The sequence below is a fragment of the Chiloscyllium plagiosum genome, unplaced genomic scaffold (assembly GCF_037043375.1).
Source record: "Chiloscyllium plagiosum isolate Xiang-an unplaced genomic scaffold, Cpla_swu_hap1 HiC_scaffold_41, whole genome shotgun sequence".
In the NCBI taxonomy this organism is placed as follows: Eukaryota; Metazoa; Chordata; class Chondrichthyes; order Orectolobiformes; family Hemiscylliidae; genus Chiloscyllium; species Chiloscyllium plagiosum.
Window position 1 is genome coordinate 35,131,003 of NW_028270179.1, and position 72,089 is coordinate 35,203,091.

The 72,089-nt window shown below is 53.3% G+C and overlaps 1 protein-coding gene across 1 annotated transcript; it reads right to left on the bottom strand.

The window, feature by feature from the left end:
• Positions 1-14,229: 14,229 nt before the first annotated feature.
• Positions 14,230-40,196, bottom strand: LOC122544473 (cardiotrophin-2-like). The gene is made up of 3 exons (XM_087981798.1): positions 40,110-40,196; positions 24,278-24,414; positions 14,230-16,409 (listed from the first exon to the last, which is right to left on the bottom strand). Exons 1-3 carry the CDS (start codon positions 40,123-40,125, stop codon positions 15,945-15,947), a joined length of 618 nt encoding a protein of 205 aa, XP_087837924.1. The 5' UTR covers positions 40,126-40,196; the 3' UTR covers positions 14,230-15,944.
• Between the last annotated feature and the right edge of the window lie 31,893 nt (positions 40,197-72,089).

Here is a 72,089-nt window from a genome sequence, read left to right on the forward strand (position 1 = left end):
GGGGTGACAGAGATAGGAAATGGATGTATGGGCTGGAGGGGGTTACAGAGATAGGAAACGGAGGTACGGGCTGGAGGGGCTTACAGAGATAGGGAGGCGGTGTAGGGGCTGGAGGAGGTGAAGAAGATAGGGAGGGAATGCAGGACAGGAGAAGGTGATGGAGATAGGGAGAGGCTGTAGGGTCGGTAGGGGGTGACAGAGATAGTGAGGGGCTGGAGTGGGTTACAGAGATAGGAAGGGGGTGTAGGAGCTGGAGGGGGTGACAGAGCTAGGGAGGGGTTGGAGGGGGTTAGAGAGATAGGGAGGGGGTGTAGGGGGTTACTGAGATAGGGAGGGGGTGGGCAGATTACAGAGAAAGGGAGGGGGTGTAGGGGTTAGAAGGGGGTTACAGAGATAGGGGGTGTAGGGGCTGGAAGGGATTACAGAGATAGGGAGGGAACATAGGGATTGGAGGGGGTGTTGGGTCTGGAGGGGATTACAGAAATAGGGAGGCGATGCAGGGGCTGGAGGGTTTACAGAGATAGGGAGGGGGTGTAGGAGCTAATGGGGTTACAGTGTTAGGAAGGGGGTGTAGAGGTTGGCAGGGGTTAAAGAGATAGGGAGAGGATGTAGGGGCTGGAGGAAGTGACGGAAATAGGGAGGGGGTGTTGGGGCTGAAGGGAGTTACAGAGATAGGAAGGGCGTGTAGGGGCTGGAGTGGGTTACAGAGATAGGGAGGGGGTGTAGGGGCTGGAGGGGGTGACAGAGCTAGGGAGGGGTTGGAGGGGGTTACAGAGATAGGGAGGGGGTGTAGGGGTTGGAGGGGGTTACAGAGATAGGGAGTGGGTGTATGGGCTGGAAGGGAGTACAGAGATAGGGAGGGAATGTAGGGATTGGAGGTGGTCACAGAGATAGGGAAGAGGTATTGAGTCTGGAGTGGATTACAGAAATAGGGAGGCGATGCAGGGGCTGGAGAGGTTACAGTGATAGGGCGGGATTGTAGGGGCTGGGGGGTTACAGGGTTTGGGAGGGGGTGTAGGGGTTGGCTTGGGTTAACGAGATAGGGAGGGAGTGTAGGGACAGGAGGTGGTGATGGAGATAGGGAGAGGCTGTAGGGTCTGTAGGGGGTTACAGAGATAGTGAGGGGGTGTAGGGGCTGGTGGGGGTTAGAGATAGGGAGGGGGTGTAGGGGTGGGCAGAGCTTACAGAGAGAGGGAGGGGGTATAGGGGTTGGTGGGGGTTAAAGAGATAGGGACGGGGTGTAGGGGCTGGAGGGGGTTACAGAGAGAGGGAGGGAGTGTAGGGACTGGAGGGGGTTACCGAGATAGGAAGGGGGTGTAGGTGTTGGAGGGGGTTACAAAGATAAGGAGGGTGTTGTAGGGACTGGAGGGGTTACAGAGATAGGGAGGGGGTGTAGGGGCTCGAGGAGGTTACAGAGTTGTGGAGGAGGTGTAGTGGCTGGAGGAGGTTTCAGAGATTGGTGTGGTGTAGGGGCTGAAGTGGGTCACAGAGATAGGGAGGGTGTGTAAGGGCTGGAGGTGGTACAGAGATAGGGAGGGGGGTTAGTGGCTGGAGGGGGTAACAGACATAGGGATGGGGTGTAGGGACAAGAGATGATGACAGACATAGGGAGGGGGTGTAGGGGGTTGGAGGAGGGACAGGAGGTGGTGATAGAGATAGGGAGGGGCTGTCGGGTCCGTGAGGGGTTACAGAGATCGGGAGAGGGTGTAGGGGCTGGAGGGGGTGACAGAGATAAGGAGAGGGTGTAAGGGCTGGAGGGGATGACAGAGCTAGGGAGGGGTTGGAGGGGGTTACAGCGATAGGGAGGCGGTGTAGAGGTTGGAGGGGGTTACAAAGATAGAGACGGGGTGTAGGGGCTGGAAGGGGGTTACAGAGATAGGAAGGGGGTGTAGGGGCTGGAAGGGATTACAGAGATAGGGAGGGAGTGTAGGGGTTGGAGGTGGTCAGAGATAGGGAGGGGGTGTTGGGTCTGGAGGGGATTACAGAAGTAGGGAGGCGATGCAGGGGCTGGAGGGGTTACAAAGATAGGGAAGGATTGTAGGGGCTAGGGGGGGTTACGGGGTTAGGGAGGGGCTGTAGGGGTGGGCAGGGCTTACAGAGATAGGGAGGGGGTATAGGAGTTGGCAGGGTTTAAGAGATAGGGACGGGGTGTAGGATCTGGAGGTGGTGACAGAGATAGGGTGGGGGTGTATGGGCTGGAGGAGGTGACAGAGATAGGGAGGGGGTGTAGGGGCCAGAGGGGGTTATAGAGATAGGGAGGGGCTGTATGGTCCGGAGGGGGTGTAGGGGCTGAAGGGGGTTACAGAGATAGGAAGGGGCTGGAGGGGATTACAGAGATAGGGAGGGGGTTTGGAGGCTGGAGGGAGTTACAGAGATAGGGATGGGGTGTAGGGGCTAGGGGTTTTACAGAGATAGGGAGGGGGTGTAGGCTGTGGGGGGAGTTACAGAGATAGGGAAGGGATGTCGAGGCTGGAGGAGGTTACAGAGAGAGGGATGGGGTGTAGGGGCTGGAGGGGGTTACAGAGATTGGGATGGGGTGTCGGGGCTGGAGGGGGTGTCGGGGCTGGAGGAGGTAACAGAGATAGGGAGGAGGTGTAGGTAATGGAGGTGGTTACAAAGATGGAGAGCGTGTGTAGGGGATGGAGGGTGTTACAGAAATAGGGATGGTGTGTTGGGGCTAGAGGGTGTTACAGGGATAGGGAAGGGGTTGTGGGGCTGCAGGGGGTTACAGAGATCAGGAGGGACTTTAGGGGCTAGAGGGGATTACAGAGATAGGAGGGGTTGTAGAGGTTTGAGGTGGTCACAGAGATAGGGAGGGGGTGTTGGGTCTGGAGGAGGTTATAGAAATAGGGAGGGCTTGTAGGGGCGAGAGGGGTTTACAGGGTTAATGAGAGGGTGTAGAGGTGGGAAGGGCTTACAGAGATAGGGAGGGGGTGTAGGGGTTTGCAGGGGTTAAAGAGATAGGGAGAGGGTGTCCGGGCCGGATGAGGTTACAGAGATCGGGAGGAGGGTGTAGGGGCTGGAGGTAATTACACAAATACGGACAGGTTGTACAGTCTGGAGGAGGTTACAGAGATAGGGAGGAGATGTAGGTGCTGGAGAGGGTTACAGAGGTAGGGAGGGGGTGTAAGGGTTGGAGGGGGTTACAGAGATAGGGAGGGGGTGTAGGGGCTGGAGAGGGTTACAGAGGTAGGGAGGGGGTGTAGAGGTTGGAGGGGATTACAGAGGTAGGGAGGGGGTGTAGGGGTTGGAAGGAGTTACAGAGATAAGGAGGTGGTGTAGGAGTTGTAGGGACGGGAGGGGGTGAAGGGTCTGGTGGGAGTTACAGAGATTGGGACGGGGTGTCGAGGCTGGAGGTGGTTACAGAGATTGGGAAGGGGTTTAGTGTCTGGTGGGAGTTACAGAGATAGGGAGGAGGTGTAGGGGGCTGGAGGGGGTTTCAGAAATAGGGAGGGGGTGTAGGGGGCTGGAGGGGGTTTCAGAAATAGGGAGGGGGTGTAGGGGGCTGGAGGGGGTTTCAGAAATAGGGATGTGGTGTAGGGGCTGGAGGGGGTTACAGAGATAGGGAGGGGCTCTCGGGGTGGGCGAGTTACAGAGAAAGGGAGGGGCTGGAGGGGGTTACAGAGATAGGGGTTTTGGGGGCTGGAGGGAGTTACACAGGGAGGGGGTTACAGAGATAGGGAGGAGGTGTAGGGGAAGGAGTGGGTTACAGAGATAGGGAGGAGGTGTAGGGGAAGGAGTGGGTTACAGAGATAGGGAGGGGGTGTAGGGGAAGGAGTGGGTTACAGAGATAGGGAGGAGGTGTAGGGGAAGGAGTGGGTTACAGAGATAGGGAGGGGGTGTAGGGGATGGAGGGTGTTACAGAGATAGGGAGGGGGTGTCAGGGGTTACAGAAATAGGGAGGAAGTGAGGGGCTAGAGGAGGTGACAAAAATAGTGTAGGAGTGTAGAGACTGGAGGAGGTTACAGAGAGATGAAGGGGCTTTAGGGGTTCCAGGGGGTTACAGAGATAGGAAGGGGGTTTGGAGGCTGGAGGGTGTTACACAGATAGGGAGGGGGTGTTGGGGCTGGAGGGAGTTACAGAGATAGGGAGGGGGTGTAGGGGCTGGGGGTGTTACAGAGATAGGGAGGGGGTGTTGGGGCTGGAGGGGGTTACAGAGATAGGGAGTGGATTTGGGGCTGGGGGTTACAGAAATAGGTAGGGGCTGGAGGCGTTATGGAGATCAGGAGGAGGTGTAGGTGCTACACAGGGTGACAGAGACCTGGAGGCAAGTTTAGGCTGGAGGAGATTCAAGAAAGGGAGAGAGTGTCGTGGTTGAAGGCAGCTGTGGAGACCGGGGCCACAGATTGAGGACGACTGGTGAGAGAGCGAGAGGGAGTCAGAGGGCTGCGGGGATGGAAATTGCCCCTTTGCCTTCATCCCCAATCACTCACTGTGAAGGCAAGGCCCAGGCTTCATCCAGGGCCTAGTGCTGCATGTGGGATCTTCTGGTCAGTGAAGCACCCTGTAGTTGACCAGCTGGTCTGACCATATGACTGTGTTTCCACCAAGGGAGTGGGGGGAATACTAATCAAACATTGACCAAGGTTTAATTTCTGAATGATAGCCCTTCATCCACCCATTTGTATGTGTTACTGCTGCCCTTTTAACTTGTTTGATGTTGAGTTCTGGTTGTTAATATTTCTTGGGCTGACAATGAAGCTTTTGTTTGGTTAATGTTGTGGGTGATATTTATTTACTTGGCATTCACAGCGTTCCTGAGGCCCCTGGTCTGGGGGTTGAAATGCGGGGGTTGGGCAAACATTTTTTCTTTGTTTGTACCCTGCCCTCTCTTCCCCTCCCCTGCCACCAGCACACCCACCACCCCCTTCCCACCCACAATGCCTGTCCCTACCTCACACCTACACCTCTGTATGTGTGTCTGTGTCTCTGGATGTGTGTGTCAGTGTATATGTGTGTGTGCGCGCGCATGTGTATGTGTGTCCATATGACTGTCTGTGCCTCTAGGTGTGTGTGTGTGTATGCGTGTGTCTGTCTCTGGGTGTGTGTATGTGTGTGTATCAGCATGTGCACGTGTGTGTGTGTGTCTGTAGGTGTGTGTGAGCATGTGTGTGTAGTGTGTGACTCTAGGTGTGTCTGTGTGTGCATGTCTGTGTGTGTGTATATATATATATATATATATATTATATAGGTACATGTGATAGTTTTTTTTGAACAGGCAGAGGAAGGGAGTGGAATGTGATGTGTCACTTAGGGACTGATCCACATCTCTCCAGGATTGCGAATTTCAGGAATTATCCTGAAGGGAGGGAGGAGTGATTCAGTCAGACTGCAGTCTCTGACCAAACACAATCACGCACTCTTTCTCTCTCTCTCTGTCTCTCTCTCTTCCTTCTCTCCCCCTCCACCTCTCTCTCTCTCATCCTCTCCCTCTGTCTCTCTCTCTTCCTCTCCCTGTGTGTGTGTCTCTCTTAACCCCCCTCCCCCGTCTCTCTCTTTCTGTCTCTCCCGCCCAAAACCCCACCCCCCTCCTTTCTGGTTCTCTCTCTCTCTCTGCCACCATCTGTCTGTCTGTCTCTCTGTCCCTACCCCTCCGCATCTCTCTCTGTCTCCCTCCCTCTCCATGTCTCTCTCTGTCGGTCTCCCCCCCTCTCACTGCCACCTCTCCCCCCCCCCCCCTCTCTCTCTCTCTGTCTGTCTGGCTTTTGTGCTCCCTGTCTCCATCAATCACCCTCTCTCTGGTCAGGCAGCAGCAGACTGAACTTTTCTTCAGTGCCGTCCCCTGCATCCCTCCTGTCGCCTCTCAGCCTAGCTCAGGAATGTGAGGAATGCTGGAACTGTCCAGAGTCTAACACCCCTCCCCCCTCCCCTCTCTGTCAGGGAGATGTATATACACTGAGTGGGGTCTCAGTCCCCTCTCTCCCAGGGAGATAGCTGTACACTGACTGGTGTCTCTCAGTCCCCTCTCTCTCTCTCTCAGGGAGATATCTGTACACTGACTGGTGTCTCTCAGTCCCCTCTCTCTCTCTCTCAGGGAGATATCTGTACACTGACTGGTGTCTCTCAGTCCCCTCTCTCTCAGGGAGATAGCTGTACACAGACTGGTGTCTCCCAGTCCCCTGTCTCTCAGGGAGATAGCTGTACACTGACTGGTGTCTCTCAGTCCCCTCTCTCTCTCAGGGAGATACCTGTACACTGACTGGTGTGTCTCAGTCCCTTACTGTCTCCCAGGGAGATATCTGTACACTGACTGGTGTGTCTCAGTCCCCTACTCTCTCCCAGGGATATATTTGTACACTGACTGGTCTCTCTCAGTCCCCTCTCTCTCAGGGAGATGTCTATACACTGACTGGTGCCTCTCCGTCCCTCCTCTCTCTGAAGGAGATATCTGTACACTGACTGGTGTTTCTCAGTCTCCCCTCTCTTTCAGGGAGATATCTGTACACTGACTGGTGTCTCTCAGTCCCCTCTTTCTCAGTGGGATATCTGTACACTGACTGGTGTCTCTCCGTCCCCTCTCTCTCTCAGGGAGATATCTGTACACTGACTGGTGTCTCTCAGTCCCCTCGCGCTCTCCCAGGTAGATAGCTGTACACAGACTGGTGTCTTCCAGTCCCCTCTCTCTCAGGGAGATATCTGTACACTGATTGGTGTCTCTCAGTCCCCCCCCTCTCTCTCAGGGAGATATCTGTACACTGACTGGTGTCTCTCAGTCCCCTCGCTCTCTCCCAGGGAGATATCTGTACACTGACTGGTGTCTCACAGTCCCCTCTCTCTCTGGGGGAGATATCTGTACACAGACTGGTGTCCCTCAGTCCGCTCTCTCTATCTATCTCTATCTCCCTCTCTCTCTCTCTCTTCCCCCCATCTTCCTCTCCCAGTGAGATATCTTTTCACTCACTGGTGTCTCTCAGCCTCCTGTCTCTCAGGGAGATATCTGTGCACTGACTGGTCCCTCAGTGACCTCTCTCTCTGTCTGTCTGTCTCTCTCTCTCTCTTTCTCTTTTTCTTTCTCTCTCTACCTCAGGGACATATCTGTACAGTGACTAGTGTTTCTCATTCTCCTCATTCTCTCTCGGAGAAAACTGTACGCTGATTGGTCTCTCAGTCCCCTCTCTGCCTCGCAGGGAGATATGTGTATACTGACTGCTGTCTCTCAGCTCTCCCTCTCTCTCTGAGTTAGATATCTGTGCACTGACTGGTGTCTCTCAGTCCCCTGTCTCCTCACAGGGAGTTATCTGTATACTGTCTGGTGTCTCTCAGTCCACTCTCTGCCTCACAGCGATATGTCCACACACTGATTCGTTCCCTCAGTTCCCTCCCCTTCTCTCCCCTCTCTCTCTCTCATGGAGTTATCTGTATATTAACTGTATATTCTGTATCTGTATATTCAATGAACACCAGCTAGCCACAAAAAGACATGACCCCCTCTCCCTCATAGCCCCACATACGGATGAAAAAAAAACACCATTTCGACTGGGACAACACATCTATCCTGGGACAGGCTAAGCAAAGACATGCCAGAGAATTCCGAGAAGCCTGGCACTCCAACCACAACGCCATAAACAAGCACATAGATCTAGATGCCAGCTATCAACCCCTCAGAAAACGAACAGGAAATGACATCACCACAAACCCCAGCAACCCCATCCAGGACAAACATATAAATAGAAAGCAGGAGACAACAGCGTCGCTTCACTTGGAGGTCGCCACTGATGATGTTACCTAGCCAGGTAATGAAACATCTGGATATCAAACCTACAGCTCAGCGAGCAAACCTACACCCTAAACCTCAACCTGAGCTACAAACCTTGCGGATAAGTCCATACACTGACTGGTTCCCTCTGTGCACGCTCTCCCCCTCTCTCTCTCTCTCTCTCTGGGATATATCTGTACAGTGACTACTGTTTCTCGCTCTCCCCTTTCTGTCTCAGGAAGATAGAATCATAGAGATGTACAGCATGGAAACAGACCCTTCGGTCCAACCCGTCCATGCCAACCAGATATCCCAACCCAATCTAGTCCCACCTGCCAGCGCCCGGCCCATATCCTTCCAAACCCTTCCTATTCATATACCCATCCAAATGCCTCTTAAATGTTGCAATTGTACCAGCCTCCACCTCATCCTCTGGCAGTTCATTCCAAATATGTACCACCCTCTGCGTGAAAAAGTTGCCCCTTAGGTCTCTTTTCTATCTTTCCCCTCTCACCCTAAACCTATGCCGTCTTGTTCTGGACTCCCAACCCCAGGGAAAAGACTTTGCCTATTTATCCTATCCATGCCCCTCATAATTTTGTAAACCTCTATAAGGTCATCCCTCAGCCTCCGACGCTCCAGAGAAAACAGCCCCAGCCTGTTCAGCCTCTCCCTGTAGCTCAGATCCTCCAACCCTGGCAACATCCTTGTAAATCTTTTCTAAACCCTTTCAAGTTTCACAACATCTTTCCGATAGGAAGGAGACCAGAATTGCACGCAATATTCCAACAATGGCCTAACCAATGTCCTGTACAGCCACAACATGACCTCCCAATTCCTGTACTCAATACTCTGACCAATAAAGGAAAGCATACCTAACGCCATCTTCACTATCCTATCTACCTGTGACTCCACTTTCAGGGAGCTATGAACCTGCACTCCAAGGTCTCTTTGTTCAGTAACACTTCCCAGGACCTTACCATTAAGTGTATAAGTCCTGCTAAGATTTGCTTTCCCAAAACGCAGCACCTCGCATTTATCTGAATTAAACTCCATCTGCCACTTCTCAGCCCATTGGCCCATCTGGTCCAGATCCTGTTGTAATCTGAGGTAACCCTCTTCATTGTCCATTACACCCCCAATTTTGGTGTCATCTGCAAACTTACTAACTGTACCTCTTATGCTCGCGTCCAAATCATTTATGTAAATGACAAAAAGTAGAGGGCCCAGCACCGATCCTTGTGGAACTCCACTGGTCACAGGCCTCCAGTCTGAAAAACAACCCTCCATCACCACCCTCTGTCTTCTACCTTTAAGCCAGTTCTGTATCCAAATGGCTAGTTCTCCCTGTATTCCATGAGATCAGTCCCTTTCTCTCTCAGGAGATAACTGTACACTGACTAGTGTCTCTCACTCCCCTCTCTCTCATTGACATATCTCTACACTGACTGGTGTCTCTCAGTTCCCCCTTTCCCCCTCAGGGAGATCTCTGTAAATCGACTGGCATGTCTCAGTACCCTCTCTCCCTCCCAGGGAGATGTCTGTGCACTGACTGGTGTCTCTCAATCCCCCCTCTCTCTCTCAGGGAGATATCTGTACACTGACTGGTGTCTCTCAGTTCCCCCCTCTCTCAGGGAGATATCTGTGCACTAACTGGTGTGTCTCATTCCACTCTCTGCCTCACAGGGATAAGTCCACACACGGCCTGATTTCTCTCAGTTCCCCCCTGCCCCCACCCCCACCCCAACACACTCTGAGAGATATCTGTACACTGCGTGGTGTCTCGGTCTCTCTCTCTCTCTCTCTCTCTCTCAGGGATATATATGTACAGTGACTGGTGTCTCTCAGTCCCCTCTCTCCCTCACAGGGAGTTATCTGTACACTGACTGGTGTCTCTCAGTCACCCTTCTCTCTCAGGGAGATATGTGTACACTGACTAGTGTCTCTCAGTTAACCCTCTCTCTCTGGTAGATATGTGTACACTGACTGGGGTCACCTCTCTCCCTCACGGAGATATATCTGTACACTGACCAGCATTTCCTGATTCCCTCTCTACCTCAGTCCCCTCTCAGGGAGATAGCTGTACACAGACTGGTGTCTCCCAGTCCCCTGTCTCTCAGGGAGATCGCTGTACACTGACTGGTGTCTCTCAGTCCCCTCTCTCTCTCAGGGAGGTATCTGTACACTGACTGGTGTCTCTCAGTCCCCTCTCTCTCAGGGAGATATCTGTACACTGACTGGTGTCTCTCAGTCCCCTCACTCTCTCAGGGAGATATCTGTACACTGACTGGTGTGTCTCAGTCCCCTACTCTCTCCCAGGGATATATCTGTACACTGACTGGTCTCTCTCAGTCCCCTCTCTCTCAGGGAGATACCTATACACTGACTGGTGTCTCTCAGTCCCCTCACTCTCTCAGGGAGATACCTGTACACTGACTGGTGTCTCTCAGTCCCTTACTGTCTCCCAGGGAGATATCAGTCTCTCAGGGCGATGTATATACACTGAATGGGGTCTCAGTCCCCTCTCTCGCAGGGAGATATCTGTACACTGACTGGTGTCTCTCAGTCCCCTCTCTCTCTCTCTCTCTCTCAGGATATGTCTATACACTGACTAGTTCCCTCAGTGTCCCCTTTCTCGCTTTCTCTCTGTCTCTGTCTCTCTCTTTCTGTGTCTCTTTCTCTCTCTCTTTTTCTCTTTCAGGGAGATATCTGTACACTGACTGGTGTCTCTCAGTCCCCCCCCCTCTCTCTCAGGGAGATAGCTGTGGACTGACTGCTGTGTCTTATTTCTCCCTCTCTCTGAGAGAGCCTTCTGTACACTAACATTTGTCTTTCAGTCCGCTGTCTCCTCACAGGGAGTTATCAATACATTGACTGACATCTCTCAGTCCTCTCTCTCCCTCACATAGATAAGTGCATACACTGAGTGGTTTCCCTCAGTTCCCTCCTCTCTCGCGGTTCCCTCCTCTCTCGCGTTTCCCTCAGTTCCCTTTTTTCTCTCTCTCTCTCTCTCTCTCTCAGGGACATATCTGTACAGTGACTACTGTTTCTCATTCCCCCCTTTCTGTCTCAGGGAGATAACTGTGCATTGACTGGTGTCTGTCAGTCCCCTGTCTCCCACACATGGAGATATCTGTGCACTGATTGGTGTCTCTCAGTTCGCCCTCTTTCTCTCTCAGGGAGACATCTGTGTACAGACTAGTGTCTCTCAGTCCAGTCTCTGTCTCTGTCTCTGTCTCTCAGGAAGACATCTCTACACTGACTGGTGTCTCTCAGTCCTCTCTCTCTCCTTCACAGGGAGATATCTGCGCACTGACTGACATCTCTCAGGCCCCTCTCTCCCTCACTGGGAGATATCTGTACACTACCAGCATCTCTTATTTCTCTCTCTGCCTCACAGGGATATATCCATACACTGACTGGTGTCCATCAGTGATCTCTCTCTCTCTCTCTCTCTCTCTCTCTCTCTCACGCACGCTTCTCCCTCTCCATCTGTCTCTCTCTTTCTCTCTTTCCCTCTCTGTCTGTCTCTCTCTCTCTCTTCCCCTCTGTCTCTCAAGGAAATATCTGTAAAGTGACTAGTGTTTCTCATTCCCCCCTTTCTCTCTCAGGGAGATAACTGTGTCTGTCAGTCTCCTCTCTGCCTCGCAGGGAGATATCTGTACACTGACTGGTGTCTCTCAGCTCTCCCTCTCTCTCTGAGAGATATATCTGTGCACTCACTGTTGTCTGTCAGTTCTCCCTCTTTCTCTCTCAGAGATGTATCTGTATACTGACTAGATTCTCTCTGTCCACTCTCTGCTTCTCAGGGACATATCTCTACACTGACTGGTGTCTCTGAGTTCCCCCTTTCCCTCTCAGGGAGATCTGTGTAAATTGACCGGTGTCTCACAGTACCCTCTCAACCCTTCCAGGGAGATGTCTGTGCACTGTCTGGTGTCTCTCAGTCCCCTCTCTCCCTCACAGGGATATGTCCACACTCTGACTCATTCCCTCAGTGCCCTCCCTCTCTCTCTCTCTGTCTGTCTCTGTCTGTCTCTGTCTCTTTCTCTTTCTCTTTCTCTTTCTCTTTCTCTCAGGGACATGTCTGTACAGTGACTAGTGTTTCTCATTCCCCCTTTCTTTCTCAGAGCGATAACTGTTCTCTGACTGGTGTCTCTCAGTCCACCTCTCTCTCTCAGGGTGATATCTGTACACTGACTAGTTTCTCTCAGTTAACCCACTCTCTCTCTGGGAGGTATCTGTACACAGACTGGTGTCCCCTCTCTCTCTCTTTCTCAGGGAGATATCTGTACACTGTCTGGCATCTCTCAGTTTCCTCTGTGACTCACAGGCATATGTCCATACACTGACTGGTTCCCTCAATGTGCTCGTTCTCTCTCTCTCTCTCTCTCTCTTCCTCTCAGGGACATATCTGTACAGTGGCTAGTGTTTCTCATTCTCTCCTTTCTCCGGGAAATATCTGTAGACTGACTGGTGTCCCTCAGTCCCCCCTTTCTCTCACAGGGCGATATCTCTCCATTGACTGGTGTCTCTCAGTCCGCTCTCTCTCTCTCTCTCTCAGAGAGATATATGTACACTGACTGGTGTCTCTCAGTCCCCTCTCTCTCTCTCTGAGAGATATCTGTACACTGTCTATTCTCTCTCAGTCCACTCCCTCTCTCACAGCGAGCCATCTGAGAATTGACTGGCATCTCTCAGTCCCCTCTCTCCCTCCCAGGGATAGGTCCATATACTGACTGGTTTCCCTCAGTCCTCTCTGTCTCTCACAGGGAGATATCTGTATACTGACTGGTATCTCTCAGTCCCCTGTCTCCTCACAGGACGTTATCTGTCCATGGACTGGTGTCTCTCAGTCCCCTCTCTCTCCCTCACAGGAAGATATCTATACACTGACTGGCATCTCTTAGTTCCCTCCCTGCCTCACAGGGATATGTCCATACTCTGACTGGTGTCCCTCAGTGACCTCTCGCTCTCGCTCTCTCTCTCTCGCGCTGTCTATCTGTCTGTCTGTCTCTTTCTCTCAGGGACATATCTGTACAGTGACTAGTGTTTCTCATTCCCCCCTTTCTCTCTCAGGGAGATAACTACACTGACTGGTGTCTCTCAGTCCCCCCCCCCCCAACCTCAGGGAGATATCTGTACACTGATTGGTGTCTCTCAGTCCCCCCCCTCCCCCTCAGGGGGATATCTGTACACTGACTGGTGTCTCTCAGGGAGCTATCTGTACACTGACTGGTGTCTCTCACTTCCCTCTCTGCCTCTCAGGGAGATCTTTGTAAATTGCCTGCTGTCTCTCAGTACCCTCTCTCCCTCCCAGCGAGATGTCTGTGCACTGACTGGTGTCTCTCAGGGAGCTATCTGTACACTGACTGGTGTCTCTCACTTCCCTCTCTGCCTCTCAGGGAGATCTTTGTAAATTGCCTGCTGTCTCTCAGTACCCTCTCTCCCTCCCAGCGAGATGTCTGTGCACTGACTGGTGTCTATCAGTCCCCTGTCTCCTCACAGGGAGATATCTGTACACTGACCGGCATCTCTTCGGTCCCTCTCTCCCTCACAGGGATATGTCCATACACTGACTCGTTCCCTCAGTGCCCTCCCTCTCTCTGTCTGTCTCTCTCTTTCTCTCAGGGACATATCTGTGCACTGTCTGGTGTCTCTCAGTCCCCCCCCTCTCTCTCCCAGGGAGATATCTGTACACTGACTGGTGTGTCTCAGTCCACTCTCTGCCTCACAGGGATAAGTCCAAACACGGACTGGTTTACCTCAGTTTCCCCACCCCGCCCCGTCCCCACCCCAATACGCTCTGTCTCTTTCCTATCAGGGAGATATCTGTGCAGTGACTAGAGTTTCTTAATCCCACCCCCCCCACCTCTGTCTCAGGGAGATAACCGTACGCTGACAGGTGTCTCTGAGTTCTCCCTGTTTCTCTGTCGGGGAGATATCTGTGCGCTGACTGGTCCCTTTCAGATCCTTTCTCGGAGATATCTGGACGCAGGCCGTCTCTTTTTTATGAATTTTGATTCTTACTGCATTCAAATTCCACCATTTGCCATTGTGACATTTAAACCCAGGTCCCCTGAATTTGACCAGTGTCTCTGGGTGAATCATCTCCAGATAATACCATTGAGTCACTGCCTCATTTTGCCGCTAAGTTACTGAGGGTAACCCGCTCCCCCTTCCCCCGCTCCCTCGGATTTGGCAAGTTATCGGGAAGGCTAATGGACTGGTACCTTTTACCACAAGATGGCTTGAGTAAAGGAGTCTGGCTTCAGTTGTGTAGGAGCTTGGTTAAGGCCACCTCTGGAGTGCAGTGGGGACATTTGGACCCTTACCTCAGGGGAAAGGGAAGAGTGAGTGTGAGAGAGTATGTGTGAGAGGGAGACAGTGACTTTGAGTTTGTGCACACATCTTCCCCTTTTTAATTCACTAGATTCAAAGATGCCAACCACGGGCATTAGAAACACATGTTTTATTGGCATTTCTGGAAGTCTCAGTCACGTATAATTTCCCTTCACAATGCACAACTTCAAGCTGTGCTTAATTTAGAATAAATTACTCTGTAAAAATATAACGGACAATTCCTTCATGTAAATGAGCATAAGTTAAAAACCAATAGAAAATAGAGCTATTTAAATATTCAAAATATATTCCTGGTGTCTGCAGCGTCAGAAATGTTTCACCCTGTTCGCATTCCCAGCCCCAGATGTGGCTCGAACGGTATAAACAGGGATTTGCTATGTAAACACGTCACGCTCGGCAGCGCCATCGGGTGGTCAGAGGGTTGGAGTGCAGTGCGACGGGTTTCCCAGACAAAAGCGAGGACTGCTGATGCTGGAGATCAGAGTCAAGATTCGAGTGGTGCCGGAAAAGCACAGCAGGTCGGGCAGCGTCCGAGGAACAGGAAAATCGACATTTCACCCTTTGTCCGGAAGAGTCAGCGTTGGGACCACAGCTTTGCATTAATGATCTGAATTGGCCATGCTAAATTGCCCATAGTGTTAGGTCAGGGGTAAATGCAGGGTCTGGGTGGGTTACTCTTCGGAGGGTCGGTGTGGACTTGTTGGGCCGAAGGGCCTGCTTCTATACTGTAGGGAATGTTATCTAATCTAATCATGATGCAGCTGAGGGCTGACTCTTCCTGATAGAACATAGAACATTCCAGTACAGTACAGGCCCTTCGGCCCTCGATGTTGCGCCGACCTGTCATACCAATCTGTAGCCCATCTAACCTACACGTTCCATGTACGTCCATATGTTTGTCCAATGACAACTTAAATGTACTTAAAGTTGGCGAACCTACTACCGTTGCAGGCAAAGCATTCCATACCCTTACTACTCTCTGAGTAAAGAAACTACCTCTGACATCTGTCCTATATCTATCACCCCTCAATTTAAAGCTATGCCCCTCGTGCTCACTGTCAACATACTTGGAAAAAGTCTGGATTAGAGGTGCTGGAAGAGCAGACAGCATCCAAGGAGCAGTAAAATTGACGTTTCGGGCAAAACTGCTGTGCTCTTCCAGCACCTCTAATCCAGACTCTGGTTTCCAGCATCTACAGTCATTGTTTTTACCTTTTTACATACTTGGAAAAAGGCTCACCCTGTCCACCCTATCTAACCCTCTGATTATCTTATGTGTCTCTATTAAGTCACCTCTCAACCTTCTTCTCTCCAACGAAAACAGCCTCAAGTCCCTCAGCCTTTCCTCGTAAGACCTTCCCTCCATACCAGGCAACATCCAGCTTTGACAAAGGGTCAGTTAGACTCGAAACGTCAGCTCTTTTCTCTCCTTCCAGATACTGCAAGACTTGCTGAGATTTTCCAGCATTTTCTCTTTTTTGGGTTCAACATCCGAGTAAAACTCCTCTGCACCCTTTCCAAAGCTTCCACATCCTCCTTGTAATGCGGTGACCAGAACTGTACACAATACTCCAAGTCAATGTTCCTGCTCCTCGGATGCTGCCTGACCTGCTGTGCTTTTCCGGCACCACTCTAAAATTGTGACAGGCCGCTGGAAACCCTGCCGTGGGGGGATGGGGAGCAAGAGAGGGGCTGGTGACACGCAGAAGTAGGCAAGGCCTGAGCAGTGACATTGTTTCTGTGCGACGTCTATAGCAGACAAGTGCATTTGCCACATTATGTTTGGTCAATTCGAACCGTTAAGGTCAGCCACTGTCGATCCCTATGTCAACGGTCACGACGGGAGTGCAAAGGTTGGCCGCTGGGTCCCCCGCCATCTTCCCCGTCAGGCTGGGAAACTGTTGGAGAGGAGTATCAGATCCCTCAGCGTCCGCTTGATCCAGCGGGCATACTCGCGGCAGACGATGTATCCCCGGAGCTTCCTCTCAAAGTCGGAGGAGCCGTAGGCCTCGGAGTCCAGGGGCTCGCCCAGGGTGGGAAGGGGCTGAGCCAGGGCCTCCAGCAGGGAGCGCAGGTTGGCCACCAGGCCCTGGAGCTGGGTCTGGGTGAAGGTGAGCTGCTCGGTCAGCTGCCCGGGGCCCCGGCCCAGACCCAGGGCCTGCAGGTCGTCCAGCACCAGCTGCAGGTACTCCAGCTGCAGGCTGTAGGCCCGGTAGTTTACCGCGAGGCGCTCGCTGTCCGTCAGCCCGCGCCAGGCCAGGTACCCGATGGAGGACGAAGGCAGCCCGACGAGGGTCACTTCCGGCAGGCGGAAACCTGGCTCGGAGAACGGGAGGCCCATCGTTGTGAGCTGTGGAGTGGGGAGAGAGAAAATGAGATGGTGGAAAGGAGGGGGGGTCATGGAAAACACCAACATTCAACACAGGCCCCAGGCAATGTTTAATACACACAGGGGAGAGAGAGCTTTACCCTCAATGATCAATCCCCATACCCCCTCTCTATCTCTGTAACCACCTTCCAGACCCTACACCCCCTCCCTATCTCTGTAAACCCCGCCAGAAACTGGACATGCTCCCTCCTTCGGTCTCGCTCTGCTGGCCTGACCTGACCACTGTGTTCCTCGGATGTTGACAGGAGATGGGCATCCCAGAGACCGGGAGCATCCTGACCAGCTCGACAGTCCATAATCGAGCATTGACGACCGAGGGGAACCGTGGAGGGGAGTTTTTCCCCCGATTGGGGGGATCTGGGACTGGTGGTGTTCCGCAGGGATCAGTGCTGGGATCGCTGCTGTTTGCAATGTCCCTCAAAATGAGTCGCACGAAAACGTGCTGTGAGTGGTAGGTTTGCAGACCATGTGAGAATTGTTGAAACGAGTTGCGGGCAGTGAGGGAGCTCATCGCAGCGTACAGCAGGGTATCATAGAGTCATAGAGATGTACGGCATGGAAACAGACCCTTCGGTCCAACCCATCCATGCCGACCACTTATCCCAATCCAATCTAGTCCCTCCTGCCAGCGCCCGGCCCATATCCCTTCCTATTCATATACCCATCCAAATGCCTCTTAAATGTTGCAATTGTACCAGCCTCCACCACATCCTCTGGCAGCTCATTCCATACACGTACCACCCTCTTCAGTATCGATTGGTTGGAAAGGTGGGCGGAGATATGGCAAATGGAGTTCACTCTGGGCAAGGGTGAGGTGACCCACTTTGGGAAGGTATCGTGTAAATGGCTGGACCTTTAAGAGCACTGGTCTTCGGAATGATCTTGGGGTACAAGCTCACAACTCCCTGAACATGGCAAGTTCTCGGATAAGCTGGGACAGAAGGCATCCGGCTACTTGCCTTCATCAGTCAGGGCATTGGATACAGGTCAACAAAGAGCAAAGAGAGTTCCTGCCCAGGAACAGGCCCTTCGGCCACACTGGTCCCAGATCCCCCCAATCGGGGGAAAAACACCCCTCCACGGTTCCCCTCGGTCGTCAATGCTCGATTATTGACTGTCGAGCTGGTCAGGATGCTCCCGGACTCTGGGATGCCCATCTCCTATCAGCATCCGAGGAACACAGTGGTCAGGTCAGGCCAGCAGAGCGAGACCGAAGGAGGGAGTATGTGCAGTTTCTGGCGGAGATAGGGAGGGGGTGTAGGGTCTGTAAGGTGTTTACAGAGATGTGTAGGGGTTGGAGGGGGTTACAGAGATAGGGAGGGGGTGTAGGGGTTGGAAAGGGTTACAGAGATAGGGAGGGGGTGTAGGGGTTGGAGAGGGTTACAGAGATAGGGAGGGGGTGTAGGGTCTGTAAGGTGTTTACAGAGATGTGTAGGGGTTGGAGGGGGTTACAGAGATAGGGAGGGGGTGTAGGGGTTGGAGAGGGTTACAGAGATAGGGAGGGGGTGTAGGGGTTGGAGAGGGTTACAGAGATAGGGAGGGGGTGTAGGGGTTGGAGAGGGTTACAGAGATAGGGAGGGGGTGTAGGGGTTGGAGAGGGTTACAGAGATAGGGAGGGCGTGTAGGGGTTGGAGGGGGTTACAGAGATAGGGAGGTGGTGTAGGGGCCTGTATAACAGTTGGCGAGCCACGTTGTAGCTGGTTGATACTTTAGTGAGGCCACATCTGGAATATTGCATGCTGCTCTGATCGCCGCACTCTAGCAAGGACATGCAGGCCTTGGAGGAGAGGGGGGTGGGGGCAGGAGAGGTTGACCAGGATGTTACCAGGATTGGAGTGGGTTAGCCAATCAGGAGAAATTGGACCTGCTTGGGTTGCTTTCTCGAGAGCTTTCCTGAAGAAGGGCCTGTGCCCGAAACGTCGAATCTCCTGTTCCCTGGATGCTGCCTGACCTGCTGTGCTGTTTCAGCAATAAAGTTTCAACTTTGATCTCCAGCATCTGCAGACTCACTTTCTTCTCGAGAGCATCAGAGGCCGAGGGATTACCTGATAGAAGCATGTTATGGGCGGCACGGTGGCACAGTGGTTAGCACTGCTGCCTCACAGCACCAGAGACCCGGGTTCAATTCCCGCCTCAATCGACTCTCCGTGTGGAGTTTGCACATTCTCCCCGTGTCTGCGTGGGTTTTCTCCGGGTGCTCCAGTTTCCTCCCACAGTCCAAACATTTGCAGGTTCAGTGAATTGGCCACGCTAAATTGCCTGTGAGGCAGCAGTGCTAACCACTGAGCCACCGTGCCGCCCCTAGTTGGTAAGTCTACTACTGTTCCACACCCCTCCTACTCTGAGTTAAGCAACTATCTCTGACATTTGTGCTATTCCTATCACCCCTCAATTTAAAGCTATATCCCCTCGTGCTAGCCATCACCATCCAAGGAAAAAGGCTCTCTCTGTCCACCCTATCTAACCCTCTGATTATCTTATATGTCTCAATTAAGTCGCCTCTCAACCTTCTTCTCTCCAACCAAAACAGCCTCAACTCCCTCAACCTTTCCTCGTGAGACCTTCCCTTCCTACCAGGCAATATTCTGGGGAGATCATGTTGTGGCTGTACAGGACATTGGTTAGGCCACCGTTGGAATATTGCGTGCAATTCTGGTCCCCTTCCTATCGGAAAGATGTTGTGAAACTTGAAAGGGCTCAGAAAAGATTTACAAGGATGTTGCCAGGGTTGGAGGATTTGAGCTCCAGGGAGAGGCTGAACAGGCTGGGACTGTTTTCCCTGGAGCGTCGGAGGCTGAGGGGTGACCTTATAGAGGTTTATAAAATCATGCAACACCAGGTTATAGTCCAACAGGTTTAATTGGAAGCACTAGCTTTTGGTTGTGACAATGACCTGATGGAGGAGCGTCGCTCCGAAAGCTAGTGCTTCCAAATAAACCTGTTGGACTATAACCTGGTGTTGTGTGATTTTTAACATTGTACACCCCAGTCCAACACCAGCATCTCCGAATTATAAAATCATGAAAGGACATGGATAAGATAAATAGACCAAGTCTTTTCCTTGGGGTGGGGGAGTCCAGAGCTAGAGAGGACATAGGTTTAGGGTGAGAGGGGAAAGATATAAAAGGGACCTAAAGGGGCAGCTTTTTCGCAGCAGAGGGTGTACGTGTGTGGAATGAGCTGCCAGAGGAAGTGGTGGAGGCTGGTACAGTTACAGCATTTAAAAGGCATCTGGATAGGTATATGAATGGGAAGCGTTTGGAGGGATCTGAGCCGGGTGCTGGCAGGTGGGACTAGATTAGATTAGATTACTTGCAGTGTGAAAACAGGCCCTTCGGCCCAACAAGTCCACACCGCTGAAGCATATACCATCCAGACCCATACTCCTACATTTACCCCTTCACCTAACACTACGGGCAATTTAGCATGGCCAATTCACCTAAGATTGGGTTGGGATTTCTGGTCGGCATGGACGGGTAGGACCGAACGGTCTGTTTCCGTGCAGCACGTCTTTGTGAGTCTAGTAAATCTCCTCTGAACCCTTCCCAAAGCTTCCACATCCTTCCAATAATGCAGTGACCAGAACTGTACGAAACGCAGACACCAGGCACAATGCAGCACAACAACTGAGTGCTAATGACATTCGCATCACATAAAAGGCAGCAGTTATCCTGCACAGACACACCCAACAGCCTCCCCACTGAACAAAGGACAGCCCAGGGCAGGAAGGCCCTGCTCCACAAAGAAACAAAACAGTCGCAAGCCATTCCACTGACCGACTCTTGTTTCAAACCGTTAAGTGCATCTCCCTGGTTGGCCAGAACTATGGAAAGTTCCAGAAAACCATCCGAAAAGAATAAAAGAGTGCACCTGCAAATCTCTCTCTTGTGTTGGTTTTTGGAATCTCTGGAATCGTTTGAGGTCCTCCGATGAGACCAGTATGGCAAGAGACAGAGACCAACTGGTCATTGAGAGAGAAAGAGAGCAAGGGAGAAAGAGAGCGAGAGGGAGAGAGAAAGAGAGAGAGGGAGAGAGGAAGAGAGAAAGCGAGCGAGAGAGAAAGAGAGCGAGAGGCAAAGAGAGAGTGAGAGAGAAAGAGAGTGAGAGAGAAAGAGAGCTCAAGGGAAAGAGAGAGAGAGAGAGAAAGAGAGTGAGAGAGAAAGAGAGCTCGAGGCAAAGTGGGGGAGAGAGAGTGAGAGACAGAAAGAGAGAGAGTAAGAGACAAAGAGAAAAAGAGAGAGGGAGAGAGAGAAAGAGTGAAAAAGAGAGAGAGAGAAAGAGAGAGCGAGAGAGAAAAAGAGAGGGGAGAGAGAAATAGACAGAGAAAGAAAGAGAACAAGAGAGAAAGAGAGAGAGAAAGAGATAAAGGGAGAGAGCGAGAGAGAAAGAAAGAGTGAAACAAAGCTTTTCACTGTGCCATGGTACAATTAACAATAAATTCCATTCAAATTCAGATTCAAACAGAGAGAGAGAGAGAGCAAGAGAATAAGCAACTTTGCAGACCCAGGGACAGAACTACAGAGAGAGCAGCGGCATAAACCTACAAGAAACTCGGGAACCTGAGGGGGCCAGATAGGATCAGGAAGAGTTTCTTGTAATTTTGTTCCTCGCAAAGTGGGTTTGTTTCGCTTTGGGATCGGCTTGTACCGTATCGATCCGACCGGTTCATTATTGTGGGCAAATTCATTCCTAACATTCTGGTCAGAGTTGTCTGTAACTTATTCAAGGAAAAAAGACATCAGCATTTAGACACGGATTTAGACTCTGAAGAGCAACTCACCCAGACCCATTCCCCTACATTCACCCCTGACTAATGCACCTAACACTATGGGCAATTTAGCACGGCCAATTCACCTAACCTGCACGTCTTTGGGCTGTCGGAGGAAACCGGACCACCCGAAGGAAACCAACGCAGACACGGGGAGAATGTGCAAACTCCACACAGACAGTCACCCGAGGCTGGAACCGAACCCGGGTCCCTGGTGCTGTGAGACAGCAGTGCTAGCCACTGAGCCAACATGCCACCCCGTTTTTCTAGGACTGTCCCCGCCATCAAAATGATTTCCCCCTCCCCACCTCGATTCATGTTTCACAGGGACCGTTGCCTCCACGACTCCCTTGTTCGGGTCCACATCCCCTTCCCGACTCCAGCGTCCACCAGCGGACCCTTCCCCTGCGGCCTCAGGAGGTGCAAAATCTCCCCCTCCTCACCTCCGTCCAAGGCCGGAAAGAATCATCCCGAGTCCAGCAGAGATTCAGGTATACTGCCTCTAATCTGATTGATTACATTTGTCGCTGTCAATCTGGTCTGCTCTACATCGAACAAACTGAGCACAAACTTAGGCGGCTCAGTGGTTAGCACGGCTGCCTCACAACGCACAGGACCTGGGTTTGATTCCAGCCTCTGGCAACTCTCTGTGTGGAGTTTGCACATTCTCCCCGTCTCTGCGTGGGTTTCCTTTGGGTGCTCCGGTTTCCTCCCACAGTCCAAAGATGTGCAGGTTAGGGTGACTTGGCCAGACTGAATTGCCCATAGTGTTCAGGGGTGAGGCGCATTAGTCAGGGGTAAATGTCCAGTAACAGGGTAGGGGAATGGGTCTGGGTGGGTTACTCACCGGAGGGGCAGTGTGGACTTGTTGGGCCGAAGGACTTGTTTCCACGCTGCAGGGATTCTATATAAAAAGAAAACCTGGGGACTGATTCGGGGAACATTTACGGTCTATCCGCTCCAATCGACCTCACCTTCCGAGCGGCATCCATTTCAACTGACCCCCTCCTCCTCCACCAGCAGCATGTCTGTCCTGGGCCTCCTCCCGTGTCAAGGCCCCACCTCATCTTCCACCTCGACAGCTCACAAGCATTCAGACTTGTCATAATATTCACCAGCTCCCAAATCTCCCCCTCCACCTCATCCTAGGCTCAGCCGCCCCTCCCTCTCCACCTCACCTCTCCCCCCACCCCCCCTTAATCTGAACCCGACCTCAGAGAGATGCACATCATGGAAACAAATCCTTCGGTCCCACTCTTCCATGCCGACCAGATATCCCAACCTCAATCTCGTCCCAACTGTGGCACAGTGGTTAGCACTGCTGCCTCACAGCACCAGGGACCCGGGTTTGGTTCCAGCCTCGGGCGACTGTCGGTGTGGAGTTTGCACATTCTCCCTATGGGTGTGCTCTGGTTTTCTCCCAACGTCCAAAGATGTGCAGGTCAGGGTGAATTGGCCATGGCAAATTGCCCATAGTGTTAGGTGCATCAGTCAGAGGGAAATGGGTCTGGGGTGGGTTACTCTTCGGAGGGTCGGTGTAGACTGGTTGGGCCGAATGGCCTGTTTCCACACTGTAGGGAATCTAACCTAATCTAATCACCCGGCCAATATCCCTGTAAACCCTTCCTACTCATGTCCCCATCCAGATGCCTTTTAAATGCTGTAACTGTCCCAGCCTGCTGTGGTTCTGTTCGCCGAGCTGGAAGTTTTTGTTGCAAACGTTTCGTCCCCTGCCTAGGTGATATCCTCAGTGCTTGGGAGCCTCCTGTGAAGCGCTTCTGTGGTGTTTCCTCCGGCATTTATAGTGGCCTGTCCTTGCCGCTTCCGGTTGTCAGTTTCAGCTGTCCGCTGTTGTGGCCGGTATATTGGGTCCAGGTCGATGTGTTTGTTGATGGAGTTTGTGGATGGGTGCCATGCTTCTAGGAATTCCCTGGCTGTTCTTTGTTTGGCTTGCCCTATAATGGTAGTGTTGTCCCAGTCAAATTCATGTTGCTTGTCGTCTGCGTGTGTGGCTACTAGGGATAGCTGGTCGTGTCGTTTCGTGGCTAGTTGATGTTCGTGGATGCGGATCGTTATAGGACAAACAGGAAGACAGCTAACGATCCGCATCCACGAACATCAATTAGCCACGAAACGACACGACCAGCTATCCCTAGTAGCCACACATGCAGACGACAAGCAACATGAATTTGACTGGGCCAAGACTACCATTATAGGGCAAGCCAAACAAAGAACAGCCAGGGAATTCCTAGAAGCATGGCACCCATCCACAAACTCCATCAACAAACACATCGACCTGGACCCAATATACCGGCCACAACAGCGGACAGCTGAAACTGACAACCGGAAGCGGCAGGGACAGGCCACTATAAATGCCGGAGGAAACACCACAGAAGCGCTTCACAGGAGGCTCCCAAGCACTGAGGATATCACCTAGGCAGGGGACGAAACGTTTGCAACAAAAACTTCCAGCTCGGCAAACAGAACCACAGCAACGAGCACCCGAGCTACAAATCTTCTCACAAACTTTGTACCAGCCTCCACCACATCCTCTGGCAGCTCATTCCACACACGTACCACCCTCTGCGTGAAAAAGTTACCCCGTAGGTCTCTTTTATATCTTTCCCCTCTCACCCTAAACCTATGCCCTCTCTAGTCCTGGACTCCCCCAACCCCAGGGAAGGGACCTTGTCTGTTTACCCTGTCCATGCTCCCTTCTGTTATGTGTCCATCTTCCTTCCCACCTACCTGCTCCACCTCTTCCCATGACCAATCCCAGCCTCCTCCTCCCTGTATCCGCCGAGTGCCACCCCACGCACCATTCCCCCAGGCCCACGGTCCCCCTTCCTGGATATATTTTACAAATATCCCCCTCCCCCGCTGCCTGAGAGGTTCCGATTTGAAATGTTGACTCCCGCCTCCCCCGATGCTTCATTGACCAGTTCCGCTCTTTCTCCGCCCCGCCATCTCTGCCCCACTCCCCACCCCCCAACAGGCATCACTCTCACCCTCGTCCCCGATGCCAACCCAAAGGGCGCTGCCCACTTATGGTGATACTCACGTAGGAGTTCAGCAGAGAGGAGGCCTTCTCCTGCAGGAGCAGCATGAGGTCCCGGGTCTGCCCGATTAAAGTGGGCACAGGAATGGGCGCCCCCTGGGGGTGACCCAGCAACTGGATCAGGAGAAGGCTCAGGATCCCTGGAAGAAAAGGGACAGGGGGAGGATTGGGTGGAGAGGGAAAAGGAGAAGATTAAAACTGGATTATCCTCTGTGGCTCAGGGGCCGATCCTCTCCCTCCCTATCTCTGTCACCTATTCAAGCCCCTCCACCGCCTCCCTATCTCTGTAACCCCCTCTGGCCTCTACATCCCCTCACTCTGTAACCCCCTCCGGCCTCTACACCCCCTCCCTATCTCTGTCACCTATTCAAGCCCCTACATCCCCTCCATCCCCTCCCTATCTCTGTAACCCACTACACCCCCTCCCTATCTCTGTTACCACATCCAGCCCCTAAAGCCCTCCCTATCTCTGTAACCCCCTCCGGCATTTACGCCCCCTCCCTATCTCTGTAAACCCCTCCGGCCCCTAAAGCCCTCCCTATCTCTGTAATCTCCTCACACCTCTCTATCTCTAACCATGAGATGTCAGAGTGGAAGTTAGGGCCATTCAGCCGATCAGATCTGCGCTGCCGTACGATTATGGCTGATAGGTTTTCCGACCCATTATTCTGCTTCCTCCCCGTGACCTTTGATCCTCCTGGTGATCAAGAACTCATCAACCTGTGTGTTAAATATACTCAATGACCTGGCCTGCACGTAGATTCGCCACACCCTGGCTGAAGACGTTTCTCCTCATCTCCGTCGTTTTTTAGATACCATTCCGGAAACAGACCCTTTGGCCCAACAAGTCCACGCTGGCCCTCCGAAGATTTACCCACCAAGACCCATTCCCCTAAATTTACCCCTGACCACACATTATGGGTAATTTAGCACGGCCAATTCACCCCGACCTATACATCTTTGGACTGTGGGAGGAAACTGGAGCACCCGGAGGAAACCCACACAGACACGGGGAGAATGTGCCAACTCCACACAGGCAGTCACCCGAGGCTGGAATTGAATTCGGGACCCTGGTGCTGGAAGTCAGTCGTGCTAACCACTGAGCCACCGTGCCGCCCCACTCTAAACGTTCGTCCCTTTGCTCTGAGTCAGTGCCCTTGGATCCTCATCGTTGTTGCCAATGGCAACATCTTCCCTACGGCCACTCTGTCCAGGCCGTCCAGTCTTCCGAAAGTTTCGATCAGATCCCCCTCACCACCCATTCGTTCTTCTCAACTCCATCGAATATTGTCCCAGAGTCCTCAAACATTCCTCATATGGTCAGCCTTCCATTTCTGGGATCTTGTTCATGACCCTCCTCTGGGCCCGCTTCAGGGCCCATACAACTTTCCTGAGCTATGGCGCCCAGCATTGCTCACAATACTCCACATCTGGTCTAACCAGAGTCCGATAAAGCCTCAGATGTGCATCCCCACTTTTATACGTGAGTCCTCTCGGGACTAGAGAGGGTTACACAGATAGGGAATGGGTGAGGGGCAGGAGGAAGCGACAGAAAAATGGACTGGATGTAGGAGCTGGAGGAGGTTACAGAGATAGGGAGGGAGTGTAGGGTCTGGAGGGGGTTACAGAGACAGGGAGGGAGTGTAGAGTCTGGAGGGGGTGACAGAGATAGGGAGGGGGTGTAGGGGCTGGAGGGGGTTACAGAGACAGGGAGGGAGTGTAGAGTCTGGAGGGGGTGACAGAGATAGGGAGGGGGTGTAGGGGCTGGAGGGGGTTACAGAGATAGGGAGGGGGGTGTAGGGGCTGGAGGGGGTTACAGAGATAGGGAGATGTTGGAGGGGGTGGAGAGATTTACAGAGATAGGGAGGGGGTGTAGGGGCTCGAGGGGATGACAGAGATGGGGAGGGGGTGTAGGGGCTGGAGGGGGTTACAGAGATAGGGAGGAGGGTGTAGGGGTTACAGAGATAAGGAGGGGTGTAGGGGCTGGAGGGGGTAACAGAGATGGGGAGAGGGTGTAGGGGCTGGAGGGGGTTACAGAGATAGGGAGGGGGGTGTAGGGGCTGGAGGGAGTTACAGAGATAGGGATGGGGTGTAGGGGTTAGAGGGGGTGACAGAGATATGGAGGTGGTTTAGGTGACAGAGATATGGAGGAGGTTACAAAGATGGGGGGATTTAGGGGCTGGAGGGGGTTACAGAGATAGGGAGGAAGTGTAGGGGCTGGAGGGGGTTACAGAGATAGAGAGGGTGTCTAGGGGCTGTAAGGGGTTACAGAGATAGGGAGGGGATGTAGGGGCTGGAGGGGGTTATAGAGATAGGGAGGGGGTGTAGGGGCTGGAGGGGGTGACAGGGATAGGGAGGAGGTGGAGGGGCTGTAGGGTGTTACAGAGATATGGAGGGGGTGTAGGGGCTGGAGGAGGTTACAAAGATAGGGAGGGGATGTAGGGGCTGGAGGGTGTTACAGAGATAGGGAGGGGGTGTAGGAGGCTACAGAGATAGGGAGGGAGGGTAGGAGCTGGAGGGGGTTACAGAGATAGAGAGGGGGTCTAGGGGCTGGAAGAGATTACAGAGATAGGGAGAGGATGTAGGGGCTGGTGGGGGTTACAGAGATAGGTAGGGAGTGTTGGGGCTGGAGTGGGTGACAGAGATAGGGAGGGGGTATAGGCGGTTACAGAGATAAGGAGGGGGTGTATGGGCTGGAGGGTGTTACAGAGATGTGGAGGGATTGGAGGGTGTTACAGAGTTTGGGAGGGGGTGTAGGTGGTGGCGGAGGTTACAGAGATAGGTAGGGGGTGTAGGGGGTTACAAAGATAAGGAGGTGGTGTAGAGGCTGGAGGGGGTTACAGAGATAGGGAGCAGGTGAAGAGGGTGGAGGGGGTTACAGAGATATGGAGGGGGTGTAGGAGCTGGAGAAGATTAATAAAAATATGGGGAGGGGATGTAGGGGTTGGAGGGGGTTACAGAGATAGGGAAGGGGTGTAGTGGCTGGAGGGGGTTACAAAGATAGGGAGGGGGTGTAGGGGCTGGAGGAGGTTGCAGAGATAGGAAGGGGGTGTAGGGGCTGGAGGGGGTTACAAAGATAGGGAGGGGGTGTAGGGGCTGGATGGGGTTACAAAAATAGGGAGGGGGTGTAGAGGCTGGAGGGAGGTTACAGAGATCGGGAGGGGGTGTAGGGGCTGGAGAGTGTTACAGAGTTAGGGAAGGGGTCGTTGGGGCTGGAGGATGTTACAGAGATTGGGAGGGGGTGTAGGGGCTGGAGGGGGTTATAGAGATAGGGAGGGGTTGTAGGGGCTGGAGGGCGTGACAGGGATTGGGAGGAGGTGGAGGGGCTGTAGGGTGTTACAGAGATATGGAGGGGGTGTAGGGGCTGGAGGAGGTTACAAAGATAGGGAGGGGATGTAGGGGCTGGAGGGTGTTACAAAGATAGGGAGGGGGTGTAGGGGCTGGAGGGTGTTACAAAGATAGGGAGGGGGTGTAGGGGCTGGAGGGAGGTTACAGAGATCGGGAGGGGCTGTAGGGGCTGGAGGGGGTTATAGAAATAGGGAGGGGGTGCAAGTGTTGGAGGGTGTTACAGAGTTAGGGAGGGGGTCGTTGGGGCTGGAGGATGTTACAGAGATTGGGAGGGGGTGTAGGGGCTGGAGGGGGTTATAGAGATAGGGAGGAGTGTAGGGCTGGAGGCGGTTACAGTGATAGGGAGGTGGTGTAGGAGCTGGAGGAGGTGACAGAGATCAGGAGGGAGTGTCGGGGCTGGAGGGGGACACAGAGATAGGGAGGGGGTTTAGGGGCTGGAGGAGGTAACAGAGATAGAGAGGGGTTGTAGGGGCTGGAGGGGGTTACAGAGATAGGAAGGGGGTGTAGAGGGTTACAGAGATAGGGAGGGGGTGTAGGGGCTGAAGGGTTTTACAGAGATATGGAGGGGAGTGGGGGCCAGAGGGGTTTACAGAGATAGGGAGGGGATATGGGGCAGGAGGGTGTTACAGAGATAGGGAGGGAGTGTAGCGGCTTAAGGGGGTTACAGAGATAGGGAAGGGGTGTAGGGGCTGGAAGGGGTTACAGAGATGGGGGGGCTGTAGGGGCTGGAGGGGGTTACAGAGATAGGGAGGGGGTGTAGGGGCTGGAGGGGGTTCCAGAGATAGCGAGGGGGTGTAGGGGGTTACAGAGATAGGCAGGGGGTTTAGGAGCTGGAGGGTGTTACAGTTATAGGGAGGGGGCGTAGGGGTTGGGAGGTGTTGCAGAGATATGGAGGGGGTGTCGGGGCTGGAGGGGTTTACAGAGATAGGGAGTGCCGTGGGGGCTGGTGAAGGTTACACTGAATTTGCTTTCCTAACTAGCGACTCAGCCTGCACATTGACCTTAAGAGAAACCAGGACCAGGTCTCCCATGTCCTCTTTGCACTTGAGCCTTCTGAACTCTCTCCCCATTTTGAAAATCATCCATGTTTGAAATCTTCCTCCCAAAACCTTCTCACGTTGTACTCCATCGGCCACTGTCTTGCCCTGTCCCCTCACCTGTCTCGATCTTTCTGCAGCCTCCCTGTCTCCTCAGTACGACCTGTCCCTCCACCTAACATCTGCAAACCTAGCCAGAATGCTCTCAGTTCCTTCATCCAGCTCATTAATGTCGAAAGTGAAAAGCTGTGGTCCCAAAGCTGACTCTTCCTGATCAAGGGTGGAACGTCGATTTTCCTGCTCCTCAGACGCTGCCTGACCTGCTGTGCTTTTCCAGCGCCACTCTGATCTTGACTCTTGTGTTGTACCCCGAGTCACCATCTTCCTTCCTGAGATGACCTTCTACCAGGCAGCCAAGCCTCTATCCACACTAATACCTTGCCTCTCACACCATGGGCCCTTACCTTACTCAGCAGCCTCCCGTGCGGCACCTTGTCAAAGGCCTTCCTGAAGTCCAATGTCCAACATGCCCATTACTGGGTGGCATGGTGGTTCGGGGCGGCACGGTGGCACAGTAGTTAGCACCGCTGCCTCAAAGCACCAGGGTCCCCGGTTCGATTCCCACCCTCGGGCAACTGTCTGGATGGAGTTTGCACATTCTACCTGTCTCTACGTGGGTTTCCTGTGAGTCCTCTAGTTTCCTCCCACAGTCCAAAGATGTGCAGGTCAGGGTGAATTGGCCATGGCAAATTGCCCATAGTGTTAGGTGCGTTAGTCAGAGGGAAATGGGTCAGTGTGGACTGGTTGGGCCGAAGGGCCTGTTTCCACACTGTAGGGAATCTAATCTAATCGTTACCTCTGCCAAGAATTCCAACAGATTTGCCGGGCATGCCCTCCCATATCCCCTCCCTATGTCGACTTAGTCCTGGTCTCCCATGCAACGTCCAAGCATTCAGAAGTGCCATCCTTCACAATGGATTCCAAAGTCTGACCAATGGCAGAGTAGGCCTCACCGGCCTATGAGGAGAAAGTGAGGTCTGCAGATGCTGGAGATCAGAGCTGAAAATGTGTTGCTGGAAAAGCGCAGCAGGTCAGGCAGCATCCAGGGAACAGGAGAATCGACGTTTCCGCAGCAGGATGCTGCCTGACCTGCTGCGCTTTTCCAGCAACACATTTTCAGCTCACCAGCCTATGATTTGCCTCACTCCCTCTTTACACGGGGAACGTTACGTCAGTGATCTCCCAGTTCTCTGGGACCCTCCCTGACTCCAGATTTATCTGAAAGATCACGACTCAAGTCTCCACTACCTGTTCAGCTAGCTCCGTCAGAACTCCGTCTGTCTGCTCCAGGTGATTTCTCCACTTTCAGACCTTTCGGTTTCTCTCGCATCTTTTCCTTGGTGACGGCCACCCTACTCATCTCCGACTCTCTTGAAGTTTTGGGATGTTACTCCTGTTTCCCACTGTGAAGACTGACACAAAGTCCTTCTTGGGTTCCTCAGCCACTTCCTTGTTCCCCATTACTCCATCTCCCGCATCTTTTTCCAGCGGCTCAATATCTACTTTTGCCTCGCTTTTGGCCCTTTACCTACCTAAAAAGACCTCTTGCAATCTTTCCCAATATTACCGGCAGGCTTACCCTCATATTTAATCATAGACAATACACAATAGACAATAGACAATAGGTGCAGGAGTAGGCCATTCAGCCCTTCGAGCCTGCACCACCATTCAATATGATCATGGCTGATCAGCCTTAATCAGTCTCCTGTTCCTGCCTCATCTCCATAACCCTTGATTCCACTATCGTTGAGAGCTCTATCCAACTCTTTCTTAAATGAATCCAGAGAGTGGGCCTCCACTGCCCTCTGGGACAGAGCATTCCACACAGCCACCACTCTCTGGGTGAAGAAGTTTCTCCTCATCTCTGTCCTAAATGGTCTACCCCGTATTTTTAAGCTGTGTCCTCTGGTTCGGCCCCTCACCCATCAGCGGAAACATGTTTGCTGCCTCCAGAGTGTCCAATCCTTTTATAATCTTCTCCCCACCTCATTTCTTTCTTCGTTGTCCTCTGTTGGTCCTGGTAAGCTTCCCAATCCTCTGGCTTTCCACTACCCTTTGTCGCATTATGCGTTTTCTCTTCTGCTTCCCTGCTATCCCTGTCACCCCTGGTCAGCCGCGGTCCCCTCATCCTCCCTTTAGCACGCTTCTGTTCCCTCAAGATGAATGTTTGCTGTGTCTCCCGAATTACTCCCAGAAACTCCTGCTTTGCTGTCCCACTGTTTTTCCTGTTGGGCTCCTCTCCCGGTCAATCCTGGTCAGCTCTTCCCTCATGCCTCTGCCTATAATCCAGATGGATCTGATTCCACTATTTCCCTCTCCAACTGCAAAATAAGTTTGGTCATGTTTGGACGCTGACAGGTTCCTTCACGTTAGGTTCCCTTATCGAGTCTGCATCTAACCTCCCTACACGTCTCTGTACCTCTGTACCCTCCTCCAGCCCCTACACGTCTCTGTGTCTCTGTACCCTCCTCCAGCCCCTACACGTCTCTGTGTCTCTGTACCCTCCTCCAGCCCCTACACGTCTCTGTGTCTCTGTACCCTCCTCCAGCCCCTACACGTCTCTGTATCTCTGTACCCTCCTCCAGCCCCGACATGTATCTGTGTCTCTGTACCCTCCTCCAGCCCCTACACATCTCTGTATCTCTGTACCCTCCTCCAGCCCCTACACTTCTCTGTATCTCTGTACCCTCCTCCAGCCCCTACACATCTCTGTGTCTCTGTACCCTCCTCCAGCCCCGACATGTATCTGTGTCTCTGTACCCTCCTCCAGCCCCTACACATCTCTGTATCTCTGTACCCTCCTCCAGCCCCTACACATCTCTGTATCTCTGTACCCTCCTCCAGCCCCTACACATCTCTGTGTCTCTGTACCCTCCTCCAGCCCCTACACATCTCTGTATCTCTGTACCCTCCTCCAGCCCCTACACATCTCTGTATCTCTGTACCCTCCTCCAGCCCCTACACATCTCTGTATCTCTGTACCCTCCTCCAGCCCCTACACATCTCTGTATCTCTGTACCCTCCTCCAGCCCCTACACATCTCTGTGTCTCTGTACCCTCCTCCAGCCCCGACATGTATCTGTGTCTCTGTACCCTCCTCCAGCCCCTACACATCTCTGTATCTCTGTACCCTCCTCCAGCCCCTACACATCTCTGTATCTCTGTACTCTCCTCCAGCTCCTACATGCCGCCTGACCACAGAGACCACCCCTAGCCGCGACAAAACTTGACCATAAAAGCTTCAAAACTGAGGGAGACATGCACTGTTGGAGGGTCAGTGCTGTGGGAGCGGGCACTGTTGGAGGGTCAGTGCTGTGGGAGCGGGCACTGTTGGAGGGTCAGTGCTGTGTGAGTGGGCACTGTTGGAGGGTCAGTGCTGTGGGAGCGGGCACTGTTGGAGGGTCAGTGCTGTGGGAGCGGGCACTGTTGGAGGGTCAGTGCTGTGGGAGCGGGCACTGTTGGAGGGTCAGTGCTGTGGGAGCGGGCACTGTTGGAGGGTCAGTGCTGTGGGAGCGGGCACTGTTGGAGGGTCAGTGCTGTGGGAGCGGGCACTGTTGGAGGGTCAGTGCTGTGGGAGCGGGCACTGTTGGAGGGTCAGTGCTGTGGGAGCGGGCACTGTTGGAGGGTCAGTGCTGTGGGTGTGGACACTGTCGGAGGGTCAGTGCTGAGTGAGTGCCGCACTGTCAGAGGGTCAGTGTTGAGGGAGTGCCGCACTGTGCGAGGGTCAGTGCTGAGGGAGTGCTGCAGTGTCGAAGGTTCAGTGCTGAGGGATTGGGCACTGTTGGAGGGTCAGTGCTGTGGGTGTGGACACTGTCGGAGGGTCAGCGCTGAGGGAGCAGGCACTGTCAGAGGTACAGTGTTGAGGGAGTACCGCACTGTCGGAGGGTCAGTGCTGAGGGAGTGCTGCAGTGTCGGAGGGTCAGTGCTGAGGGATTGGGCACTGTCAGAGGGTCAGTGCTGAGGGAGTGCAGCACTGTCGGAGGGTCAGTGCTGAGGGAGTGCAGCACTGTCGGAGGGTCAGTACTGAAGGAGCGCCGCTCTGTCAGAGTGTCAGTGCTGTGGGAGTGGGCACTGTCGGAGGGTCAGTGCTGAGAGAGTGGGCACTGTCGGAGGGTCAGTGCTGAGGGAGTGGGCACTGTCGTAGGGTCAGTGCTGAGGGAGTGCCGCACTGTCGTAGGGACAGTGCTGAGGGAGTGCAGCACTGTCGGAGGGTCAGTGCTGAGGGAGTGCTGTACTGTCAGAGGGTCAGTGCTGAGGGAGTGGGCACTGTCGGAGGGTCAGTGCTGAAGGAGTGCCGCCCTGTCGGAGGGTCAGTGCTGAGGCAGTGCCTCACTGTCGGAGGGTCAGTGCTGAGGCAGTGCCGCACTGTCGGAGGGTCAGTGCTGAGGCAGTGCCTCACTGTCGGAGGGTCAGTGCTGAGGCAGTGCCACACTGTCGGCGGATCAGTGCTGAGGCAGTGCCACACTGTCGGAGGGTCAGTGCTGAGGCAGTGCCTCACTGTCGGAGGGTCAGTGCTGAGGCAGTGCCACACTGTCGGCGGATCAGTGCTGAGGCAGTGCCACACTGTCGGAGGGTCAGTGCTGAGGCAGTGCCACACTGTCGGATGGTCAGTGCTGAGGCAGTGCCGCACTGTCGGAGGTCAGTGCTGAGGGAGTGTCGCAATGTCGGAGGGTAAATGCTGAGGGAGTGCCCAAAGTTTGGAGGGTCAGTGCTGAGGGAGTGGACACTGTTGGAGGGTCAGTGCTGTGAGAGTGCCACACTGTTAGAGGGTAAAGGTTGACGGAGTGCCCAATTTTTGGAGGGTCGGCACTGAGTGGACACTGTCGGAGGGTCTGTGCTGCGTGAGTGCCACACTGTCGGAGGGTCTGTGCTGTGGGAGCGGGCACTGTTGGAGGGTCAGTGCTTAGAGAGTGCCGCACTGTCAGAGGTTCAGTGCTGTGCGAGTGCTGCACTGTCGGAGGGTCAGTTATTTGGGAGTGCAGCACTGTCGGAGGATCAGTGCTGAGGGAGTGTCGCAATGTCGGAAGGTAAATGCTGAGGGAGTGCCCAAAGTTTGGAGGGTCAGTGCTGAAGGAGTGCTGCACTGTCGGAGGGTCAGTGCTGTGAGAGTGCCACACTGTCGGAGGGTAAATGCTGACGGAGTGCCCAATTTTTGGAGAGTCAGCGCTGAGGGAGTGGACACTGTCGGAGGGTCAGTTCTGATGGAGTGCCGCACTATCAGAGGGTCAGTGCTCAGGGGTGGGCACTGTTGGAGCGTCAGTGCTGAGGGGGTGCCGCACTGTCGGAGGGTCAATGCTGTGGGAGCGGGCACTGATGGAGGGTCAGTGCTGAGGGAGTGCCACACTGTCGGAGGGTCAGTGTTGTGGGAGTGGGTACTGTCGGAGGGTCAGTGCTGTGCGAGTGCCGAACTGTCGGAGGGTCAGTGCTGTGGGAGTGCCGCACTGTCGGAGGGTCAGTGCTGTGGAAGTGGGCAATGTCAGAGGGTCAGTGCTGAGGGAGTGGGTGCTGTCAGAAGGTCAGCACTGAGGGAGTGCTGCACTGTCAGAGGGTCGGTGCGGTGGGAGTGCCACACTATCAGAGGGTAAATGCTGAGGGATTGCGCAATGTTTGGAGGGTCAGTGCTGTATGAGTGCCGCACTGTCGGAGGGTCAGTACTGAAGGAGCGCCGCTCTGTCAGTGTCAGTGCTGTGGGAGTGGGCACTGTCGGAGGGTCAGTGCTGAGAGAGTGGGCACTGTCGGAGGGTCAGTGCTGAGGGAGTGGGCACTGTCGTAGGGTCAGTGCTGAGGGAGTGCCGCACTGTCGTAGGGACAGTGCTGAGGGAGTGCCACACTGTCGGAGGGTCAGTGCTGAGGGAGTGGCGCACTGTCGGAGGGTCAGTCCTGAGGGAGCGCCGCACTGTTGTAGGGTCAGTGCTGTGGGAGTGGGCACTGTCGTAGGGACAGTGCTGAGGGAGTGCCGCACTGTCGGAGGGTCAGTGCTGAGGGAGCGCCGCACTGTCGTAGGGACAGTGCTGTGGGAGTGGGCACTGTCAGAGGGTCAGTGCTGAGACAGCACCGCATTGTCAGAGGGTTAGTACTGAGGGAGCACCGCACTGTCGGAGGGTCAGTGCTGTGGGAGCGGGCACTGATGGAGGGTCAGTGCTGAGGGAGTGCTACACTGTCGGAGGGTCTGTGCTGTGGGAGTGGGCACTGTCGGAGGGTCAGTGCTGTGGGAGTGGGCACTGTCAGAGGGTCAGTGCTGAGGGAGTGGGTACTGTCAGAAGGTCAGCGCTGAGAGAGTGCTGCACTGTCAGAGGGTCAGTGCTGTGGGAGTGCCACACTATCAGAGGGTAAATGCTGAGGGAGTGCCCAATGTTTGGAGGGTCAGTGCTGTAGGAGTGCCGCACTGTTGGAGGGTCAGTGCTGCCGGAGCGCTGCACTGTCGGAGGGTCAGTGCTGTGGGAGCGCCGCACTGTTGGAGGGTCAGTGCTGCGGGAGCACCGCACTGTCGGAAGGTCAGTGCTGAGGGAGTGCCGCACTGTCGGAGGGTCAGTGCTGTGGGAGTGGGCACTGTTGGAGGGTCAGTGCTGAGGGAGCGCCGCACTGTTGGATGTCAGTGCTGACGGAGTGTCGCGCTGTCGGAGGGTCAGTGCTGTGGGAGTGGGCACTGTTGGAGGGTCAGTGCTGAGGGAATGCCACACTGTCAGAGTGTCAGTGCTGAGGGAGTGCCACACTGACGGAGGGTCAATGCTGTGGGAGTGGGCACTGTCTGTGGGTCAGTGCTGTGGGAGCGCCGCACTGTCGGAGGGTCAGTGCTGAAGGAGTGGGCACTGTCGGAGGGTCAGTGCTGAGGGAGCGCCGCACTGTTGGAGGGTCAGTGCTGAAGGAGTGGGCACTGTCGGAGGGTCAGTGCTGAGGGAGTGCCGCACTGTTGGAGGGTCAATGCTGTGGGAGTGGGCACTGTCTGTGGGTCAGTGCCTTGGGAGCGCCGCACTGTCGGAGGGTCAGTGCTGAGGGAGTGCCGCACTGTTGGAGGGTCAATGCTGTGGGAGTGGGCACTGTCTGTGGGTCAGTGCCTTGGGAGCGCCGCACTGTCGGAGGGTCAGTGCTGAGGGAGTGCCGCACTGTCGGAGGGTCAGTGCTGAGGAACTGCCACACTGTCAGAGTGTCAGTGCTGAAGGAGCACCGCTCTGTCAGAGGGTCAGTGCTGTGGGAGTGGGCACTGTCGGAGGGTCAGTGCTGTGGGAGTGCCGCACTGTCGGAGGGTCAATGCTGAGGGAGCGCCACACTGTCGGGGGGTCAGTGCTGTGGGAATGGGCACTGTCGGAGGGTCAGTGCTGTGGGAGTGCCGCACTGTCAGAGGGTCAGTGCTGTGGGAGTGGGCACTATCAGAGGGTAAGTGCTGTGCGAGTGGGCACTGTCGGAGGGTCAGTGCTGTGGGAGTGGGCACTGTCGGAGGGTCAGTGCTGAGGGAATGCCACACTGTCAGAGGGTCAGTGCTGAGGGAGTGCCACACTGTTGGAGGGTCAATGCTGTGGGAGTGGGCACTGTCTGTGGGTCAGTGCCTTGGGAGCGCCGCACTGTCGGAGGGTCAGTGCTGAGGGAGTGCCGCACTGTCGGAGGGTCAGTGCTGAGGAACTGCCACACTGTCAGAGTGTCAGTGCTGAAGGAGCACCGCTCTGTCAGAGGGTCAGTGCTGTGGGAGTGGGCACTGTCGGAGGGTCAGTGCTGTGGGAGTGCCGCACTGTCAGAGGGTCAGTGCTGTGGGAGTGGGCACTATCAGAGGGTAAGTGCTGTGCGAGTGGGCACTGTCGGAGGGTCAGTGCTGTGTGAGTGGGCACTGTCGGAGGGTAAGTGCTGAGGGAGTGGGCACTGTCGGAGGGTCAGTGCTGTGGGAGTTGGCACTGTCCGAGGGTCAGTGCTGAGGCAGTGGGTAGTGTCGGAGCATCAGTGCTGAGGCAGTGCAGCACTGTCGAAGGGTCAGTGCTGAGGGAGTGCCACACTGTCGGAGGGTCAGTGCTGAGGGAGTACCGCACTGTCGGAGGGTCAGTGCTGAGGGAGTGCCGCACTGTCGGAGGGTCAGTGCTGAGGGAGTGCAGCACTGTCGGAGGGTCAGTGCTGAGGGAGTGCAGCACTGTCGGAGGGTCAGTGCTGATGGAGTGCAGCACTGTCGGAGGGTCAGTGCTGAGGGAGTGCCGCGCTGTCGGAGGGTCAGTGCTGAGAGAGTGCTGCACTGTCGGCGGGTCAGTGCTGTGGGAGTGCCACATTGTCGGAGGGTAAATGTTGAGGGAGTGCCCAATGTTTGGAGGGCCAGTGCTGAGGGAGCACTGCACAGTCGGAGGGTCAGTGCTGTGGGAGTGGGCGCTGTCGGAGGGTCAGTGCTGAGGGAGTGCTGCACTGTCGGAGGGTAAATGCTGAGGGAGTGCCCAATGTTTGGAGCGTCAATGCTGAGGGAGCACTGCACTGTCGGAGGATCAGCGCTGTGGGAGTGGGCACTGTCGGAGGGTCAGTGCTGTGCGAGTGGGCACTTATGGAGGATCAGTGCTGAGGGAGTGCCGCACTGTCAGAGGGTCAGTGTTGTGGGAGTGGGCACTGTTGGAGGGTCAGTGCTGAGGGAGTGCCGCACTGTCGAAGGGTCAGTGCTGAGGGAGTGCCACACTGTCGGAGGGTCAGTGCTGTGGAAGTGGGCACTGTTGGAGCATCAGTGCTGAGGGAGTGCCGCACTGTCGGAGGGTCAGTGCTGAGGGAGTACAGCACTGTCGGAGGGTCAGTGCTGAGTGAGTGCCGCATGTCAGAGGGTCAGTGCTGAGTGAGTGCCGCATGTCAGAGGGTCAGTGCTGAGGGAGTGCTGCACTGTCGGAGGGTCAGTGCTGAGGGAGTGGGCACTGTCGGAGGGTCAGTGCTGAGGGAGTGCAGCACTGTCGGAGGGTCAGTGCTGTCGGAGTGGGCACTGTCGGAGGGTCAGTGCTGAGGGAATGCAGCACTGTCGGAGGGTCAGTGCTGTCGGATTGGGCACTGTCGGAGGGTCAGTGCTGAGGGAGTGCCGCACTGTCGGGGGGTCAGTACTGAGGGTGTGCTACACTGTTGGAGGGTCAGCGCTGAGGGAGTGGGCACTGTCGGAGTGTTTTTTTCTCGTCTACCTCTTGCTGTCTCTTTTTCTCCTCTATTTTCAATGTGTTTTTCCTTTATTCCCTGATCATTGCCATTTCCCTTTGCTTGGCTATAACTTTTCACTCTCTCTTTTTGTCATCAATGTTCGGTGTCCTTTTTCTGTTTCACCTCTTCATTTAGTCCTTTCTCACACGCTCCATTTCTCATTTCTCTTTCCTTCTGTCCGTTTTATCCTTCATCCTGTTATTGCTTCAGTTCTTCCTCATGTCTGTCCTTTTATCCATCCTTCCTGACGTCCTTCCCACCTTCTGACTCCACTCCCTGCTCTGCACTCCAGCCATTCACTCCTTCTCTCCATCCCTGTTTTCCTGCCTCCCCTCTTTTATTTTTCCACTGTCCGTCTTCCTCTCCCTCCATCTTCTCTCTTCCTCCATCTCTCTCCCTCTCTCTTTCTCTTATTTCCCCATACTCTTTCTCCCTTTGTTGTTTTCCCTGCCTGCCTTTCCTTCTCTTTTATCACCTTCCTTTCACTCTCTCTCTCACACATACACTGCGTCTCCCCTCCATCTCTCCTGCTCTATCTTTCACTCTCTCCTTCACTCACTCTCCCTTTCACTCCATCCCTCTATTCCTCTTTCACTGCCTCTTCTTCCTTCTCTCTCTCTCTCTCTCTCTCTCTCTCTTTCTCTTCCCTCCTCTCTCTCTCACCCTCTCCTTCTCTCCATCATTGTCTCTCACTCCCCCATCTCTTACTCCCTCTGTCTGTCTCCCTTGGTCTCTCCTCGATCTCTTCCTTGCTGCCTCTCTCTCTCTCCCCCCCCCCCCTTGTCTCTCTGTCTCTCTGTCTCTCACTCCCTATATTCCCCTCCATCTCTCCTCCATCTCTCCTGCTCTATCTTTCACTCTCTCCTTCACTCACTCTCCCTTTCACTCCATCCCTCTGTTCCTCTTCCACTGCCTCTTCTTCCTTCTCTCTCTCTCTTCCCTCCTCTCTCTCTCACCCTCTCCTTCTCCCCATCCTTGTCTCTCACTCCCCCATCTCTTACTCCCTCTGTCTGTCTCCCTTGGTCTCTCCTCGATCTCTTCCTTGCTGCCTCTCTCTCTCGCTCTCTCTCTCTCTCACTCCCTATCTTCCCCTCCACCTCTCTTCCATCTCTCCTGCTCCATCTTTCACTCTCTCCTTTACTCACTCTCTCTTTCACTGTTCCTCTTCCTCCTTCTCTCTCTCTTCCCTCCTCTCTCTCACACCCTCTCCTTCTCTCCATCATTGTCTCTCACTTCCCCATCTCTTGCTCCCTCCGTCTGCAGCTGACCTGCAGCAAGAGATGGTCATCAGCTGAAGTGCTCAGTGCAAGGAGAGAGAATGGGGGAATGAAAGAGGGGATGTCGAGTGGGAAGGTGTGAGTGAGGAACTGAGAGAGGGAAGGATGGGGAGAGGAGGAAGGGAGAGACACAGGGAAACGAGAGAGAAAGAATGGGATGGAGAGGGAAGGAAGAAGAAATAAAGAGCGAGGGAGAGATGGATGGGGACGAAGGAGGGAAAGAGAGAAGGAAAGAGAGATGGAGCAAGAAACGAAGGGGGTGGAAAAGGCAGAGAGGAAGTAAAAAGCAAGAAGAGGAAAGAAGAGAAAGTGAGAGAGGGGGGATAGAGAGAAGGCGAGTGAGAGAAAGCTAGAGGAAGAGAGGAGAGAGAGAAGGAAGATAGGAGAAAAGAGGAAAGAAGGAGGAGGGAGACTGAGATAGATTGAGCCAGAGAGAGAGAGAGAGAGAGAGCAAGTGAAACGCAGGGGAAGAATGAAAGAGGGGAGAGGAGGGAGAGAGAGAAGCAAGTGAAATAAAGAGAGAGAAACAGTGAAATAGTGAGAGAGAGGGATGAAGAAAGAAACAGAGGGAGAAGGAGGGAGAGCAACGGGAAAGAGGAGGTGAGAGGAAGCGAGCGAGAGGAAATTGAGTGATGGTGAGAGCGAAGGAGGAAGAAGGGAAGGGAGGGAGAGCTATGGATGGACCGAGACACAGGGTAGATAGAGAGAAAGAGAGCAATGGAGAGGGCAGGAAGAAGAAATAAAGAGAGAGTGAGAGGGAGATGGATGGGGATGAAGGAGGGGGAGAGAGAGAAGGAAAGGTGGAGGGAGGAAATGAGAGAGAGGGAGGAAGAAAGGGAGAGAGAGAGAAAGAGTGGGATGGAGAGAGGGAGGGGAAAAAAGAAATAGAGAGAGGTAAATGGAAATAGAGGGATGGAGGGGGAGAGGAAGAGAGGGGAATTAGAGAGGAGGGTAATGTTGAGAGAATGCTTGTCTTACCTCGCAAATCCTGCATGGTGAGCTGACTTTGGTGCCTGCACCTATGTTGAAAGTTTGAATGATTCTGAGTGTGGGTTTGGGTGACATCGAAACCCTCTATAAATACCTCCCTGAAACGGAAAAGCTGGTTGATCACAAACTCCCCAGTCCACCCCCACTGGGGTGATTGTGTCTGACAACACAGTCTGTGTGGATATTTAAAGAGATTGTCTCTCAACCTCTGTCTGGGATAGCCACGTGTGAGAAAAGGGAACTCCCGTGAACACCTTTCTCGAATGGGCACTTGTTTCCGTTCATTACTCACCTAGGCATTCCGTCACAGGGATTACTCAGCGCATTCTTCACTATTACCATCACAGGCTCCAAGTTCCTTTAAAGAAATGCAACCAAACTGCGATGAAAACGGGCTCTTTCACAATCAGAGGCTGAACTCTGAGTATGTGTGTGAGAGAGAGAGATGCCCCATCACCATCCACTGCTACATGAATCAGGCTTGATCTTTTTGCACGCATGCACACCCACACAGATTCGCACACACACAAAGAGACTCACATACTCACACAGACTCAGACACACACACACACACACATAGATTCACACACACACACACACAAAGAGACTCACATACTCAGACAGACTCACACACACACAGATTCACACACACACACACACACACACAAAGAGACGCGCACTCACACACGCTGACCCACACACACACCCACACATAGATTCAAACACACACACACAAAGAGACTCACATAAACACACAGACTCACACACACACACACATAGATTCACACACACACAAAGAGACACACACAGACAGAGACACACACACAGACACACAGACTCACACACACATAGACTCACACCCACCCACACATAGATTCATACACACACACACACACAGACTCACACACACACAGACTAACACCCACCCACACATAGATTCATACACACACACAGACTCACACACACACGCACATAGATTCACACATACACACACAGAGACTCACATACTCACACAGATTCACACACACACAGATTCACACACACACACACAAAGAGACTCACACACACACAGAGACTCACATACTCACACACAGACTCACACACACACATACACAGACTCACACTCACACATAGATTCATTCACACACACACACACAAAGACACACACACACACAGAGACTCACACACACACAAAGAGACTCACAGTCACACACACAGACATGCACACACAGACAGACTCACACACCCCCACACATAGATTCACACACACACACACACAAAGAGATTCTCACACACACACACAGAGACTCACAGACTCACACACACACAGACTCACACACACACAGACTCACACGTACCCACACATAGATTCACACACACACACAAAGAGACTCACATACTCACAGATTCACACACAACCACACACACATAGATTCACACACACACAAAGAGATTCACACACACACATACACACACAAAGAGACTCACATACTCACACAGATTCACACACACTACACACACACACACACAAAGACTCACTCACACAGACTCACACACACACAAACAGATTCACATACACACACAGACTCACATACTCTCACACACATACACAGACTCACATACTTACACACACTCTCTGTCACACGCACACACAAAGACTCACATTCTCTCTCTCACATACACACAGACTCACAGACTTACACACACTCTCTCACACACACACAGACTCACATACTCTCTCACACACACACATACACCGACTCACATACTTACACACACTCTCTCTCTCACACACGCACAAACTCACATACACAAACTCACAGCAACACAGAGACTCACATATTCACACACTCACACACACAGCAACACAGAGAGACTCACACACACGCACAGCCTCACATACTCACACACACACACACAGACTCACACACATGCACAGCCTCACATACTCACACACACAGACATGCACACACAGACAGACTCACACACCCCCACACATAGATTCACACACACACACACACAAAGAGATTCTCACACACACACACAGAGACTCACAGACTCACACACACACAGACTCACACACACACAGACTCACACGTACCCACACATAGATTCACACACACACACAAAGAGACTCACATACTCACAGATTCACACACAACCACACACACATAGATTCACACACACACAAAGAGATTCACACACACACATACACACACAAAGAGACTCACATACTCACACAGATTCACACACACTACACACACACACACACAAAGACTCACTCACACAGACTCACACACACACAAACAGATTCACATACACACACAGACTCACATACTCTCACACACATACACAGACTCACATACTTACACACACTCTCTGTCACACGCACACACAAAGACTCACATTCTCTCTCTCACATACACACAGACTCACAGACTTACACACACTCTCTCACACACACACAGACTCACATACTCTCTCACACACACACATACACCGACTCACATACTTACACACACTCTCTCTCTCACACACGCACAAACTCACATACACAAACTCACAGCAACACAGAGACTCACATATTCACACACTCACACACACAGCAACACAGAGAGACTCACACACACGCACAGCCTCACATACTCACACACACACACACAGACTCACACACATGCACAGCCTCACATACTCACACACACAGACTCACACACACGCACAGACTCACATACTCACACACACACATGCACAGACTCACATACTCAAACACACACAGACTCACATACTCACACACACACAGACTCTCACGCACACGCACAGACTCACATACTCACACACAGACTCACATACTCTCACACACACAGACTCTCACACACACACACAGACTCTCACACACACACAGACTCACATGCTCACACACACACATGCACAGACTCACATACTCACATACACACACAGACTCACACGCACAGACTCACATACTCTCACACACACATGCACTGACTCACATACTCACACACACACACAGACACACAAAGAGACTCACATACTCACACAGACTCACACACACACATAGATTCACACACACACAAAGAGATTCACACACACACATACACACACAAAGAGACTCACATACTCACACAGATTCACACACACTACACACACACACACACAAAGACTCACTCACACAGACTCACACACACACAAACAGATTCACATACACACACAGACTCACATACTCTCACACACATACACAGACTCACATACTTACACACACTCTCTGTCACACGCACACACAAAGACTCACATTCTCTCTCTCACATACACACAGACTCACAGACTTACACACACTCTCTCACACACACACAGACTCACATACTCTCTCACACACACACATACACCGACTCACATACTTACACACACTCTCTCTCTCACACACGCACAAACTCACATACACAAACTCACAGCAACACAGAGACTCACATATTCACACACTCACACACACAGCAACACAGAGAGACTCACACACACGCACAGCCTCACATACACACACACACACACAGACTCACACACACGCACAGCCTCACATACTCACACACACAGACTCACACACACGCACAGACTCACATACTCACACACACACATGCACAGACTCACATACTCAAACACACACAGACTCACATACTCACACACACACAGACTCTCACACACACGCACAGACTCACATACTCACGCACAGACTCACATACTCACACACAGACTCACATACTCTCACACACACAGACTCTCACACACACACAGACTCTCACACACACGCAGAGACTCACATGCTCACACACACACATGCACAGACTCACATACTCACATACACACACAGACTCACACGCACAGACTCACATACTCTCACACACACGCACAGACTCACATACTCACATACACACACAGACTCACACGCACAGACTCACATACTCTCACACACACACGCACAGACTCACATACTCACACACACACAGACTCTCACACACACGCAGAGACTCACATGCTCACACACACACATGCACAGACTCACATACTCACATACACACACAGACTCACACGCACAGACTCACATACTCACACACACACACAGACTCTCACACACACATACACTGACCCACATACTCACACGCGCACACACACACAGACTCACATACACACACACACACACACACAGACTCACATACTCACACGCGCACACACACACACAGACTCACATACACACACACACACACACAGACTCACATACACACACACACACACACAGACTCACACACACAGACACACAAACTCTCACTCACACTCTCTCTCACACTCACTCAGTCCCTTCCACACACAAACATGCCACCTCCCCAACACACACTGCCTATCTCTCCATCATTCTCTATCTCCCCACCTTTCACTCTATCACTCCATTGTCTTCGTTCTCTCTCTCTAACTTGGCCGCTTTCCCTCAATCTCTCCCACTTTCTCTCAGTCCTTTCACTCTATCTCTCGCAGTCTTCCTCTCAACCTGTTCATCTTCAACTCCATCTCTTCAACTTTCTCCCATCTTGCTAACTTTCTATCTCTCACATTCTTTCTTCCATTCTCTATCTCTCCACTTTCCTCTCCATCCCTCCCTCTTTCATCCTCTCTTCGCCTTTCTGTCTATCTCATATGCGCTTTCGCTCTGTGCTCTCCACCTTTCCCTACAACTCTCCACTTTTCTCTCTATCCATCCATCTTCCTCCCTCTCTCCACCATCCATTTGTATCTCTCCATCTTTCTCTCTATTTCTACACCTTTCTCTCTGCCTTTCACTCCCTCCATCATTCTGTCTATCTTCACCTTTTTCTCGATCTCTTCACTTCCTTCTCTACCCTTCCAACCTCTGCCCTATCTCTCCACCACCCTCGGAGTGATCTATAATGGGGATTGCTCAGGAGTTCCTTGTAGATAACTCGCACTGACACTGGAATAATAACTGTCCTGTTCGCAATCGAAAAATCCGGGCTAGTTCACCGTCTGTCTCTCTCCATGTTCCCACCAATCACTCCAATCCGCTCACAATCTCTCCATCTTTCTCTCCAACTCTCGATTGTCAACATTCTACCTCTCCGTCCATCTTTCCCTCGATTTTGCCAAACACTTTCCACCTTCCTGTCAGTCCCTTCGCCTCTTTATCCATCTCTTTGCCTTCTCATCGATCTCTTTGCCATTCGATCCCTCCCTCTACCCTTCGTCATGCGAGCTGTCTGAATCATTCTATCATCGGACATTACTGTCTATCTCCTTGACATTCTCTCAGTCCTGGTGAAGGGCTCCTGTCTGAAACGTCGGTTCTCCTGCTCCTCGGATGCTGCCTAAACTGCTGTGCTTTTCCGGCACCACTCGAATCTTGACTCATTCTCTCAGTCTGTCAAGGCTAGGCCCACACTAGGCCTGAGGTGGAGCCGGGGCCTAGCCCAGTCTGGATGGGTGTAAGGGAGACACTCTCAGGCCCACAAACTGAGGGGCAGGAAGGGGGGGAAGGGATTGATCTGGCTAGGCCTGAAGTGAAGCCTGGGTCTCGCCCAGTCTGGATGCGTGTATGGGAGACACTCTCAGGCTCACACTTTGGGGGTGCGGAGAGGAAGTGATCGATCCAGCTAGGCCCGAGGTGAAGCCTGGGTCTCGCCCAGTCTGAATGCTTGTAAGGAGACACTCTCAGGCCCACACACTGAAGGTTGGGGTGGGGAGCAATCGATCCAGCTAGGCCTGAGGTGAAGCCTGAGCTTCACCCAGTGTGTGAATACGTGTAAGGGAGACACTCTCAGACTCACACTCTGGGGGGGAGGGGGAAAACGATCGATCCAGATAGGCCCGATGTGAAGCCTGGGCCTCGCGCAGACTGAGTGTGTGTAAGGGAGACACTTGTAGCCTCACAAGGCAGGTAGGCAAACAGTCAACACTAGGCCTGAGATGGAGCCTAGGTCTCGCCAACTCTGAATGCATGTCAAGGAGACACTCTCACTCCCACACAGCGGGTTCAATGTTAGGCCCACAGTGGAGGATCCCATAGTTGCTCCATTTCTAAAAATAGAAGGTGTTGTCTTCGATATATGAGGAAACATGTCCAAGACAATCAGTTGAACCCAACCCGCATCACGGCCTCAGCCGGATGATTAATTCAAAGGAGGGAATTTTGTGGCTTGAATTGAATCAGATTTCAATGGGGTGAAGGATGTCTGAGGCAATGTGGCAAGCCCTGACCTTTTCAGTGGGAAAGAGGCGTATCCATGACAGTGGGAACAAGGAAATAACACCATTCCAGGAAAAGCAACGTGTTTAGAAATTATTCAAAGACAGACAACGATGGGACTGTTTCCAAACAGTGTCTCTGGTTACAGGCCAGCTGTGAGCTTACCAATTTATTGCAATTCTATACATCACGTAATGCGTCATCTGAATTCCTGCTCTCTGCCCATATCCCTGAGTTAATGCCCAAACTAATCCCACTGCCCCCTGCTCTCACCCCATAGACCTGTATCAATCCCCAAACTAACCCCACTGCCCCCTGCTCTCACCCCATAGCCTTGTATCGATCCCCAAACTAACCCCACTGTCCCCGTGCTCTCCCCCCATAGCCCTGAATCAATCTCCAAACTAATCCCACTGCCCTGCTCTCTATCCCCATAGCTCTGTATCAATCTCTAAACTAATCCCACTGCCCCATGCTCTCAGCCCTGTATCAGTCCCCAAACTAATCCCACTGCCCTGCTCTCTCGCCATAGCACTGTATCAGTCCCCAAACTAATACCACTGCCCTGCTCTCTCCCCATAGCCCTGTTTCAGTCCCTCAACTAATCCCACTGCCCTGCTCTCTCCCCATAGCCCTGCATCAGTCCTCAAACTAATTCCATTGCCACGCTCTCTCCCCATAGCCCTGTATCACTCCCCAAACTAATCTCACTGCCCCGCCCTCTCCCCATAGCCCTGTATCAGTCCCCAAACAAATCTCACTGCCCATCGCTCTCCCCATAGCCCGATATCAGTCCCCAAACTAATCCCAATGCCCTGCTCTCTCCCTACATATCTGAATCACCCATGGAGAGACACACACACACACATTTCGAACAATTCCGTCCCAGAGACATGGAATCTCCTATCGGGGACAGACCTTTCATTATGGGTGGACAATGTTCAGTGACGGAGCTCTGTCTGTGAAGATTGGGCAAACTGTCCCAGCAGCTGAACACTCCATCACTGACAAACAGGATCAACACACAATATCGCACTGTTGGAGGGTCCGTGCTGAGGGAGTGGGCTCTGTCGGAGGGTCAGTGCTGTGGGAGTGCCGCACTGTCTGAGGGTCAGTGCTGTGGGCATGCCGCACTGTCGGAGGGTGCGTGCTGAGGGAGTGGGCTCTGTCGGAGGATCAGTGCTGAGGGAGTGCCGCACTGTCGGAGGGTCGGTGCTGAGGGAGCGCCGCACTGTCGGAGGGTCAGTGCTGAGGGAGTGGGCTCTGACGGAGGATCAGTGCTGTGGGAGTGTCGCGCTGTCGGAGGGTCGGTGCTGAGGGAGCGCCGCACTGTCGGAGGGTCAGTGCTGAGTTAGTGGGCACTGTTGGAGGGTCAGTGCTGAGGGAGCGCCGCACTGTTGGAAGGTCAGTGCTGAGGGAGCGCCGCACTGTCGGAGGGTCAGTGCTGTGGGAGTGGGCACTGTCGGAGGGTCAGTGCTGTGGGAGTGGGCACTGTTGGAAGGTCAGTGCTGAGGGAGTGCCGCACTGTCGGAGGGTCAGTGCTGTGGGAGTGGGCACTGTCGGAGGGTCAGTGCTGTGGGAGTGGGCACTGTCGGAGGGTCAGTGCTGAGGGAGTGCCGCACTGTCGGAGGATCCGTGCTGAGGGAGTGGGCTCTGACGGAGGATCAGTGCTGTGGGAGTGTCGCGCTGTCGGAGGGTCGGTGCTGAGGGAGCGCCGCACTGTCGGAGGGTCAGTGCTGAGTTAGTGGGCACTGTTGGAGGGTCAGTGCTGAGTTAGTGGGCACTGTTGGAGGGTCAGTGCTGAGGGAGCGCCGCACTGTCGGAGGGTCAGTGCTGTGGGAGTGGGCACTGTCGGAGGGTCAGTGCTGAGGGAGCGCCGCACTGTCGGAGGGTCAGTGCTGTGGGAGTGGGCACTGTCGGAGGGTCAGTGCTGAGGGAGTGCCGCACTGTCGGAGGGTCCGTGCTGAGGGAGTGGGCTCTGACGGAGGATCAGTGCTGTGGGAGTGTCGCGCTGTCGGAGGGTCGGTGCTGAGGGAGCGCCGCACTGTCGGAGGGTCAGTGCTGAGTTAGTGGGCACTGTTGGAGGGTCAGTGCTGAGTTAGTGGGCACTGTTGGAGGGTCAGTGCTGAGGGAGCGCCGCACTGTCGGAGGGTCAGTGCTGAGGGAGCGCCGCACTGTCGGAGGGTCAGTGCTGTGTGAGTGGGCACTGTTGGAGCATCAGTGCTGTGGGAGTGGGCACTGTTGGAGGGTCAGTGCTGAGGGAGTGGGCACTGTTGGAGGGTCAGTGCTGAGGGAGCGCCGCACTGTTGGAGGGTCCGTGCTGAGGGAGTGCCGCACTGTCGGAGGGTCAGTGCTGTGTGAGTGGGCACTGTTGGAGCATCAGTGCTGTGGGAGTGGGCACTGTTGGAGGGTCAGTGCTGAGGGAGTGGGCACTGTTGGAGGGTCAGTGCTGAGGGAGTACCGCACTGTCGGAGGATCAGTGCTGTGGGAGTGGGCACTGTCGGAGGGTCAGTGCTGTGGGAGTGGGCACTGTCGGAGGATCAGTGCTGAGGGAGTGGGCACTGTCGGAGGGTCAGTGCTGTGGGAGTGGGCACTGTCGGAGGGTCAGTGCTGAGGGAATGCAACATTGTTGTCAGGGGTTGTGGGGATGGCCATCAGAGATGGAAAGTAATGAGATTTCGACACAGCTCCACCAATGCAGAGGTTTCGGGAGAGGAGGAAGTAATTGAGAAATCCCTGAGGAGGTGAGTGGATGACCGGGTCATCCGCAGTGCTGATTTCAGACTCAGTAATAACCTCACAAAAGCGATGAAGCAATGAGTGAGTAAACCCGATCGTCTGACCCACACAGAAACCACCAAAGCTGCAATGCCAATCCCACAGCTCCATGGCAACGGACAGTCTGTCACCAGCTACTGGAAAGCAGCCAGAATGCACCAGGAGCTGCTGGAGAGGGAGTTGGTGTGGGGCCAGTGACCCGCCTGGTCTCCCTGTCTTTCTCTCTCTCTTTCACCACTTGACTGAGTCGCACGATCGTGTCCGTCAGTTCCACAAGATCCGGAAACATGGCACAATTCTCCAGGCACACATTCCCGAACACTGGGAAACTACTCCGGGGTAAACAAAGCCGTACGGCACTGAGATACCTGGTCGCAGAGGGGGGAAAGGAGAGTGTATCAATGACACTGTGACCCCCAGTCCCAGAGAATGGAAAGGACAGTGTATCTATCACACTGTGACCCCCCCCCAGTCCCAGAGGGGGAAAGGACAGTGTATCAATGACACTGTGACTCCAGTCCCAGAGGGGCAAAAGGACAGTGTATCTATCACAGTGTGACCCCCCCCCCCCCCCAGTCCCAGAGGGGGAAAGGACAGTGTATCAATGACACTGTGACCGCAGTCCCAGAGGGGGAAAGGACAGTGTATCTATCACACTGTGACCCCCCCCCCCAGTCCCAGAGGGGGAAAGGACAGTGTATCAATGACACTGTGACCCCAGTCCCAGAGGGGTGAAAGGACAGTGTATCTATCACAGTGTGACCCCCCCCCCAGTCCCAGAGAGGGGGGAAAGGACAGTGTATCTATCACACTGTGACCCCACCCCCAGTCCCAGAGTGGGAAAGGACAGTGTATCAATGACACTGTGACCCCAGTCCCAGAGGGGCGAAAGGACAGTGTAACCCCCCCCCCCAGTCCCAGAGGGGGAAAGGACAGTGTATCAATGACACTGTGACCCCAGTCCCAGAGGGGTGAAAGGACAGTGTATGTATCACAGTGTGACCCCCCCAGTCCCAGAGAGGGGGGAAAGGACAGTGTATCTATCACACTGTGACCCCCCCCAGTCCCAGAGGGGGAAAGGACAGTGTATCTATCACACTGTGACCCCCCCCAGTCCCAGAGGGGGAAAGGACAGTGTATCTATCACACTGTGACCCCCCCCAAGTCCCAGAGGGGGAAAGGACAGTGTATCTATCACACTGTGACTCCCCCAGTCCCAGAGGGGGAAAGGACAGTGTATCTATCACACTGTGACGCCCCCCAGTCCCAGAGGGGGAAAGGACAGTGTATCTATCACACTGTGACCCCCCCAGTCCCAGAGGTGGGGAAAGGACAGTGTGTCTATCACACTGTGACCCCCCAGTCCCAGAGGGGGGAAAGGACAGTGTGTCTATCACACTGTGACCGCCGCCCCCCCAGGACCACAGCGGGGAAAGGACAGTGTATCTATCAATCTGTGACCCCCACAGGACCACAGGGGGGGAAGGACAGTGTATCTATCACACTGTGACAACTCCAGTCCTAGAGGGGGGAAAGGACAGTGTACCTATCACATTGTGACTCCCACATTTCCAGAGAGGGGGAAAAAGACAGTGTATCTATCACACTGTGACCCCCACAGTCCCAGAGGGGGGGAAAGGACAGTGTATCTATCTCACTGTGACCCCCAGTCCCCGACGGGGGCAATGGACAGTGTACCTATCACAGTGGGGACCCCCCCCCCCCCCCCCCCCACCCCCTCCCAGTCATAGAAGGAGGAAAGGACAGTGTATAGAACATAGAACATTGAACATAGAAAATTACAGCGCAGTACAGGCCCCTCGGCCCTCGATGTTGCGCCGATCCAAGCCCACCTAACCTATACTAACCCACTATCCTCCATATACCTATCCAATGCCCGTTTAAATGCCCATAAAGAGGGAGAGTCCACCACTGCTACTGGCAGGGCATTCCATGAACTCACGACTCGCTGAGAAAAGAATCTACCCCTAACATCTGTCCTATACCTATCACTCCTTAATTTAAAGCTATGCCCCCTTGTAATAGCTGATTCCATACGTGGAAAAAGATTCTCGCTGTCAACCCTATCTAAACCCCTAATCATCTTGTACACCTCTATCAAGTCACCCCTAAACCTTCTTTTCTCCAATGAAAACAGCCCCAAGTGCCTCAGCCTTTCCTCATACGATCTTCCTACCATACCAGGCAACATCCTGGTAAACCTCCTCTGCACCCGTTCCAGTGCCTCCACATCCTTCCTATAGTATGGCGACCAAAACTGCACACAATACTCCAGATGCGGCCGCACCAGAGTCTTATACAGCTGCAACATGACCTCAGGACTCCCGAACTCAATTCCTCTACCAATAAAAGCCAGTACGCCATATGCCTTCTTCACCGCACTATTTACCTGGTGGCAACTTTCAGAGATCTGTGTACATGGACACCGAGATCCCTCTGCTCATCCACACTACCAAGTATCCGACCATTAGCCCAGTACCCCATCTTTTTGTTACTCTTACCAAAGTGAATCACCTCACACTTACCTACATTGAACTCCATTTGCCACCTTTCTGCCCAGCTCTGCAGCTTATCTATATCCCGCTATAACCTGACACATCCTTCCTCACTGTCAACAACTCCACCGACTTTCGTATCATCCGCAAACTTGCTCACTCAACCTTCTAGCCCCTCCTCCAGGTCATTTATAAAAATGACAAACAGCAAAACAGATCCTTGCGGAACACCGCTAGTAACTGCACTCCAAGATGAACCTTTACCATCAATTACTACCCTCTGTCTTCTTCCAGCCAGCTAATTCCTAATCCAAACCTCCAACTCACCCTCAATGCCATACCTCTGTATTTTTTGCACTAGCCTACCATGGGGAACCTTATCAAACACCTTACTAAAATCCATATACACCACATCTACCGCTTTACCCTCGTCTACCTCCTGAGTCACCTTCTCAAAGAATTCAATAAGGTTTGTGAGGCATGACCTGCCCTTCACAAAACCATGCTGACTATCCTTGATCACATTATTCCTATCCAGATGTTCATAAATCCTATCCCTTACAATTCTCTCTAAGAATTTGCCCACAACAGAAGTGAGACTCACCAGCCTATAGTTACTAGGGTTATCCCTACTCCCCTTCTTGAACAAGGGAACCACATTTGCTGTCCTCCAGTCTTCTGGCACTATTCCTGTCGACAACGAGGACATAAAAATCAAGGCCAATGGCTCTGCAATCTCCTCCCTTGCTTCCCAGAGAATCCTAGGATAAATGCCATCAGGCCCAGGGAACTTATCTATTTTCACCCTTTCCAGAATTTCCAACACCTCTTCCCTACATACCTCAAAGCCGTCCATTCTACTTAATTGTGACTCAGTATTCACATCAGCAACAATGTCCTGTTCCTGAGTGAATACAGACGAAAAGTATTCATTCAGTGTCTCCCCAATCTCCTCAGCCTCCACACGCAACTTCCCACTACTATCCTTGACTGGACCTATTCCTATCTTAGTCATTCTTTTATTCCTGACATACCTATAGAAAGCCTTTGGATTTTCCCTAATCCTACCAACTAAGGACTTTTTATGTCCCCTCCTTGCTGCTCTGAGCTCTCTCTTCAGGTCCTTCCTGGCTACCTTATAACTCTCAATCACCCCAATTGAACCTTTACACCTCATCTTTACATAGGCCACCCTCTTCCCTTTAACAAGGGATTCCAATTCCTTATTAAACCACGGCTCCCTCACACGACCCTTTCCTCCCTGCCTGACAGATACATACTTATCAAGGACACTCAATAGTTGTTCCTTGAACAAGCTCAACATATCAATTACGCCCTTGCCTTGAAGCCTACTTTTCCAAGCCACGCATCCTAAGTCGTGCCTCACCGCATCATAATTTCCCTGCCCCCAGCTATAACTCTTGCCCTGCAGTGCACACTTATCCCTCTCCATCACTAGAGTAAAAGTCACCGAATTGTGGTCACTGTCCCCAAAGTGCTCACCTACCTCCAATTCTAGATTAGATTAGATTACTTACAGTTGGACACAGGCCCTTCGGCCCAACAAGTCCACACCGACCCGCCGAAGTGCAACCCATCCATTCCCCTACATTTACCCCTTTACCTAACACTACGGGCAATTTAGCATGGCCAATTCACCTAACCTGCACACGTTTGGACTGTGGGAGGAAACCGGAGCACCCGGAGGAAACCCACCTCAGACACGGGGAGAACGTGCAAACTCCACACAGTCAGTCGCCTGAGTCGAGAATTGAACCCGGGTCTCTGGCGCTGTGAGGCAGCAGTGCTAACCACTGTGCCACCTGGCCTGGTTTGTTACCCAGAACCAAATCCAGTATGGCCTCACCTCTTGTTGGCCTGTCTACATATTGTGTCAGGAAACCCTCCTGCACACATTGGACAAACACCGACCCATCTAACGAACTCGAGCTATAGCTTTCCCAGTCAATATCTGGAAAGTTAAAGTTCCCCATAACAACCACTCTATTACTTTCACTCTTCTCCTGAATCATCCTCGCAATCCTTTTTCTACATCTCTAGGACTATTAGGAAGCCTATAGAAAACTCCTAACAGGGTGACCTCACCTTTTCTATTCCTAACCTCAGCCCAAACTACCTCAGATGGCGAGTCTTCGTCCATCGTCCTTTCCACCGCTGTAATACTATCTTTGACAAGCAATAACAAACCTCCCCCTCTTTTACCCCCACCTCTGACCCTACTAAAACACTTAAACCCTGGAACCTGCAACAGCCAATCCTGTCCCTGTTCTACCCATGTCTCCGTAATAGCCACAACCCCGAAATCCCAGGTACCAACCCACGCTGCAAGTTCACCTACCTTATTCCGTATACTTCTTGCATTGAAGTATACACACTTCAAGCCACTTTCCTGTTTACAGGCACCCTCCTTTGAGATTGATGCCATGTTCCTAACCTCTCTACTCCAGGTCCTGCACCCTAAAGCTACAGTCTAGGTTCCCATGCCCCTGCAGAGTTAGTTTAAACCCCCCCCAAGAGCACGAGCAAACCTCCCCCCAAGGATACTGGTGCCCCTCAGGTTCAGGTGTAGACCATCCTGTTTATAGAGGTCCCACCTTCCCCAGAAAGAACCCCAGTTATCCAGATACCGGAATCCCTCCCTCCTGCACCATCCCTGTAGCCACGCATTTAACTGTTCTCTCTCCTTAATCCTCGATTCTCTATCACGTGGCACGGGTAACAAACCAGAGACAACAACTCTGTTTGTTCTAACTCTGAGCTTCCAACCTAGCTCCCTGAAAGCCTGCCTAACATCCTCAGCCCTCCTCCTACCTATGTCGTTGGTGCCAATGTGGAGCACGACTTCGGGCTGCTCCCCCTCCCCTTTAAGGATCCGGAAAACACGATTAGAGACGTCACGTCCCCTTGTACCTGGGAGGCAACATACCAAACGTGAGTCTCTCTCGCCCCCACAAAACCGCCTGTCTGTGCCCCGAACTATCGAGTCCCCAATAGCTATTGTTCTGCTCTTCTCCACTCTTCCCTTCCGAGCAACGGGGACAGGCTCCGTGCCAGAGGCCTGAATCCCATTGCTTACCTGGTAAGTCATCCTGAAAAGTATTTATCACACTGTGAATCCCAGTCCCAGACGGGGGGCAAAGGACAGTGTATCTATCATACTGTGACACCTCAGTCCCAGAGAGAGGTAAGGACAGTGTATCTATTACAATGTGACCCCCAGTCCCAGAGGGGGGAAAGGACAGTGTATCTATTACAATGTGACCCCCAGTCCCAGAGGGGGGAAAGGACAGTGTATCTATCACACTGTGACACCGCCCCCCCCTTCCCACCCAGGCCCACAGGGCGGAATGGACAGTGTATCTATCATACTGTGACCCCACAGTCCAATAGGGGTTAAGGGCAGTGTATCTATCACACTGTGACCCCACAGTCCCAGAGGGGGGAAAGGACAGTGTATCTATCACATGTGACACCCCCAGTCCCAGAGGGGGGAAAGGACAAAGTATTTATCACACTGTGACCCTCAGTCCCAGAGGGGGGAAAGGACAGTGTATCTATCACACTGTGACCCCCAGTCACAGAGGGGGGAAAGGACAGTGTATCTATTACACTGTGACCCCCAGTCCCAGAGGGGGGAAAGGACAGTGTATCTATCACACTGTGACCCCCAGTCACAGAGGGGGGAAAGGACAGTGTATCTATTACACTGTGACCCCCAGTCCAGAGGGGGGAAAGGACAGTGTATCTATCACACTGTGACCCCCCCCCCCACGCCCACCCAGGCCCACAGGGCGGAATGGACAGTGTATCTATCACACTGTGACCCCTCAGTCCCAGATGGGGGGGAAAGGACAGTGTATCTATCACACTGTGACACCCCCAGTCCCAGAGAGGGGAAAGGACAAAGTATTTATCACACTGTGACCCCACAGTCCCAGAGAGGGGAAAGGACAGTGTATCTATCACACTGTGACCCCACCCCCAGTCCCAGAGGGGGGTAAGGACTGGGTATCTATCACACTGTGACACCCAAGTCCCAGAGTGGGGAAAGGACAGTGTATCTATCACAGTGTGACACCCCAGTCCCAGAGGGGGGAAAGGATAGTGTTTCTATTACACGATGACCTCCAATCCGAGATGAGGAGGGTGTTGGGAAGGACAGTCTATCAATCACACTGTGACCCTGAGTTCCAGGCGGGGGAAAGGACAGTGAATCTATCAAACTGTGAGCCAGTCTCAGAGGTGGGGGGAAGGGAGGTGGGAAAGGACAGTGTATCAATCACCCTGTGACCCCCCAGTCCCAAAGAGGGGAAAGGATAGTGTATCTATCACACTGTGATCCCCCAGTCCCAGAGTGGGGAAAGGACAGTTTATCTATCGCACTGTGACCCCACCAGTCCCAGAGAGGGGGAAAGGACAGTGTATCTATTACATGTGACCCCCCAGTCCCAGAGCGGGGAAAGGACAGTGTATCTATCACACTGTGATCCCCCAGTTCCAGAGAGGGGTAAAAAGACAGTGTACCTATCAACCGGTGACCCTCCAGTCCCAGAGGGGGGGAAAGGACAGTGTATCTATCACACTGTATCACTCCAGTCCCAGAGAGTGGAAAGGACAGTGTATATAACACACCGTGACCCTCCAGTCCCAGAGGTGGGTAAGGACTGTGTATCTATCACACTGCAACCCCCAGTCCCTGAGAGGGAGGGGGGGAAGGACAGTGTATCTATCACACTGTGACCCCCCCCCAAGTCCCAGAGGGGGGGAAAGAACAGTGTATCTATCACATTGTAACCTCCAGTCCCAGAGAGGGAGGGGGGGAAAGGACAGTGTATCTGTCACACTGTGTCCCCACAGTTCCAGAGAGGGGTAAAAAGACAGTCTATCTATCACACTGTGACCCCCACAGTCCCAGAGGGGGGAAAGGACAGTGTATCTATCACACTGTGACCCCCAGTCCCAGACGGGGGCAATGGACAGTGTACCTATCATGCTGGGACTCCCCCTCCCAGTTATAGAGGGAGGAAAGGACAGTGTATCTATCACACTGTGAATCCCAGTCCCAGATGGGGGCAAAGGACAGTAAATCTATCACACTGTGACCCCCCAGTCCCAGAGGGGGGTAAGGACAGTGCATCTATCACACTGAAACCCCCAGTCCTAGAGGGGGGAAAGGACAGTGAATCTATCACACTGTAACCCCCGGTCCCAGGGGGGGAAAGGACTGTGTATCTATCACACTGTGACCCCCACGGTTCCAGACGGGGGAAAGGACAGTGTAACTATCACACTGTGACCCTACCGTCCCAGAGAGAGGAAAGGACAGTGTATCTATAACACTGTGACCCCCCCAGTCCCAGAGAGAGGGAAAGGACAGTGTATCTATCACACTGTGACCCTCCAGTCGCAGAGAGGGGGAAAGGACAGTGTATCTATCACATGTGACTCCCCCAGTCCCAGAGTGGGGAAAGGACAGAGTATCTATCATACTGCAATACGCGCAGTCCCAGAGGGGGAAAGGACAGTGTACTTATCACACTGTAACACTCCAGTCCCAGAGGGGTGGGGGGAAAGGACAGTGTATCTATCACACTGTGACCCCCACAGTCCCAGAGGGGGGAAAAGACAGTGTATCTATCGCACTGTGACCCCCACAGTCCCAGAGAGGGGAAAGGACAGTGTATCTATCACACTGTGACCCCCAGTCCCAGACGGGGGCAATGGAAAGTGTATCTATCACACTGTCGCCTGCCAGTCCCAGAGAGGGGTAAGGACAGTGCATCTATCACACTGAAACCCCCAGTCCTAGAGGGGGGAAAGGACAGTGTATCTATCACACTGTAACACCCAGTCCCAGAGGGGGGAAAGGATGTGTATCTATCACACTGTGACCCCCCAGTCCCAGAGAGTGCGAAAGGACAGTGTATCGATCACACTGTGACACCCCAGTCCTGGGGTTGGGGAGTTGGGGGGTGGGGAAGGACAGTGTATCTATCACATATGACCGCTCAGTCCCAGATGGGGGAAAAGGACAGCGTATCTATCATACCGTGAACCCCCCACCCCTCCCCAGTCCCAGATGGGGGAAAAGGTCAGTGTATCTATCACACTGTGACCACACAGTCCCAGAGAGGAAGAAAGGACAGTGTATCTATCACATATTACCCCCCAGTCACAGAGGGGGAAAAGGAATGTGTATCTACCACACTGTGATCCCCCCCCACCCCCCAGTCCCAGTGAGGGGGAATGGACAGTGTATCTATCACACTGTGACCACCCCCCCAGCATTCGCAGAGAGGGGGAAAGGACAGTGTATCTATCACATGTGACTCCCCCAGTCCCAGAGGGGGGAAAGGACAGTGTATCTATCACACTGTGACCCCACAGTACCAGAGACGGTTAAGGACAGTGTATCTATCACACTGAGACACCCCAGTCCTGGGGTTGGGGGGTTGGGGAGTGGGGAAGGACAGTGTTTCTATCACATGTGACCCCCCCAGTCCCAGATGGGGGAAAAGGTTAGTGTATCTATCACACTGTGACCACTCAGTCCCAGAGGTTGGGGGTGGGGGGGGTGGGGGTGGAAAGGACAGTTAATCTGTTACATGTCACCCCAGCCACAGAGGGGGGAAAGGAAAGTGTATCGACCACACTGTGACCCCCACACCCCAGTCCCAGAGAAGGGGAATGGACAATGTATCTATCACACTTAACCTCCCCAGTCACAGAGGGGGTAAGGACAGTGTATCTATCACACTGTAATCCCACTGTCCCAGAGAGAGGAAAGGGCATTGCATCTATCACACTGTGACCCCCCCAGTCCCAGAGGGGGGAAAGGACAGTGTATCTATCACACTGTGACCCCCCAGTCCCAGAGGGGGGAAAGGACAGTGTATCTATCACACTGTGACCCCCAGTCCGAGAGGGGGGAAAGGACAGTGTATCTATCACACTGTGACCCCACAGTACCAGAGACGGTTAAGGGCAGTGTATCTATCACACTGTGACACCCCAGTCCTGGGGTTAGGGGGTTGGGGTGTGGGGAAGGACAGTGTATCTATCACATGTGATCCCTCCAGTGCCAGATGGGGTAAAGGGTTAGTGTATCTATCACACTGTCACCACAGAGTCCCAGAGGTGGTGGGGGTGGAAAGGACAGTGTATCTGTCACATGTTACCCCCCAGCCACAGAGGGGGAAAAGGACAGTGTATCTATCGCACTGTGACCCCCCCCCCAGTCCCAGAGAGGGGGAAAGGACAGTGTATCTATCACATGTGACCCCCCAGTCCCAGAGAGGGGAAAGTACAGTGTATCTATCACACTGTGACCCCCCAGACACAGAGAGGGGAAAGGACAGTGTATCTATTACGCTACGACCCCCAGTCCAGAGGGGGGAAAGGACAGTGTATCTCTCACACGGTGACCCCACAGTCCCAGAGGGGGGTAAGGACAGTGTATCTATCACACTGTGACACTCAAGTCCCAGAGGGGGGAGAGGACAGTGTATCTATCATAATGTGACACCCCAGTCCCAGAGGGGGGAAAGGATAGTGTTTCTATTACACGATGACCTCCAATCCGAGATGAGGAGGGTGTTGGGAAGGACAGTCTATCAATCACACTGTGACCCTGAGTTCCAGGCGGGGGAAAGGACAGTGAATCTATCAAACTGTGAGCCAGTCTCAGAGGTGGGGGAAGGGCAGGCGGGAAAGGACTGTGTATCAATCACCCTGTGACCCCCCAGTCCCAAAGAGGGGAAAGGACAGTGTATCTATCACACTGTGACCCCCCAGTCCCAAAGAGGGGAAAGGACAGTTTATCTATCACACTGTGACCGCCCCCAGTCCCAGAGAGGGGGAAAGCACAGTGTCTCTATCACATGTGACCCCCCAGTCCCAGAGAGGGGGAAAGGACAGTGTATCTATCACACTGTGACCCCCCAGTCCCGGAGGGGGGAAAGGACAGTGTATCTGTCACACTGTGATCCCCCAGTTCCAGAGAGGGGTAAAAAGACAGTGTACCTATCAAACGGTGACCCTCCAGTCCCAGAGGCGGGGAAAGGACAGTGTATCTATCACACTGTATCACTCCAGTCCCAGAGAGTGGAAAGGACAGTGTATATAACACACCGTGACCCTCCAGTCCCAGAGGTGGGTAAGGACTGTGTATCTATCACACTGTAACCCCCAGTCCCTGAGAGGGAGGGGGGGAAGGACAGTGTATCTGTCACACTGTGACCCCCACAGTTCCAGAGGGGGGAAAGGACAGTGTATCTATCACACTGTGACCCTCAATCCCAGACGGGGGCAATGGACAGTGTACCTATCACGCTGGGACCTCCCCCTCCCAGTCCCAGAGAGGGGTAAGGACAGTGCATCTATCACACTGAAACCCCCAGTCCTAGAGGGGGGAAAGGACAGTGAATCTATCACACTGTAACTCCCGGTCCCAGGGGGGGAAAGGACTGTGTACCTATCACACTGTGACCCAACCGTCCCAGAGAGAGGAAAGAACAGCGTATCTATCATACTGTGACCCCACAGTCCCAGAGAGGGGGAAAGGACAGTGTATCTATCACATGTGACCCCCCAGTCCCAGAGAGAGGAAAGGACAGAGTATCTATCATACTGCAACCCCCTCAGTCCCAGAGGGGGAAACAACAGTGTATCTATCACACTGTGACTCCCCCAGTCCCAGAGAAAGGAAAGGACAGTGTATCTATCACATGTGACCCCCCCCCAGTCCCAGAGAGGGGAAAGGAGATAGTATTTATCACACTGTGACCCCCAGTCCCCGGGAGGGTTAAGGAAAGTGTATCTATCACACTGCCACCCCCTCCAGTCCTAGAGGGGGGAATGGACAGTGTACCTATCACACTGTGACCCTCCAGTCCCAGAGGGGAATAAGGACAGTATATCTATCACACTGTAACACCCCAGTCCCAGAGAGTGAGAAAGGACAGTGTACATATTACACCGTGGCCCTCCAGTCCCAGAGGGGGGTAAGGACAGTGTACTTATCACACTGTAACACCCCAGTCCCAGAGGGGGAGGGGGGAAAGGACAGTGTGTCTGTCACACTGTGACCCCCACATTTCCAGAGAGGGGCAAAAAGACAGTGTATCTATCACACTGTGACCCCCAGTCCCAGAGAGGGGAAAGGATAGTGTATCTATCACACTGCCACCCCTTCCAGTCCCAGAGAGGCGAAAGGACAGTGTACCTATCACACTGTGACCCTCCAGTCCCAGAGGGGTGTAAGGACAATGTATCTATCACACTGTGACCCCCAGTCCCAGAGGGGGGAAAGGACAGTGTATCTATTACACTGTGACCCCCAGTCCCAGAGGGGGGAAATGACAGTGTATCTATCACACTGTGACGCCCCACCCTTCCCACCCAGACCCACAGGGCGGAATGGACAGTGTATCTATCATAATGTGACCCCACAGTCCAATAGGGGTTAAGGGCAGTGTATCTATCACACTGTGACCCCTCAGTCCCAGATGGGGGGAAAGGACAAAGTATCTATCACACTGTGACCCCACAGTCCCAGAGGGGGGAAAGGACAGTGTATCTATCACACTGTGACCTCCAGTCTCAGAGGGGGGAAAGGACAGTGTATCTCTCACACGGTGACCCCACAGTCCCAGAGAGGGTTAAGGACAGTGTATCTATCACACTGTGACACCCAAGTCCCAGACGGGGGAAAGGACAGTGTATCTATCATACAGTGACACCCCAGTCCCAGAGAGGGGAAAGAATAGTGTTTCTATTACACGATGACCTCCAATCCGAGATGAGGAGGGTGTTGGGAAGGAGAGTCTATCAATCACACTGTGACCCTGAGTTCCAGGCGGGGGAAACGACAGTGAATCTATCAAACTGTGAGCCAGTCTCAGAGGTGGGGGGAAGGGAGGCGGGAAAGGACTGTGTATCAATCATCCTGTGACCCCCCAGTCCCAAAGAGGGGAAAGGACAGCGTACCTATCACACTGTGACCCTACCGTCCCAGAGAGGGGGAAAGGACAGTGCATCTATCACACTGTGACACCCCAGTCCCAGAGAGGGGGAAAGGACAGTGTATCTATCACACTGTGACCCCGCAGTCCCAGAGAGGGGGAAAGGACAGTGTATCTATTACATGTGACCCCCCAGTCCCAGAGAGAGGAAAGGACAGAGTATCTATCATACTGCAACCCCCCCAGTCCCAGAGGGGGAAAGGACAGTGTATCTATCACACTGTGACCCCTCCAGTGCCAGAGAGGGGAAAGGACAGCGTATCTATCACATGTGACCCCCCCAGTCCCAGAGAAAGGAAAGGACAGTGTATCTATCACATGTGAGCCCCCCCAGTCCCAGAGAGGGGAAAGGAGAAAGTATTTATCACACCATGACCCCCAGTCCCAGAGAGGGGAAAGGATAGTGTATCTGTCACACTGTGACCCCCCAGTCCCAGGGAGGGTTAAGGAAAGTGTATCTATCACACTGCCACCCCCTCCAGTCCCAGAGGGGGGAATGGACAGTGTACCAATCACACTGTGACCCTACAGTCCCAGAGGAGGGGTAAGGACAGTATATCTATCACACTGTAACACCCCAGTCCCAGAGAGTGGGAAAGGACAGTGTACATATTACACCGTGGCCCTCCAGTCCCAGAGGGTGGTAAGGACAGTGTACTTATCACACTGTAACACCCCAGTCCCAGAGGGGGAGGGGAGAAAGGACAGTGTATCTATCACACTGTGACCCCCACAGTCCCAGAGGGGGGAAAGGACAGTGTATCTATCACACTGTGACCCCACAGTCCCAGAGGGGGGAAAGGACAGTGTATCTATCACACTGTGACCCCCACAGACCCAGAGAGGGGAAAGGACAGTGTATCTATCACACTATGACCCCCACAGTCCCAGAGGGGGGAAAGGACAGTGTATCTATTACACTGTGACCCCCAGTCCCAGACGGGGGCAATGGAAAGTGTATCTATCACACTGTGGCCTGCCAGTCCCAGAGAGGGGTAAGGACAGTGCATCTATCACATTGAAACCCCCAGTCCTAGAGGGGGGAAAGGACAGTGTATCTATCACACTGTAACACCCAGTCCCAGAGGGGGGAAAGGACAGTGTATCTATCACACTGTGACCCCGCCAGTCCCAGTGAACGGAAATGGACAGTGTATCTATCACACTGTGACCCCCACAGTTCCAGACGGGGGAAAGGACAGTGTATCTATCACACTGTGACCCCCCCCCCCATTCCCAGAGAGGGGGAAAGGACAGTGTATCTCTCACATGTGACCCCCCCCCTCCCCCCCAGTCCCAGAGGGGGGAAAGGACAGTGTATCTATCACACTGTGACCCCCAGAACCAGAGAGGGGTAAAGGACTGTGTATCTATCACACTGTGACCCCACAGTACCAGAGACGGTTAAGGACAGTGTATCTATCACACTGTGACACCTCAGTCCTGGGGTTGGGGGGTTGGGGAGTGAGGAAGGACAGTATATCTATCACATGTGACCCCCCCAGTCCCAGATGGGGGAAAAGGTTAGTGTATCTATCACACTGTGACCACAGAGTCCCAGAGGTGGGGGGGGGGGGGGGGGGGGGGGGGGGTGAGGTGGGGGGGTGGAAAGGACAATGTATCTGTCACATGTCACCCCCCAGCCACAGAGGGGGGAAAGGAAAGTGTATCTACCACACTGTGACCCCCACACCCCAGTCCCAGAGAAGGGGAATGGACAATGTATCTATCACACAGTAACCTCCCCAGTCACAGAGGGGGTAAGGACAGTGTATCCATCACACTGTAACGCCCCAGTCCCAGAGGGGGTAAGGACAGTGTATCTATCACACTGTGACCCCCACAGTTCCAGACGAGGGAAAGGACAGTGTATCTATCACACTATGACCCCCAGTCCCAGAGAGAGTAAAGGACAGTGTATCTATCACACTGTGACCCCTGCCCCCATTCCCAGAGAGGGGGAAAGGACAGTGTATCTACCACATGTGACCCCCCCCCTAGTTCCGGGGGGGGGGGGGAAAGGACAGAGTATCTATCACACTGTGACCCCACAGTCCCAGAGGGGGGGAAAGGACAGTGTATCTATCACATGTGACCCCCCCAGTCCCAGAGGGGGGAAAGGACAGAGTATCTATCACACTGTGACCCCCAGAACCAGAGAGGGGGAAAGGACAGTGTATCTATCACATGTGACCCCCCCAGTCCCAGATGGGGGAAAAGGTTAGTGTATCTAGCACACTGTGACCACAGAGTCCCAGAGGTGGTGGGGGTGTGGAAAGGACAGTGTATCTGTCACATGTCACCCCCCAGCCACAGAGGGGGGAAAGGAAAGTGTATCTACCACACTGTGACCCCCACACCCCAGTCCCAGAGAGGGGGAATGGACAATGTATCTATCACACTGTAACCTCACCAGTCACAGAAGGGGAAAGGACATTGTATCTATCACACTGTGACCCCCCAGTCCTAGACAGGGTGAAGGACAGTGTATCTATCACACTGTGACCCCCAGTCCCAGAGAGGGGAAAGGACAGTGTATCTATCACACTGTGACCCCACAGTCCCAGAGAGGGTGAAGGACAGTGTATCTATCACACTGTGACCCCCAGTCCCAGAGGGAGGGAAAGGACAATGTATCTATCACACTGTAACACCCCAGTCCCTGGGAGTGGAAAGGACAGTGTACATATCGCACCGTGGCCCTCCAGTCCCAGAGCGGGTGAAGGACAGTGTATCTATCACACTGTGAACTTCCAGTCCCAGATGGGGGAAAAGATCAGTGTATCTATCACACTGTGACCACACAGACCCAGAGGGGGGAAGGACAATGTATCTGTCACACAGTCACCCCTCAGTCCCAGAGAGGAGGAAAGGACAGTGTATCTATCACATGTTACCCCCCAGTCACAGAGGGGGAAAAGGAAAGTGTATCTACCACACTGTGACCCCCCCCAGTCCCAGAGAGGAGGAATGGATAGTGTATCTATCACACCGTAACCCCCCAGTCCCAGAGGGGGTAAGGACAGTGTATCTATCACACTGTGACCCCCACAGTTCCAGACGGGGGAAAGGACAGTGAATCTATCACACTGTGACCCCCTAGTCCCAGAGAGGGGGAATGGACAGTGTATCTATCACATGTGACCCCCCCCCCCCCAGTCCCAGAGGGGGGGAAAGGACAGAGTATCGATCACACTGTGACCCCACAGTCCCAGAGAGGGTGAAGGACAGTGTATCTATCACACTGTGACCCACAGACCCAGAGAGGTAGAAAGGACTGTGTATCTATCACACTGTGACCTCACAGTACCAGAGAGGGTTAAGGAAAGTGTATCTATCACACTGTGACACCCCAGTCACAGAGGGGGGAAAGGAGAGTGTATCTACCACACTGTGACCCCCACCCCCCAGTCCCAGAGAGGGGGAATGGACAGTGTACCTATCACACTGTAATCCCACCGTCCCAGAGAGAGGAAAGGACAGTGTATCTATCACACTGTGACCCCACAGTCCCAGACAGGGTTAAGGAAAGTGTATCTATCACACTGTGACCCCCAGTCCCAGAGAAGGGGAAAGGATAATGTATCTATAACACTGTAACACCCCAGTCCCAGAGAGTGGAAAGGACAGTGCACATATCACACCGTGGCCCTCCAGTCCCAGAGTGGGGTAAGGACAGTTTTTTTATCACACTGTAAGCCCCCAGTCCCAGAGTGGGAGGGGGGAAAGGACAGTGTGTCTGTTCCACTGTGACCCCCACATTTCCAGAGAGGGGTAAAAAGACAGTGTATCTATCACATGTGACCCCCCCCAGTCCCAGAGGGGGGAAAGGACAGTGTATCTATCACACTGTGACCTCACAGTACCAGAGAGGGTTAAGGACAGTGTATCTATCACACTGTGACACCGGAGTCCTGGGGTTGGGGGGTTGGGGAGTGGGGAAGGACAGTGTATCTATCACATGTGACCCCCCCAGTCCCAGATGGGGGAAATGGTTAGTGTATCTATCACACTGTGACCACTCAGTCCCAGAGGTGGAGGGGGGTGGGGGTGGAAAGGACAGTGTATCTGTCACATGTTACCCCCCCAGTCACAGAGCGGGGAAAGGGAAGTGTATCTACCACACTGTGACCACCACCCCCGAGTCCCAGAGAGGGGGAATGGGCAGTGTATCTATCACATTGTGACCCCCAGTCCCAGAGGGGGGGAAAGGACAGTGTATCTATCACACTGTACCACCCCGGTCCCAGAGAGTGGAAAGGACAGTGCACATATCACACCGTGGCCCTCCAGTCCCAGGGGGGGTAAGGACAGTGTATCTATCACACTGTAACCCCCCAGTCACAGAGGGGGGAAAGGAAAGTGTATCTCCCACACTGTGACCCCCACCCCCCAGTCCCAGAGAGGGGGAATGGACAGTGTATCTATCACATTGTGACCCCACAGTCCCAGAGAGGGTTAAGGACAGTGAATCTATCACAATGTGACCCCCAGTCCCAGAGAGTGGAAAGGACAGTGCACCTATCAAACCGTGGCACTCCAGTCCCACAGTGGGGTAAGGACAGTGTATCTATCACACTGTAACCCCCCAGTCCCAGAGGGGGAGGGGGGAAAGGACAGTGTGTCTGTTACACTGTGACCCCTACAGTTCCAGAGAGGTGTAAAAAGAAAGTGTATCTATCACACTGTGACCCCCACAGTCCCAGAGGGGGGAAAGGACAGTGTATCTATCACACTGTGACCCCACAGTCCCAGAGGGGGGAAAGGACAGTGTTTCTATCATACTGTGACCCCCAATCCAAGATGAGGGGGGTGTTGGGAAGGACAGTCTATCAATCACACTGTGACCCCAGTCCCAGGCGGGGGAAAGGACAGTGAATCTATCAAACTGTGACCCCCAGTCCCAGAGGTGTGGTGGTGGGGGGGAAAGGACAGTGTATCAATCACCCCCTGACCCCCCAGTCCCAGATGGGGGAAAAGGACAGTGTACCTTTCACACCGTGACCCTCCAGTCCCAGAGGGGGGTAAGGACAGTGTATCTATCACACTGTAACCCCCCTTTCCCAGAGGGAGAGTGGGAAACGGACAGTGTATCTGTCACACTGTGACCCCCACATTTCCAGAGAGGGTTAAGGACAGTGTATCTATCACACTGTGACCCATCAGTCCCAGAAGGGGTGGGGCAGGGGGCAGGGGGAGGGTATGGCAGTGTATCTATCACACTGTGAATCCCAGTCCCAGACGGGCGGGAAAGGACATTGTATCTATCACACTGTGACCCCTCAGTCCCAGCGAGGGGGAAGGACAGTGTATCTATCACACAGTAACCCCCCAGTCCCAGAGGGGGGTAAGGACAGTGTATCTATCACACTGTGACCCCACCGTACCAGAGAGGGGGAAGGGCAGTGTATCTATTACACTGTGACACCCCAGTCCCAGAGGGGGGAAAGGACAGTTTGTCTATCACACTGTGACCCCTCAGTCCCAGAGGGGGTGGGGCAGGGGCAGGGTACGGCAATGTATCTATCACACTGTGAATCCCAGTCCCATACGGGCAGGAAAGGACATTTTATCTATCACACTGTGACCCCTCAGTCCCAGAGAGGGGGAAGGACAGTGTATCTATCACACTGTAATCCCCCAGTCCCAGAGGGGGGTAAGGACAGTGTATCTATCACACTGTGACCCCCAGTCCCAGAGAGTGGAAAGGAGAGTGTAATATCACACCGTGACCTTCCAGTCCCAGAGAGGGGCAAGGACAGTGTATCTATCACATGTGACCCCCTCGCAGTGCCAGAGGGGGGATAGGACAGTGTATCTGTCACACTGTGACCCCCAGTCCCAGAATGGGGGGGGGAGGGGGGATAGGGGTGAAGGACAGTGTATCAATCACCCTGTGAACCCCAGTCCCAGATGGGGGAAATGAACAGTGTATCTATCAGACTGTGACCCCCCAGTCCCAGAGGGGGAAAAGGGCAGTGCATCTATCGCATTGAAACCCCCAGTCCAAGAGGGGAGAAAGGGCAGTGTATCTATCACACTATAACCCCCAGTCCCAGAGGGGGGAAAGGACTGTTTATCTATCACACGGTGACTCCCCCAGTCCCAGAGATGGGGAAAGGACAGTGTATCTTTCACACTGTGACAACCCAGTGCCAGAGGGGGTAAGGACAGTGTATCTATCGCACTGTGACCCCCAGTCCCAGAGAGGGGGAAAGACAGTGTATCTATCACACTGTGACACCCCAGTCCCAGAGGGGGGAAAAGACAGTTTGTCTATCACACTGTGACCCCTCAGTCCCAGAGGGGGTGGGGCAGGGGCAGGGTACGGCAATGTATCTATCACACTGTGAATCCCAGTCCCAGACGGGCAAGAAAGGACATTTTATCTATCACACCGTGACCCCTCAGTCCCAGAGAGGGGGAAGGACAGTGTATCTATCACACTGTAATCCCCCAGTCCCAGAGGGGGGTAAGGACAGTGTATCTATCACACTGTAACCCCCCAGTCCCAGAGAGCGGAAAGGACAGTGTATCTATCATATGTGACCCCCTCCCAGTGCCAGAGGGGGGAAAGACAGTGTATCTGTCACACTGTGACCCCCAGTCCCAGAATGGGGGAGGGGGATAGGGGTGAAGGACAGTGTATCAATCACCCTGTGACCCCCCAGTCCCAGATGGGGGAAATGAACAGTGTATCTGTCACACTGTGACCCCCCAGTCCCAGAGGGGGAAAAGAACAGTATATCTACCACAATGTGACGTCCCAGTCCCAGAGAGGAGTAAGGACAGTGCATCTATCACACTGAAGCCCCCAGTCCTAGAGGGGGGAAAGGACAGTGTATCTATGACACTGTAACACACAGTCCCAGAGGGGGGAAAGGATGATGTATCTATCACACATTTACCCCCCAGTCCCAGATGGGGGAAGGACAGTGTATCTATCACACTGTGACCCCTCAGTCCCAGAGGGGGGAAAGGACAGTTTATCTGTCACACCGTGACCCCTCAGTCCCAGAGAGGGGGAAAGGACAGCGTATCTATCACATGTTACCCCCCGGTCACAGAAGGGGGAAAGGATAGTGTATCTACCACACTGTGACCCCCCCAGTCCCAGAGAGGGGGATAAGGTCAGTGTATCTATCACACTGTGACCACACAGACCCAGAGGGGCGAAGGACAGTGTATCTGTCACACAGTGACCCCTCAGTCCCAGAGAGGGGGAAAGGACAGCGTATCTATCACATGTTACCCCCCAGTCACAGAGGGGGAAAAGGACAGTGTATCTACCACACTGTCACCCTCCCCAGTCCCAGACAGGGGGAATGTCAGTGTATCTATCACACCGTAACCCCCCAGTCCCAGAGGGGGTAAGGACAGTGTATCTATCACATTGTGACCCCCACAGTTCCAGACGGTGGAAAGGACTGTGTATCTATCACACTGTGACACCCCAGTCCCAGAGAGGGTTAAGGAAAGTGTATCTATCACACTGTAATCCCACTGTCACAGAGAGGGGGAAAGGACAGTGTATCTATCACAATGTGACCCCACAGTCCCAGAGGGGAAAAAGGACAGTGTATCTATCACACTGTGACCCCCAGTCCCAGAGAGGGGAAAGCACAGTGTATCTATCACACTGTGACGCCCCCAGTCCCAGAGGGGGGAAAGGACAGTGTATCTATCACATGTGACCCCCCCAGTCCCAGAGGGGGGAAAGGACAGAGTATCGATCACACTGTGACCCCACAGTCCCAGAGAGGGTTAAGGACAGTGTATCTATCACACTGTGACCCACAGACCCAGAGAGGTAGAAAGGACTGTGTATCTATCACACTGTGACCTCACAGTACCAGAGAGAGTTAAGGACAGTGTATCTATCACATTCTGACACCGCAGTCCTGGGGTTGGGAGGTTGGGGAGTGAGGAAGGACAGTGTATCTATCACATGTGACCCCCCCAGTCGCAGATGGGGGAAATGGTTAGTGTATCTATCACACTGTGACCCCCGGTCCCAGAGAGGGGAAAGGACAGTGTATCTATCACACTGTGACCCCCCCAGTCCCAGAAGGGGGGGGGGGATGGGGGGGAAGGTCAGTGTATCAATCACCCTGTGAACCCCAGTCCCAGATGGGGGAAAGGACAGTGCATCTATCACACTGTGACCCCACCATCCAGAGAGGGTTAAGGACAGTGTATCTATCACACTGTGACCCCACCGTCCAGAGAGGGTTAAGGACAGTGTATCTATCACACTGTGACCCCACAGTACCAGAGGGGGGAAAGGATAGTGTATCTATCACACTGTGAATCCCAGTCCCAGACGGGCGGGAAAGGACATTGTATCTATAACACTGTGACCCCTCAGTCCCAGAGAGGGGGAAGGACAGTGTATCCATCACATTGTGACACCATAGTCCCAGAGTGAGGAAAGGACAGTGTATCTATCACACTGAAACCCCCCAGTCCCAGAGTGGGGTAAGGACAGTGTATCCATCACATTGTGACACCATAGTCCCAGAGTGAGGAAAGGACAGTGTATCTATCACACTGAAACCCCCCAGTCCCAGAGTGGGGTAAGGACAGTGTATCTATCACATTGTGACCCACAGTCTCAGAGAGTGGAAAGGACAGTGTGTCTATCACACTACGAATCCCCCCCCCCACCCCACCCCGCCAGTCCCAGAGGGGGGAAAGGACTGTGTATCTAGCACACTGTGACCCCCAGAGGGGGCAAAGGACAGTGTACCCCACACACGTTGACCCCTGGTCCCAGTGGTTTGCTTTGTCCTGGATAGCGTTGAGCTTCTTTTGTGAACTGGAGTCCCCCCCCGGATCCCAGCTCCTGTTGCTCACAGCCGTTCTGGCGAACTGATGTCTCAGCTAGGCCTCAGGCTCAAACTCCTTGTTTCTGGCCTTGGGGGATCCCCCCAGACAATTCCAACATTCTTCACATTCCAGAGTCAGACCGAGAGGCAGTGGTTGTGGATAAGAAAGAGGGAGGGCAGTGGAGAACAGTCAGACTGAGAGAGAGAGAGAGAGAGGTAGATACATAAAGAGAGGCAGGGAAAATGAGAGCAAGACATACAGATATAGTGAAAGCGAGGGAGAGAGAGAGATAGAGTGTAGGAAAGTTTGAGAAATAGAGGTACAGGTAGACAGGGAGAGAAAGATAGAGAGAGATGGAGAGAGAGAGAGAAAAAAACAAAGACAGAGAGAGAGAGGAGAGAGAGACAGGGATAGGCAGACATAGAGAGACACACAGAGAGAAAGAACCATCAATAGAAAGACAGAAAGAGAGACAGGGGAGAGAGAGAAAGACAAGGAGATACAAATAGAAGAGACAAGACAGACGGAGAGAGAGAGAGAGTGTGTGTGAGAGGGAGAAAGATAGTAAGAGTGTGGGAAAGTGACAGAGAGATAGAAAGACACAGTCAGTGAAAGAGAGAGAGAGGAAGAGAGAGAGAGAGAGAGAGACAGTGTGACAGAGAGTCTGTGTTCAGTGGCATCCCTCAGGGGTCAGCCTCCTGCTGATTGTGGGGGATATAAACGATAGAGACGTGAATGTCAGAGGGGGGATCAGTAAGGTCTCACATTACACAATAAATGGTGTGGAGGCAGATAGGGAGGAAGATCACCTCAGACGACCAGAGGATATAAACAGCTGAAAATGTGTTGCTGGAAAAGCGCAGCAGGTCAGGCAGCATCCAGGGAACAGGAGAATCAACGTTTCGGGCATAAGCCCTTCTAAATTCCTGAAGAAGGGCTTATCCCCGAAACGTCGATTCTCCTGTTCCCTGGATGCTGCCTGACCTGCTGCGCTTTTCCAGCAACACATTTTCAGCTCTGATCTCCAGCATCTGCAGACCTCACTTTCTCCTCAGAGGATATAAACAGGCTGGTTAGGTGGGCTATCCGTGGCAAATGGAATTCAATCCCGATAAACTTGAGCTGGTGTCCTTGGGCAGGACAAACAAGGCATGAAAATACGTGATGAACAGTGAGACCCTGGGAAGCACCTGGGATCAGAGGGACCTTGGTTTGTATGTCCGCCAGTCCCTTGAGATATCAGGACAGGTGAATAGTGGTTAAGAACGCACGTGGTACACCAGGCTTTATTAGCGGAGGGTCGAGTTCAGGAGCAGGGAGGTGATGCTGGAACAGGATAAAACAATTCAGGCCACAGCTGGAGTATTGTGTGCAGTTCTGGAATCCACATTAGGGGAGGGATGAAATGGTGCTGGAGAGGGTCAGAGAGATTTCGCAGGATGTTGCCTCAGCCGGAGAGTTTCGGTTCTGGCGAGAGATTAAACAGGCTGGGATTATTTGCCTTCAAGCAGTGGGGGGGAGAACAGGGTGAGGAGGTGATTGA

What these genes read in the sequence shown, in the direction of transcription:
- LOC122544473 (XM_087981798.1), bottom strand. An exon ending in CCTCTCTGCTGAACTCCTAC is followed by an intron (nt 16,410 to 24,277) that starts GTGAGTATCACC and finishes CCCACTCCACAG; the next exon opens with CTCACAACGATGGGCCTCCC.